General features: G+C 44.5%; 1 protein-coding gene across 1 annotated transcript; it reads right to left on the bottom strand.

Annotated features, from left to right (window-relative positions):
• Positions 1 to 6,381: 6,381 nt before the first annotated feature.
• On the bottom strand, positions 6,382 to 48,031 carry LOC140114116 (proteinase-activated receptor 1-like). Its single transcript, XM_072132683.1, has 4 exons — positions 47,996 to 48,031; positions 45,879 to 45,960; positions 41,930 to 41,971; positions 6,382 to 7,391 (listed from the first exon to the last, which is right to left on the bottom strand). Exons 1-4 carry the CDS (start codon positions 48,029 to 48,031, stop codon positions 6,421 to 6,423), a joined length of 1,131 nt encoding a protein of 376 aa, XP_071988784.1. The 3' UTR covers positions 6,382 to 6,420.
• Between the last annotated feature and the right edge of the window lie 17,537 nt (positions 48,032 to 65,568).

Here is a 65,568-nt window from a genome sequence, read left to right as displayed (position 1 = left end):
TATATAGTTATAGGAAGACTGTATATAGTTATTACAGGAGGCTGTATATAGTTATTATAGGGGGCTGTATATAGTTATAGGAGGCTGTAAATAGTTATAGTGAGGCTGTATATAGTTATAGGGGGAGTGTGTATAGTTATTATATTGGGTTGTATATAGTTATTATAAAGGTCCGTATATAGTTTTAAGGAGACTGCATATAGTTATTATAGGGGGCTGTATATAGTTATAGGGGGAGTGTATATAGTTATTATAGGGGGACTATATATAGTTATTAAAGTTATATAGTTGTATATAGTGATTGCTGGGGAGCTGTATATAGTAATTGCTGGGGAGCTGTAAATAGTGATTACTGGGGGCTGTATACAGTGATTACTGGGGTGCAATATATATGTATTGCTGGGGGATGTTCAAAGTTATTACTGGGAGCTGTATATAGTGATTGCTGGGGGGGGCTGTATATAGTGATTGCTGGGGGACTGTATATAGTAAATCCTGGGATTTGTATACAGTTATTGTTAGGGCGTTGTATATAATGATTACTGATGGAAGTATATAGTTATTGCTTGGGAGCATTATATAGTGATTGCTGTTCCCTGTCTGGACTACATCCAATGGGGCCCCCAGCAACGTTAATCCGGCCCTGTCCCTAACCACAGCCCAGCCACCAGCCGAAAGCTTGCGAAATCAGGGGTTATTCTTATAAAATCCCTAGCAATAATGCCCTGCCTACAAACCAAGGGCTGTGCACTAGAAGAGAGGGAAGGGGTAGGTAATACCTTATTTTATTATTTAACTGCCTCCCCATCCAGTGCCTAAAATGACCTAATCCCAGACTCCTACTATGTAGTTCATATTTAAGGTTGGTCCCCAAAAACCTTTTCACTTGTGGGCCCTAGGTACCCCAATACAACAATGAATGCACCATGAAAAGGTTTCCTGTATCGGGTATAGTGGATGTTTGACTGATGTTAGGGATTTATCTTTTTAAATTACATTTCTAACATGTAAGTGATCCTGTGGTAATGGCTGATGGACTTTAAAGTGTGTCCACTAAGTTATTAATGTTAAATTTTTTTGTAATTGGATCAAATCCATCATTTACAGAATATCATACCTTAATAGCAGAATATCATTGCATTGACAAAAGACCGGATATAATCAGAAAAGATGAGCGTGAAGAAGATATATATTCACTACATAACAGTGACTATATCAACCTCTGAAGAAACTAGTCCAATATGACCTTAGGAGTATACAACCACGTGCAGCCCACAAAGCCTTTCTGTACAGACTAATAGTGACCCAGAATGACCTTACTTATTTCTATCTGGGTAATCACTGTGGTATTGGGGGAGTAGGCCTGATCAACCTGCTTCTGTCTTTGTTACTCGGAAACCACTGTATTTATATTTGAACCGTCGTCTGAGCTGAGCAAGGTGGAACAACATGGCCACTGCGTGCCTATATTTGTATTTGTTTTAAGTGTTTTTATGAATTGACATATTTTCATATGTATGTTAATTTTTCATTGTTTAACATTACCTGGTAGTAAGCAGGCTGTTTCTCTGGCTGGAAGCACAGAACCTTCTAGAGGGAGAATGCCAAAATTTTATGAAAGAGGTTCTGCCCTGGTTCTGGGTGTGTTAGGAGAGATCTAGTGGAGAGGAGACAGAGTTGAACTGTAGAAGAGCTGAAACTGCTACAGTGTAGAGAGAGTTCCATACTGTAGACTTTCAATGCAGAGCTGAAACACAGCTCCAGAGCCAGTTCTATATCAGCCTAACCTGCTACCAGTGACAGATACTACACTACGGTTTACTGCTGAATACATTTCGGTTTGGAAAATGAATTAACTGTAAGTTGGATCTGCAACACCCCTGCCAATACATAGGCAGGTTGGTAGTTGCGAACAATGCCCTCTCCAGGTTAGGAGCTGACAATGGGAGTCGCAAATCATCTATGAAGGTTCTAGAACCTGGATATTATATAATAGCAACTGTAGATCCTGTGGCAATGTTAGATCCAAGTGGATGCAAGTTATTTACCAATTGTTGGCTGTATTGTAAACTGGAGTGTGATTGGAGAGGTGCTACCACCTGACCAGGAGCATAAAAACCCTGGACAGGGAGGAGCCAAAGGTCTTACCACAAGGTCTTGTCTTTGAGCACATTCTCTTAGAATACCAACATTCAAAGTGAAGAGAGAGAGAGACCGTGTTTAGTACACCTTCAGTACTAACACTTATCCAAATTCCAGGACCAGAGTCAGGAGACTCTAATCCAGAGCTGCAGCTTCCACAGTTTGGACACAGCTCCATCCAAATTCTCGCAGCCTGCATCTACTACCAGGCTGGTGAGCTATTCCTGAGGACCCTCTCCATGACCACTATAGTAATCCGAATCTGCTGTGAGACCATCTAGACCCGTTGCCTGCTGTTGTTCAATAAAGAACCATGAGTTATTTTGCACAACGTTGCCTCCGTCTGATCCCTGGAAACGGCTGTTACAACCACGGCTCCCCATCTTACAGACACCTAGGGGATGTCCCAGGGAGAACCAGTACATCAGCCTCTCCCTACATATTTCTTGCACACACCACCTGCTGGAGACCTGCTGTAGGACATAGCTTCGGTATACAAAGCACCGTGACATCAGCATGCCTAGGCAGCAACCACCAGCCACTCCGGTATTCTGAGAAAAGGCTAGGCCCCGGTGGGGGATGTTGCAGATCATACTTCTTGGGCCGAACTTTTAACACCATCTTGGCCATATTGCCAGCTTGGGGTGCCTTTTACAGAATTCCCATCCCCTTTATAGTCAATGGGGCACATTTACTTACCCATCCACTGGAGTTCACCGAAAGTGCATTGTCCAACAATAATGCACTGTGCTGCGATACACTAAGATCGTGCTCCCGATATCCTGCATGTGTCCCTTCATGTGTCGCTTCCCCGCTCAGGTCCGACAGAGTTCACCTTCTTTTTCGTGGTGCATGTAAGTGCATTAGCTTGTGACACCATTTGAAAGTTAAATTTCATGCTCAGTCCGAATCAGCTGGATCTCTGTCGCCACGCCCCCTTGAATCCCAGCGCAGACACCTGTTAAATACCTGTCCTAGCCATGCAATCTGTTCATGTCAGAGAGAAGAGGATTGACACACAATTATACTGTTGCAATAAAAAGCTTCCCATTGGTCCTGCACCAGAAAAATGGGGTCCCAGAACCTCAGTTTGACAGAACGAGTGGCTCACCATTGCATGTGGGTTACAAGCCCTTGGATCCCCTTTATAGACACGTAACCACTAAGAAATGGTCACCTGTAGAAAGGTATTCCATAATCACCACAATAGTTTCTTTCTGTTAGACCAGGGGTCCCCAATCTTTTTACATAGGGGGCTGTTCATTGTCCCTCTCAGACCGTTGGAGGGCCGGATAAATAGCAGTACATGTGACCGCATCTGTAATACACTGCCCCCCCCCCTCAATTAATTATTTAATATACTGCACCCCCTTGTGAACTATTTTATATACTGGCCCAATGAATTAATTAATTGGGTCAATTAATTATTAATATACTGGGACCCCTCTCCATTGATTATTGAATATGCTGCCCCCCTATTAATTACTAGACTGTCCCTCATAATTAATTATTACCTATGCCCTCCCCCCACCATTAATTATTTACTATGCTGCCCCTCCACCATTAGTTATTTTATATGTCCCCCCCCACCATTAGTTATTTTATATGCCCCCCACCACCGCACCATTAGTTATTTTATATACCCCCCCACAATTAGTTATTTTATATGTCCCCCCTGCACCATTAGTTATTTTATATGCCCCCCACCATTAGTTATTATTTTTCTTATTTGCCCCCACCATTAGTTATTTAATATGTCCCCCCACCATTAGTTATTTAATATGTCCCCCACCATTAGTTATTATTTTTTTTATTTGCCCCCACCATTAGTTATTTTATAAGTCCCCCCACCATTAGTTATTTTATATTATGCTCCCACAATGAATTATTTCATATATTAGGGCCCCCCGCGGGCACAATGTTTTTACTGCTGCTTAAAAAAAAATTAAAAAATCCTATACTCACCTCTGGCTCCCGTGTCTTCTTTCTTCTTGCGGCTGCCGGACAGGAAAAGGTGCGCGGCCGCGTGATGACGTCATCACGCGGCCGCACATGCAGGTTCAAAGAGCGATGTGCGCCAGGGTGGTTTTCCGGCTAGTTGTTGGATGTTTTGCAATTGAATAAGAAATCTTTTCTCTCTCCAAGGAGCACTAGAATGTGATATCTTTGTAAATTGTTGTAATGCAACCCATATTATTTCTTTGACATGCCTGCACCAATCTATTACCATTTTCAGGTGAGAAGCTCTATAGTACGTTCTAAGGTCTGGAAAGGCCAACCCACCTCTATCTCTTGCTCTACATAATCGGTCACATTTACTTACCCAGTCCTGCGCAATCCCAATCCAGAGTGTCTGACGAGAATGAACTCTGCCGCGATTCACGTAGATCGTGGGTCAGATTTTCTGCATGTGAGGCTTCCCCAATCAGGTCCGCCGGATTTCACCTTCTTCTTCCCGATGTATGTAAGTGCTTGATCTTGCAACACAAATTTAAAGTTAAATCCTGCGGTTTGTCTGAATCGTTCGGATCATCTGACGGCTTGCCCCCCGATTTGTGTCATGTGAAAGATGGCGCGTTTGAATGAAATCCGATTGTGTGTGACACAATCCCTGGAAAGTTGGAAAACCTGACGGGACCCTTAGTAAATAAGCCCCAATGTATCCATTTTCAACATGCTTGTCTTGCAAGCCTAAATAAATTTCTGTTGAATCGATGAAATTAACTAAAGGAACTCTCCAAGAAGTAAGTTAGAAAGTGCTTGATACAAATATAGAATCCAGGGTCGTATATTCATTTTATTAATAGCACAATTGCCCATGCAATAAAACATTCACTTATTCCAATTTTCACAGTCTGATTTAAAAGAGCGGAGGATAATTCACTTTATATAAGTCGTTAGAATTAGTAGTAAGCTTTATTTCTAAATAAGATAACCCTTTATTTGGTCACCGAATTGGGAATAAACCAGCCAACCCATTGGATTCTTCAAAGGGACATATTAACACCCAAAGCTTCAGATTTTGAAAATTTATTTTTAAAATTTGATAAATAAAACTATTAAAAATTATAAATAAAATTATTCGTTTAATTGTTGCACAAGTTTAGGAATGGAAATCTTAGGTTTAGAGACAAAGACAGGTGTGATCTGGTGAGTAGGTACTGAAGCTATTGGGCAGTATAGGTGGAACCTTCAACTATTGACAATATAAGACAGATCCAGGAGATATTCCAGATATGTAAACATTGGGAGAATCCCTATTTTCAATAAACACACCATAAACTGTGATGTCCAATGTCTTCCTATTAATGGTCACTGTAAAGCATATTCAATTGTGTTTTTTCATGATTTTTAAAATTGTCTATTTCTGCAAATTTATCCATAATTTAGCATCTCATAATGTACATCATACCTAGACTTCAACATGCATAGTCATACACAGGATATCCGTGCTACACAATACTACAGAATACTTTAGAGCTCATAAGAATATAATTGAGTATTTGATTGAAACTTTACAGGGCCTCAGGCAGAGCTTTTCTATGTTATATTCATAGCAGGTTGAAAACCCCCTAACATTAAGCTAAATTATCTATACAGGGCTGAAATATAAGAATCACGCCCTTGGATATACATTTGCACACATCCTCCCCAGTGGTAATACGCTTTTGGAAGATCATACACAGAATGTTGGGCTTAAGATATAACTATATATAAGATAAATAAATAGTTATATACTTATAGTAAGAAAGTTCAAGTGCAAACAAACAAGCAGGTGGGTGCAAGCTACCTAAAAACAGGCCTCAAGTCCTTCATAAGTATATACCCAAAAAATTAGCAGCACTCCAGTTAAGTTGTGGTAAAAACTTCCCTTATTCCATGAGTGAAAGGACAGATGTTTCTACTCAATCTGAGCCTTTTTCAGGCCTGAAAAAGGCTTAGACTCATCTGAAACTTTGCTGCTGTCACTCATAAAATAAAGAGAACCACATTTTTTACCACAACTTGACTGGAGTAATGCAAATTTTTCCTAGTATTTAGATATTTGCATAGCTACATCACTCCATATACCAATATTAAATGGCTGTGAGGAAGAAGATTGCTATTGAGGCTTTCGATGAAAAAAGGTTCTGAAATCAGACTCTGTGCAAGACACACTATAAAAATGAGCATTAAAAGTATTGTCCTCAGCTGTAACAGATATATGCTTTTGCTAAAAAAAATGGCACTAATGGCAACTAAAAAGCATTGTATTCTGTTGAATTCACTGGGGAGGCATTATTTAGTTAGGGCAAGGAGGGTACTTCCTTCTGAGCCACTATTCATTTTGCAGCACAGAAGATTATGTAGGTGCTCCTGGCACTTCAAGGATCCATAGTAATAGATAAGGGGATCAATACAGCAGCTGATGCTACTAATACAGGCACAGATGACATAAGCAAAATACAAAAATCCATTGTCTATGTCATTGTAACCGAAGGTGTGGATCAACAAGATGATATGGGTTGGTCCAAAGCAAATGACAAACACGCACAGCACAGTCACAGTAAGAACCACGGCTCGAGATTTCTTCAGTTTGCTTCCGCTTCCTAAACTGCTTATTTTCCTGATAACACCAATATAGCAGAAGGTTGTGACTATAAACGGTAAGAAGAAAAAGATTGAGATAAAAGTGGTATCATAGTAAAGATGAAAGTTGCGCAATTCCATTGACTGAACATCATGACAGGTTGTAGTGTTTAGATTACCAATAAAATAGGTTTGCCTTGTTAGGAAAAGCGGCACATTGCTGGATATGGATAGAATCCAAACAAAAATACAGACCACCCAGGCCCGCGTGGTCGTCCTCCAGTGCAGAGAACGTATTGGATAGACCACAGCCAGGAAGCGGTCCACACTGATGCTGGTCATCAGCAGGATGGAGCAGTACATGTTACAGTAAAAGGCAGCAGTCACAATACGACACATTCCTTCTCCAAGGAGCCAGTCGTTCCCAGAAAATCGATACGTTATGATGAAAGGGAGCGATATAACAAAGAGCACATCAGCAATGGCCAGGTTCAGCATGTACACCACCGCTGGCTTCATAACTTTAACCCTGAAGATGAATATGATGATTGCTGTTACATTTAAAGGGAGAGCCACACAGATTACCAGGGTGTACACAGAAGGAACGAGCTTAGTCAGTAAATGGCCAGTGAGATAGTCTTTTGTTATCTGAGGTATGATTGCAGACTTTGAATTTGTACCTGTTGTAAATGGAAAAAAGAAAAAAATATTAATAGCTACATTAACTAAAAAGGAAATTAGAGAAAAATTCAAAAACTTGTGTCTCATTCCCAAATTATCATCTATCTATAGATATATCTGCTGACTGGGTACCACTGCTGGGACCACCTCTAATCATAACAGGGGGGAGTGGGGGTATACTAGCTAGGCCAACATAGACCAAACAGACTTCTCCTGCTTACCACATGTCTGCATTAACCCTTGGGTTACTGCAGACAAATCCAGGGCTTTTACCACGTACTTTTTATCTGTCTGTAGGGCAGATAGCGGGTCTCCTAAATGACACCTCTCACTTTCTCACAGGGGCTTTGCTAATATGTAATGCATAATATATGGATTAAAGTATGGAAGCCTAAAAAGTCTGCCTCTGTATGTTTTTTACGCTATATGTGCAACAAAAACTTTTCTTTCGAAAATTTCTTAGTCAGTTCAGGGTTTTTAGATGACAGCTAACTAGCTGTTTTTGAACAAATGGATCTTCAAGATCAGACACAATAGACCTTACTTTAAAGTGCAGTGTAGTGGTCCCGCTTAAATCTGCCTCCCCCACCAGTAAAATAATTACCCAAACTTTTTCTGCAATTGTCTATGTTGGCTCCGCCCATCACTGCTTGGCTTGCATATCGCAGAGTATATGAAATGGTGAAACGAGCTGCATTTTTCCACACATTGATGATATTACTTAATAATTACTTGAAGGAAATCCACCCTCAAAATTAAGCATGGTAAACCGGGGACACTTACTCATGGATCCAGGAACCAAGACTGTTGTATTCTCATATTTCCTTCTGAAATCAACTTTTAGAATTATTCTAAAGGGCTCTGGGGTATTACCAGAGGCCCTTCGTGCTGTAACTTCCCAGGCAATTACACTGTCTACCCTCCGTCTCCCTCATCAATTCCCCCACCCTCTGCCTGCTGTATTCTTACTGCAGCAAAGGAGGTTTCAGCACACATTGGAAGGGGGAAAGTTTTCCTTGTACACAGTAACAGCCTGTGATGCTACAACATGGAGGGGCTCTGGTAATCCCACCCCCGAAGAGCACTCAGACATTGTAAATGTCTATTTTAAAGTGAAGCCATAAATGACAAATATAAGAAGATTACCATAGTCACCTTGCCAGGATCTATAAATCAGTACCCTTGGTTTATCATTGTGAGAGTAATGATTAGAATGTAACTCTATAAGAACCTTTGAACAAAGATATGGCATAGACTCCATTGTGTCTGTTTTGTACTTTATCTGAACTTATCATCTTCTCCACTAAATAAAGAAATTACTCTGGTTTGTCAGATATATTCTACAAGCCGCACATAATTGTTTGTAGCAAATAGAGATCATGTTAGCTAGAGAGTAGGAGTATATCACACAATCTGAAGTACAATAGTTGACATGGATGGATGTGGCCTAAAAATTCTAGGAAATGGTTATTCTATTATTGTAAATAAGGATCCAGATGATCTGCATTCTTGTCCATTTTTAGGTCCCATAACAGAGATATGAACTTTTTCCAAGTTCCTATTGTAAGATTTTACCATATAAGATGGTAACATTTTAAACAAAGCTACAAAGATGTTTTCAATATGTTGTTTTGTGTAATTATGAAATCTGTCACTTCTAATTTTTTGTAATTTTAGCAATTGTATGTCCCAGTAACACTCATGTACTAAATCTTAAACACTCCCATTATCAAAAGGATAAAATAAAGATATTCAGGGGTCTTTTGATAGCTCCTTGGATACAGACAGCATTGTAAGGCGATTCATTTATTTGATTATTCTTTGCCTAACAATTGAACTACTCTAACATTCTGGAGGCCCCAGCAAGATCCTGATCCTTGTCCAAAACTGAACCTCAGAGAAGCAGACCCTCAGTGGAGGAACTCTGGTCTTAATTAACATTTTCTCACTTCTTTCCTGAGCTGAGGTGTGCATCTGGAGCAGTCCAGATTACTGGTATCTATGTAATATCTTAGTTAGATTGTGGTTAATTGATCTGAGCTTTTTGAGTTTTTTTTCTTTTTTGAGGGGATTATTTAATGAATTGATTGAATCGTTTATTTTTCTGTTTTGTTTCTTGATCAGACTTGGTTCTGTTTTTCTTTTTTCTCTTCTTCTTCTTCTTGCTGTAGTGTTTTTAATGTCATATTCTAATATTCATGTTTTTATATATTGATTCTAACTTGCATAAACTGTAGAAGGGAGTGTTTGCATTGCTTATGTTGATTGCCGGAAGTGTGTTTGTTCTGCACGTACATAATAAATAAAACCCTGAGTGTGTGTAGGTGCATAGATACATAATTCTGAAGTCATAACCTATTGTACAAAAACACCAAGGAACTTTTTGCTCTTTGTCTAACTCATGTGCAGGTTGCACCAGATGATTCAATTGTGGTGCAAGGTGTTGAATTATCTAGCGCCATCGGCATTGCTATGAAAAGTGTGGACACAGTTGCACCTTGTTACTTTTTGGTGCACTTTCATAATACAAAATATGACAAAATTGTGTCAAGTTGCAGTAATAAATGTATTGCAAACTCTGACTAAGCACTACCACACCCCTTTAGGTGCACAAATTTCAAAAGTGTCGGGTAAAGTGCAACCACAACACTAAAGTGACACAGCAGCTGACTTAGGTTCAGTAACGGAGCTTGTCGAGTCTCAATGGACTGTACTCTTGCAGCTCTCCGCCCTCCAAAAATCTGAGTGATTTTAGCTGCCACCACTTGTCATATATAGGCTGACGAGACACCTAGAATATATTATGCACCAATACATTAATATTACAGTCACATTAAGAAATTAATGTAGGTAACGTCTCCTCAGAGTTATGGAATCGTTAGAACACAAGAAGGCTCTTATTAAATGAGGTTTAATATCAAAAGGACAGTCCCTACAAATAACTTTTAATATAATGACTTTCAGGGTTATTTTACCGAAAGGGTGACACAGTAAACAGACATAAACATACAATGCAAAAAATAACAGTTTGGTAAAATAAAAAGGGATTAAGAAAACGGAACTTAATACATTATGTGACATGATAAGTCTGGCACCTGGGGAACTGGTGAACGAATGTAAAGGGGCTCTTCTTATCCCTCCATTAATTTTATGAGGGGGGCCTGGTGGAGCACTGCTGGGGTATTGATTGTCCTGGCCTATGGGCTGTGTTTAGAGTAGCAGAAAATTTTTTAGAGAGTCTCTCTCTCCTAATTTAGATCTTATCACCACAAACTTCATAAAAACAGTTTGGTTTGTCTTAAATATGTTTGCAATTTCTCTGCAGGAGTGGTAGTTTCAGCACACAGTGAGAGAACAGACTGCAAAGCTTCAGCATGAAGAGGCTCTAGTAGCGCCCCCTTCATGCTCATTAGCATAATTTTAAAAGTTTCCCTGATTGAGTATGCTTGATTTTGAGGGTAGATTTTACTAAGCATTACATCTAGTGAGATTGTTCCAAGTAAATCCACTGAACACATAGTAGACATAAATGATGTATATAGTGACTAGCCTGGCAGCTTTCACCACATGTAGCATGGAGAATGTAATAAATTGTAGAAACCAGCATTGAAATAGTTACATGAAGTTTATAGTAAATGCTGTGTGAGCACTTAGGGTTAATGACTTCTCTGTTGTGCAGAAAGTGTCAGGAGAGCAGAACATGGGGCTGCAGTGCAGTCTATGACACAGCATAAGGTGCAGAGAGAGACAGAGAAAGTTCAGTAAAATGGCAAACTGGCTCAGTATGCTGAGCAGGAGACTTCTGCACCCACCGATCCGAATATGCTCAGCTCTAAGCTACACACACACTGCACTGTAAACTTTCCTATCATGCTGCACCTGCCTAACTCTCTTCTCTCATCTCAGTCTATCGCCCTTCCCGTGCTCTTCGATCTGCCAGTGATATTAGATTAACCTCTACCTTAATTCGAACCTCTCATGTACGGCTCCAGGACTTCTCCCGAGTTGCTCCAATTCTCTGGAATGCCCTCCCCCGGACTCTCAGACTAGTACCCACCCTCCAAAGCTTCAAACATGCTCTTAAAACCCATCTCTTTAGGCAGCCTATCATACTCACTAACTGCATGAAATGTCAGCTCTCCCTTTACTAATCCATCCTGTGTCCTCCTCCCGTCTGTTATTTGGCAAACAGCAGATATTTACCAAGCTCCAGGCTTCTCTGTAGTCTTTTTCACCTAGGACCCTGTAAATAAGATGGTGGCTGATGGCTGGTTCAAGCAGCAAAATTTTTATTTATGAAATTATTTATTAAATTATTCTATATTGTTCCCTTATAAAGAATGGCTGGACCATTATACAACCTCTTATGTCACCCTCTCATCCTCATAGTCTGTAAGCTCTTTTAAGCAGGGCCCTCACTCCTGTTGTTCCATATGACTGTTTGTTCTTTGTAATGTAATATAGTTGTATGTGTCCCCTATGATTTGTAAAGCGCTACGGAATTTTGATGGCGCTATATAAATAAAGATTATTATTATTATTATTAATATATATCGGTCCATTATTCTAATTGAAGGGATCACTGCAAGAATTTCCATTGAAAACTTTGGCTGTATATAAAACCATGAGGGATTTTTATCTATATCCTTCTGTAAAACAGTCATGCTTAGTATTCAACTGAAATTTTGTTTTCCATTTACCACCAGTTGTTAATCACCTTCTTTCTCCGTGTCACTGGTTTCTAAATTAGGAATATAGCCTGAACCAGAGGCCTGACCTGAAAAAAAAGTTACACTTATTATACAGTACAGAGTACACATTTTGCAATGGAAATGATGTACATAAGAATTAGGGCAGGGATAATCCACACAATGATGTCACTAAACAAGAATAATAAACACAGTGATGTCACTAAATAAGGATAAAATAGGAAGACCTTCTGTCATACAAGCAGGTGGTATTCACCAAAAAATCTTCAATTGCATCTGCTAAACAGGATAACTTCATTAATCTTATATATTTTCTATCTCACACCCCAGATAATAATTTGTTACCTTTAATTCCCTTCTATGTCATCTAGCACCCCTACCAATGGCTCAGAAGTTTAACCCCTTATCACCGACACCTGTTTTCAGCTTAGTGACCAGACTCTATTTTTAGAATCTGACATGTGTGCCAATAATTGGTTATAACTTCGGAATGCTTTAACATACCCAGGTGACTTTGAGAATGTTTTCTTGTGACACACTGGGGGTCATTTACTAAGGGCGTTTTCCCAACGTGTTACCCGAATATTTCCGCTTTGCGCCGATTTTCCCTGTATTGCCCCGGGTATTTGGCGCACGAGATCGAATTTTGGCGCATCGGCGCCAGTATGCACGCGATGGAAATCGGGGGGCGTGGCCGAACAAAAACCCGACAGATTCGGAAAAATCGCCGCATTTTGAAAAAAAAAATGTCGCTCGGCACGCGCTTACCTTCACTCAGCCCGGCTCGGTGTAATCCAGTGCGTTCCGATGCTCTTCAGCGCAGCAGCGACACCTGGTGGACTGCGGAAGAACTGTCTTAGTGAATCGCCGGAAGACCCGAATCCACCGCAGAGAACGCGCCGCTGGATCGCGAATGGACCGGGTAAGTAAATCTGCCCCATTGTACTTCATGTAAGTTGAAAAATCTTTTTTTTGCGTAACATTATGAAAAATACGGAAATTATGCAAAAATTCTGAAAAAGTGTCCATTTCCAAAGTTTGAAATGTTCTACTTTCCTGGCAGATTGTCAGACCACCAAAATAGTTTGATATCTAACATTTCCTAAATGTCTGTATTATGTTTGCATGTTTTTTTATGCATCCTCTCGTTTTTGTAGGTTGTCATGAGGCTTAGAACTTTAGCTTCGATTTTTCACATTTGTATGAAAATTGCCACCACAGACATTTTAAAGGTGGACAACTCAGCTTTCAAGTGACTTTGAAAGGTTTAAATAATAGAAAAAACCCATAGATTACCCCACTATAGAAACTACACCCCAACAACATATATAAAACAACAATTATGACATTTGTTTACCCTTTCAGTGTTTCATGGGATTAAAAGAAAATGGAAGATCAATTTAGGAACTGTAATTTGTTTTGGAAAAAAGATTCATTTAGGCTGAAAATTACAGATTCACAATGGATTAAATGATGAAATGCCCTGCTCTCCCCTGTATGGCAACACCACATATGTGGTGGTAAACTGCTGTACGGGGCACACAGCTGGGCATTGAATGGAAGCAGCGCCATTCAAAACAGATTTGTATTGTCACATTGTACAGGCTATAAAATTTTAATTTTTTTTTTGGTAATGGGAACAAGAGGGTTTATTTTTTTGGGAATAAATAAGTGTAAACTGTCTGTGCATGCAGATTCATGTACAGACAGTTTAGGGTCTGACCGGAGGAGACTTCGGGCAGCCCCGGGGCACATGGCAGACCTCGCGGCTGCCCACCATATGATCAGATCCCCCCACAATTACAAGGTTCCGATCTGCAGAGAATAGGTAGGTATCCCCTTACACGCTGTGGTCATGCTTGACTGCGGCGTATAAGGGGTTAACATCCGAGATCGGAGTTATCTCTGATCGTGGGTATTACAGCTTCTGGCGCTTTTACACCGGCGCCAGAAGCAGGAAGCCAGTGCTGAAACTGCACTGGCAGCACAGACATCCCTGGGGTCCTTCATTGGACCCCCATCTGCAATTGGAAGCCATCGGAACCCCACAATCATTTCTGCAGGGTGCCGATGAGTGACAGAGGGAGTGCATCCCTCTGTATCTGCTTAGACAGTGCAGTCCATGTTTGACTGCAGAGTCTAAGGGGTTAAACACCCCGGATCAGAGTTTTTCCAATCCCGGGTGCTAGTGCCAGGTTTGGACAGTGATAACACAGCCCAGTGCTGGCACTAGCAGGACCCGATGTCCTGAAATCTTCCTGTGACACACCACCGTAGAAAGGCATTGCGTCAAAAGAAGTACCCTTAATGACCTCCATAAAAACCTGCTAGGGCGGTCATTAAGGGGTTATAAAACAAAATACACAACATCAATCTAGTTTCCATCTTTAAAGTACAATTGTAAAGTATAAAAACTTTTGCCTAGCTCCGCACTAAGCTAAAATATGCTATTCTCTAATTTTCACTGATTACCTATCTGCAGCCTTTTGTCAGCTAGCAATTATCTGTCCTTCTGGCTGTCCTTGTTTGGCTGGTTGCCATGTGAATCAGTAGCTAGACGGAGGAAAGGAGGGTGGGTTGACGGATGTTGTTTGGAGGGCTTACTAGCACATGCACACTCATGGTCAGTTAAAGCTCGTGGCAGCACATACGTTGTGTAAATGCAACATTAACAGCTATGTAATCAGGTAAATCTCCTCTTCTCAAATCTCCTCTTTAGGAGTCCGTGTGAATGCACCCTTAATAAATATTTTTCTTTGTAATGTAGCAGATTACTGTATGATGCAGAGCTCCAGAGCTCCAGTGTCTTCTCTAACTTGCTCTAGAACTCTGTACAAGCAATAACTCTGATTCTGTATCTGGATAGGCTGTTTGTGCACATTCACGTGAATGCCCTGAGTGCTATTGGCATCCATGCTGATGTCACAACCAGGAAGTCCCGGCCACTTCAGGAAAAGCTAAGAGGGTTTTATAGATAGCCGCATATATCTATTAGCTCTATATCTCAGGATATGAAGAGGCTAGAAGCATGGTACAGGATTTTTTGGAATTGTTGTCAAAATCGTAAACTTTATTGGTGCCGTGAGGATTTTTGTCCCCTTTTTTCACCTTCACAAACTTGGGAGGTATGCATATAGTGATGTCACAGTATAGGGATGATACACACATTAATGTCACAGTACAAAAATAATACACAAAATGATGTCACAATACAGGGATTATACACACAGAAACATATACTGTATATTGATCCAGAACAGTGCTTTCATGGCAGTTGTTTAGATCATTGTTGGTGAGATTCAGTAACAGTAAGCTAATATGTACCCATGAAAATTAACTCACCATCTTTCTCCATACTGCTTTGCAAATAATCCAGAGAAATTGAACCTACAGGGAAAAAAATTCACACAGTAATGTCACTAAATAAATGAAATACAGCGTTGTCCAAGTCCAGGATAATACACAGTGATATCACGGTATTATATCTGCCAACTTTAATTTCCTATGTAAGTATGTTTAGGAACAAGAATTGTGCAATTAATTATTTCCTATGCCAGCGGGGGACTGGCGTGGATTTGGGCCTACATTTGCGACTTTGTGAAAAATTCTACTTCTTAAATCTCTCTTGCACTTAAAGATTCACTCTAGAAATCTGACTTTAGAAGGCTTAAGTGAAAAGTGAAGTGGGATATCAAAGGTCACCAAAATGGTGCAAATCAGAAACAATTGTGCATTAGTGACCATCAATAAGGGTTTCTACATCAGTCACTTAGGGGCCTTGGGCTAGACCACCAGGTTTTTCTGTTAGCCTAACCCAAGTTCTGCTCGGTTCCCCTGTGCAGGGAAGAACAGTGACCTGGGTGTCATATAACAGCCGGGCCCCTGTTCTAACAGTCTGGATCTATGTACCTGGTGAGGAAGGGGGCTCCCTCCATCGTCCTCCCCATATCATGACGTCTTCTGTGCTGGACAGCTGGGGACCTAATGAAGGTAAAAAAAACACACAACAAATAATAAATAAAAATTTCAAATAAAATTAATTAAAAATTCCCCAAATCCCTGCAAAAAGTTAAAAAAAAGTAAAACTTATAAGGCAGGGGTAGGTAATAGAGATGAGCGAGCACTAAAATGCTTGAGTGCTCGTTATTCGAGACAAACTTTTCCTGATGCTCGAGTGCTCGTCTCGAATAACGAGCCCCATTGAAGTCAATGGGAGACTCGAGAATTTTTCAAAGGGACCATGGTTCGGGAATAAAATGTTTTATTTAATTGAAAAAGAATGTCTTCTGATAAGTTAGCAGATGTATGCAAACATCTGCAATCTATTCTTCACTGTTCTGCGCGTATATTATCTCCCGACAAGTTAGCAGATGTGAAGAACAGAATAAAAACAGTGACCACAGGATCATTTAAGTGAAAAACGCAGTGAAGAACACAGTGAAGAATAGATTGCAGATGTTCGGCACATCTGCTTACTTGTCGGGAGATACGCTGTCCCGGGATCTGTGCTGCTGCTCCACATTGTGTCTCCGTGCTGCTGCTCCCTGGTGTCTCCGTGCTGCTGCTCCCCGGTGTCTCCGTGTTGCTGCTCCCCGGTGTCTCCGTGCTGGTGCTCCCCGGTGTCTCCGTGCTGCTGCTCCCCGGTGTCTCCGTTCTGCCCCTGCCCCGATGTCTCCGTGCTGCCCCAGTGTCTCCCTGCTGCCCCAGTGTCTCCGTGCTGCCCCAGTGTCTCCGTGCTGCCCCGGTGTCTCCGTTCTGCCCCTGCCCCGATGTCTCCGTGCTGCCCGATGTCTCCGTGCTGCCCCGGTGTCTCCATACTGCCCAATGTCTCCGTGCTGGCCCGATATCTCCATGCTGCCCCAGTTTCTCCGTGCTGCCCCAGTGTCTCCGTGCTGCCCCTGCCCCGATGTCTCCGTGCTGCCCCGGTGTCTCCGTGCTGCCCCGGTGTCTCTGTGCTGCCCCGGTGTCTCCGTTGTTCATTGTTCTTCACTGTGTTTTTTTAATTAAATGCTCGATCTCGAGCAGGGGAAATACTCGTCCGAGCAATGAGCCGTTTCGAGTACCTTAATACTCGAACGAGCATCAAGCTCGGACGAGTATACTCGCTCATCTCTAGTAGGGAACCTATGGCTCGGGAGCCAGATGTGGCTGTTTTGTTGGCTGCATCTGGCTCTCAGACAGATCTTTAATAAATAGTGATGGCCGCTGTGTGTCTCTTAGACTGATCACTGGACACAGGCAGCGATGTTACCGCTGCCTACGTACTTTGTGCGACCCAGGTGCCATCGCCACCATTGTCTAAGAGAAGAGCGTGCTGTGACTTTCTATCTTCTGGGAAGCATGTGCTGTGGCTAACTATATAATGGGGGGGGGCATGTGCTGTGGCTACCTATGTACTGGGGGGGCATGTGCTGTGGCTACCTATCTACTTTGGTGCATGTGCTGTGGCTACCGATCTACTGGGGGTATGTGCTGGGGCTATCTATCTACTGGGAGGCATGTGCATATTGTAAGGCTCTTACGGAATAACATTTTAAATTATGTGGCGTTTATGGCTCCCTCAGTCAAAAAGGTTCCCGACCCCTGATATAAGGTATCACCACACCCCAAAATTCCCAATCTATAAAAATATAAAAACAGTTATTTGTGTTATTCATATTCCATAATGGAAAAATGCACCCAAATGTCCGAATCGCCACTTTTTAGCTGTTTTGCAACACATAAAAAATTTAAAGTGGTTTTCCCATTTGGGCATTCACATTTAATTCATTTCATTGCCATATGTAAATATTTCTTCAATTGATTATTAATAAAATAAATGTTTCAGTTCAAAGATAACTTCTCATAAATGTAGCCATGTTTACCCTTAGAAATGAGATGGCTTCCTCGGATACGACCACCTCACATTTTGGTAGCAGTGGCCAGACATGCGCTATTATTATTATTATTATTATTATTATTATTGAGTCCTGCCCAACCGCTTGGTTTCAGCGAACATTACCACAGGACGGCTGTAGGACCTGCAGTAACCCCCAGACATTTCTTATACAAAAACCTTTTGTTTCTTTGTGAAATCACTCCAGCAGAGGTGGATGTATCCAAGTACACAGTCTTGTTTCTAAGGGGCCATATCACTACATTTATGGGAAATTATCTTCACACAGGAACATTTGTTTTAATAACATATAATTGAAGAAATGTTGTTTTATGGTAGTTTAATGAAACTGAATGTGAATGCCCAGACGAGAATACCCCTTTAATCAACAGTGATCAAAAGGTTGCACAGTCCCCAAAATAGCAGCAATTAAATGTAAGCTGGTCCTGGAAAACATTACACCTTAGCCAACTTTGTACTCCTAAGAATGAAAAAGTTATTGAAGTCAGAATATGGCAAAATGAAGAATTTTTTTTGTTTGTTTTCAAAATCTATTAACAGCTTAAAACGCCTATATAAATTTGGTATCCCTGTGATTGTACCAAACCAAAAAAATATTACAGATACCATTTGGAGAGCAAATTGAAATACGTATTGAAAAACTGAGTCCACAAAATGTCACAAATGCGGTTTCTTTTCAATTTTACTGCATTTTGAATTTTATTTCCACTTCCCAGTACAAGGCATGGAATATAAAATACTTATAGATTTTTGAAAGTGGGGAGCCATAAAATGGAAAAAGCTCATCACTGTTCTAACAGTTTGGAATCATGTACCTAGTGAGGGTGAGGGCTCCCTCCATCGTCTTTCCCAAACAATGACGTCTTCTCTGCTGAACAGCGGGGGACCTAATGAAGGTAAAAAAAATCACACAAGAAATAAAAGTTAAATAAAAATTAAAAATAAAATTAATTAAAAAGTCCCAAAAGCCCTAACACATATAAAACAATATATAATTTTTAAAAAAGAACACAACATATTAGGTATCAACTAGAGATGAGCGAACATACTCGTCCGAGCTTGATGCTCGATCGAGCATTAGTGTACTCGTAACTGCTCGTTGCTCGGACGAGTATTTCGCCCGCTCGAGAAAATGGCAGCTCCCGCCGTTTTGCTTTTTGGCGGCCAGAAACAGAGCCAATCACAAGCCAGGAGACTCTGCACTCCACCCAGCATGACGTGGTACCCTTACACGTAGATAGCAGTGGTTGGCTGGCCAGATCAGGTGACCCTGGGATAGACTAGCCGCTGCCCGCACTGCTCGGATCATTCTCTGTCTGGATGCCGCTAGGGAGAGAGCTGCTGCTGGTCAGGGAAAGCGTTAGGGTGTTCTACTAGCTTACTGTTAGGCAGGAGTGATTCTAAAAGAACCCAACAGCCCTTCTTAGGGCTACAATAACGTTATAATTTTTTTTTTTTTTTATTTGCAGCTAGTACCATATTGTGAGGAATTAGCAGGGGGACTTGCTACCGTTGTGTTTAGCTCTTAGTGACACACATATCCACCTCAAACACCAAAGTGGGAAAATTTATTAGGGGTTTGAGTAGAATTAGGCACAGTCTGCCAGTTTCTTTTTATTTTACGTTTATTGTTTTAATAACTCAGTGTCATCTCATCTTGCATAGTAGTGTGCTGTAATACTTGGCTAGAAAATAGCCATAGGAGAATACAAACGGCTTAATTACGCCTACAGTAGCGTTATATATATTTGTTTTCTGGTTGATCTGCTGGTGGCTGTAGTTGTTGCAGTGCATCTACTAGTAAATTGTGAGCAATTTGGAGTCAGACTTGCGACCACTGTGTTTTAGTGACGCACATATCCATCGCAAAGACCGAAGTGGGAAAATTTATTAGGGCCCGGGGTTGTATTTCAATTAGGCACAGTCTGCCATTTCCTTTTTTATTTTACGTTTATTTTTTTCATAACTCAGCGTCATCTCATCTGGCATAGTAGTGTGCTGTAATACTTGGCTAGAAAATAGCCATAGGAGAATACAAACGGCTTAATTACGCCTACAGTAGCGTTATATATATTTGATTTCTGGTTGATCTGCTGGTGGCTGTAGTTGTTGCAGTGCATCTACTAGTAAATTGTGAGCAATTTGGAGTCAGACTTGCGACCACTGTGTTTTAGTGACGCACATATCCATCGCAAAGACCGAAGTGGGAAAATTTATTAGGGCCCGGGGTTGGATTTCAATTAGGCACAGTCTGCCATTTCCTTTTTTATTTTACGTTTATTTTTTTCATAACTCAGCGTCATCTCATCTGGCATAGTAGTGTGCTGTAATACTTGGCTAGAAAATAGCCATAGGAGAATACAAACGGCTTAATTACGCCTACAGTAGCGTTATATATATTTGATTTCTGGTTGATCTGCTGGTGGCTGTAGTTGTTGCAGTGCATCTACTAGTAAATTGTGAGCAATTTGGAGTCAGACTTGCGACCACTGTGTTTTAGTGACGCACATATCCATCGCAAAGACCGAAGTGGGAAAATTTATTAGGGCCCGGGGTTGTATTTCAATTAGGCACAGTCTGCCATTTCCTTTTTTATTTTACGTTTATTTTTTTCATAACTCAGCGTCATCTCATCTGGCATAGTAGTGTGCTGTAATACTTGGCTAGAAAATAGCCATAGGAGAATACAAACGGCTTAATTACGCCTACAGTAGCATTATATATATTTGATTTCTGGTTGATCTGCTGGTGGCTGTAGTTGTTGCAGTGCATCTACTAGCAAATTGTGAGCAATTTGGAGTCAGACTTGCGACCACGGTGTTTTGCGCTTAGTGACGCACATATCCATCGCAAAGACCGAAGTGGGAAAATTTATTAGGGGCCGGGGTTGTATTTCAATTAGGCACAGTCTGCCATTTCCTTTTTTATTTTACGTTTATTTTTTTCATAACTCAGCGTCATCTCATCTGGCATAGCAGTGTGCTTTCATACTTGGCTATAAAATAGCCATAGCAATAGGATAGCATCGTTTGGTTTTAAAAACTAAAAAACACAAAAAAAAAAAAAAAAGTTAAAAAAAAAATTCAAGTTATAACTCTCATTTTCAAAATGTTTAACCCGAGGGCTAGGGGTAGAGGACGAGGGCGGGGACGTGGGCGTCCAACTACTGCAGGGGTCAGAGGCCGTGGTCCTGGGCGGGGTGAGACACCACCTGCTTATGAGGGAGCAGGGGAACGCCGCAGAGCTACACTCCCTAGGTTCATGTCTGAAGTTACTGGGAATCGTGGTAGAGCACTGTTGAGGCCAGAACAGTGCGAACAGGTGATGTCGTGGATTGCCGACAATGCTTCGAGCAATTTGTTCACCAGTCAGTCTTCCACGCAGTCCACCCATGTCACCGAAATCGGCACTCCTCCAGCTCCTGCACCTCAGCCTCCTCCCCCCCAGTCTGCCCCCTCCCAGCAAAATTTGCCATTTGAACCGGCATACTCTGAGGAACTGTTTTCTGGACCATTCCCACAGTCACAAACCACTTGTCCGGTTGCTGATGAGCAATTTTCCGATGCCCAGGTTTTCCACCAGTCGCAGTCTGTGGGTGATGATGACCTTGTTGACGTACTGGAAGAAGTGTGTAAAGAGGTGTCCGACGATGAGGAGACACGGTTGTCAGACAGTGGGGAAGTTGTTGTCAGGGCAGGAAGTCCGAGGGGGGAGCAGACTGAGGGATCGGAGGATGATGAGGTGACAGACCCAAGCTGGGTTGAGAGGCCGGGTGAACACAGTGCTTCTGAGACGGAGGAGAGTCCTCGACCAGAACAGGTTGGAAGAGGCAGTGGTGGGGCCAGACGGAGAGGCAGGGCCAGAGCTGGTGCATCAGCGCCAAATGTGTCAACTAGTGAAGCTCCCGTGGCAAGGGCTCCTGCGGCGAGGGCTAGATTTTCAGAAGTCTGGAGGTTCTTTAAGGAAACACCGGATGACCGACGGACTGTGGTGTGCCACATTTGCCAAACCAGGATCAGCAGGGGTTCCACCACTACTAGCTTAACTACCACCAGTATGCGCAGGCATATGAATGCTAAACACCCCACTCAGTGGCAACAAGCGCGTTCACCTCCGGCCGTGTACACCACTGCTCCTTCCCCTGTGTCAGCTGATAGTCAGCCCCCTGCCCAGGACCCTGCCACAAAAACCCCATCGTCGCCTCCACGATCCTCCACAGCATCCACCAGCGTTCAGCTCTCCATACTCCAGACGCTGGAGCGGAAACGCAAATATAGTGCAACCCACCCGCACGCCCAAGCCTTTAATGTGCACATCTCCAGATTGCTAAGCCTGGAGATGCTGCCCTATAGGCTAGTAGAGACCGAGGCCTTTCGCAGCCTCATGGCGGCGGCCGCCCCTTGGTATTCGGTCCCCAGCCGCCACTACTTTTCCCGATGTGCCGTCCCAGCCCTGCACCAGCACGTGTCAGACAACATAATCCGTGCCCTGACCAACGCCGTTTCTGACAAGGTCCACCTGACCACGGACACGTGGACGAGTGCTGCCGGGCAGGGCCACTATATATCTCTGACGGCACATTGGGTTAACTTGGTGGAGGCTGGGACCGAGTGTGACCCTGCGGCTGGTCATATACTGCCGACGCCGAGGATTGCGGGGCCTACCTCGGTCCAGGTGTTTGAGGCCTACTATGCCTCCTCCTCCTCCCACCCCTCCTCCACCTCCTCCTCCGAACGACCATCCGTGGGCATGGCGCCATCAGTCGGTAGCTCTAGGCACAGCAGCAGTGCCGTCGCTAAGCGACAGCAGGCGGTGCTCAAACTGCTGAGCCTAGGCGATAAAAGGCACACCGCCCAAGAACTATTACAGGGCATCACGGTGCAGACTGATCTGTGGCTGGCACCGCTGAACCTGAAGCCAGGCATGGTTGTGTGTGACAACGGCCGTAACCTGGTGGCGGCTCTGCAACTCGGCAGACTGACACATGTGCCATGCCTGGCCCATGTGTTAAATCTGATAGTTCAGCGTTTCCTCAAGACATACCCCAATCTGTCTGATTTGCTCACGAAGGTGCGCCGCATCTGTGCGCATTTCAGGAAGTCCAGCACAGATGCTGCCACTCTCAGGGCAGCGCAGCGCCGCCTCCAACTGCCCGCTCACCGACTGTTGTGCGACGTGCCCACGAGGTGGAATTCAACACTGACCATGTTATCCAGAGTTTACCAGCAGCGCAGAGCAATTGTAGACTGCCAGATGTCAACTTCCACCAGAACTGGTAGTCAGGTCAGTCAGCTTCCTCAAGTCTACAATGAGGAGTGGACGTGGATGTCTGATATCTGTCAGGTGCTGAGTAACTTTGAGGAGTCAACACAGATGGTCAGTGGCGATGCCGCCATCATCAGCCTCACCATCCCGCTGCTTGGCCTGTTGAAAAACTCTCTGGTCAGCATGAAGTCGGAAGCTTTGCGCTCCTCACAAGAGACGGGGGAAGAAGATTCCCTTGTTGATAGCCAAAGCACCCTTAGGTCTGTTTCTCAGCGCATATCGGAGGAGGTGGAGGTGGAGGAGGATGAGGAGGAAGAGGAGGAGAATGTTGGCGAGACACAAGAGGGGACCATTGTTGAGTCCTTCACTGTTGAGCGTGTATGGGCAGAAGAAGAGGAATTGGAGGAGTTGGAGGAGGAGGAAATGGACAGTCAGGCCAGTGAGGGGAGCGAATTCTTACGCGTTGGTACTCTGGCGCATATGGCAGATTTCATGCTAGGCTGCCTATCCCGTGACCCTCGCGTTCAAAGAATTTATTCCAGCACCGATTACTGGGTGTTCACTCTCCTGGACCCACGGTACAAGCAAAATCTTTCCACTCTCATCCCTGGAGAGGAAAGGAGTGTGAGAATGCATGAATACCAGCAGGCCCTGGTGCACAAGCTGAAACAGTATTTCCCTTCTGACAGCGCTAGCGGCAGAGTGCGTAGTTCTGCGGGACAAGTAGCGTGGGAGAGTAGGCGAGCAGGCAGCTTGTCCAGCACTGGCAAGGGTACGCTTTACAAGGCTTTTGCCAGCTTTATGTCACCCCAGCAAGACACTGTCACCTGTCCCCAGTCTCGGCAGAGTAGGGCTGATCTTTACAGAAAGATGGTGAGGGAGTACGTAGCTGACCATACCATCGTCCTAAATGATCACACAGCTCCCTACAACTACTGGGTTTCAAAGCTGGACATGTGGCACGAACTGGCGCTGTACGCCTTGGAGGTTCTTGCCTGCCCTGCCGCTAGCGTCTTGTCCGAGCGGGTTTTCAGTGCAGCTGGTGGCATCATCACCGATAAGCGTACACGCCTGTCGACTGACAGCGCTGACAGGCTGACGCTTATCAAGATGAATAAAGCATGGATTTCTCCTAATTTCCAATCTCCAGCAGGTGAAGGAAGCTCAACCTGAATAATTTATCCACTCCTCCTCCTCCTCCTCCTCCTCATTTTCCTCCTTCTCCTGCTCTTTGTACAGTAAAGCAGAGGAAACTGGCTATTTTTTGACAGGGCCCACTGGCTCTACCTATAGTACTTTATGCATTTAATTTTTCTGGAGGGCCACCGACCCGGTCCTCTGTTTTAAACAATTTTTGGGAGTGCCACATACAGGCACTCAATCTATTCAATTTTTCTGGAGCTCCACCTACCTGCTCCTCTGGTTTGAAAACTTTTTTGGACTGCCACATACAGGCACTCAATCTATTCAATTTTTCTGGAGGGCCACCTACCTGCTCCTCTGGTTTAAAAACTTTTTTGGACTGCCACATACAGGCACTCAATCTATTCCATTTTTCTGGAGGGCCACCTACCTGCTCCTCTGGTTTAAAAACTTTTTTGGACTGCCACATACAGGCACTCAATCTATTCAATTTTTCTGGAGGGCCACCTACCTGCTCCTCTGGTTTAAAAACTTTTTTGGACTGCCACATACAGGCACTCAATCTATTCCATTTTTCTGGAGGGCCACCTACCTGCTCCTCTGGTTTAAAAACTTTTTTGGACTGCCACATACAGGCACTCAATCTATTCCATTTTTCTGGAGGGCCACCTACCTGCTCCTCTGGTTTAAAAACTTTTTTGGACTGCCACATACAGGCACTCAATCTATTCCATTTTTCTGGAGGGCCACCTACCTGCTCCTCTGGTTTGAAAAATTTTTTGGACTGCCACATACAGGCACTATCCAAATTGAATTGTCTCCATAGCAGCCTCCACACGTTGTCTCCATTGCTACCTCCAAAAGTCGTCCATATAGCTGCCTCCATACATCGTCCCTTTATCAAACGAGGTTTGTCAGGCCGAAATTTGGGTTGTTTTCATGGATTCCACATCAAAGTTGTTAACTTTGTCGCCACCCTGCTGTGTTATCCACAAAATACACTGGCAAACTTTTACCATTTACGGATATTATTTCAGCGCTTCTTGCGCATCTGTTTACATTCCCCTCACCCGCCATATCCCAAACTTATAAGAACGCTACTACACTTGATCTTATACAAAAGGTTCTTAGAAGTGCTGTTTGGGGAGTAGCCTAGAGACAGGGGCTTGGATTGGCGAAAGCTCGCCTGGCAGCGGAGCGGCAGCTCCATGCCAAGAACCAACTAACATAGTTTTAACTGCAGCACCTTTAATCTACTACTAGTTCACTGCCTCCATACATGCCCGCCTTATCAAACGTGCTGTGTCAGGCAGAATTTTGGGTTGTTTTCATGGCTTCCACAACAAACTTGTTAACTTTGTCGCCACCCTGCTGTGTAATCCACAAAATATACTGGCAAACTTTTACCATTTACGGATATTATTTCAGCGCTTCTTGCGCATCTGTTTACATTCCCCTCACCCGCCATATCCTAAACTTATAAGAACGCTACTACACTTGATCTTATACAAAAGGTTCTTAGAAGTGCTGTTTGGGGAGTAGCCTAGAGACAGGGGCTTGGATTGGCGAAAGCTCGCCTGGCAGCGGAGCGGCCGCTCCATGCCAAGAACCAACTAACATAGTTTTAACTGCAGCACCTTTAATCTACTACTAGTTCACTGCCTCCATACATGCCCGCCTTATCAAACGTGCTGTGTCAGGCAGAATTTTGGGTTGTTTTCATGGCTTCCACAACAAACTTGTTAACTTTGTCGCCACCCTGCTGTGTAATCCACAAAATATACTGGCAAACTTTTACCATTTACGGATATTATTTCAGCGCTTCTTGCGCATCTGTTTACATCCCCCTCACCCGCCATATCCCAAACTTATAAGAACGCTACTACACTTAACTTGGTGCAGGCTGGGACCGAGTCTGACCCTGGGGCTGGTCATATACTGCCGACGCAGAGGATTGCGGGGCCTACCTCGGTCCAGGTCTCAAAGGCCTACTATACCTCCAAATCCTCCCACCCCTCCTCCACCTCCTCCTCCTCCGAATTACCATCCGTGGGCATGGCGCCATCAGTCGGTAGCTCTAGGCACAGCAGCAGTGCCGTCGCTAAGCGACAGCAGGCGGTGCTCAAACTGCTGAGCCTAGGTGATAAAAGGCACACCGCCCAAGAGCTATTGCAGGGCATTCCACATCAAACTTGTTAACTTTGTCGCCACCCTGCTGTGTAAGCCACAAAATATACTGGAAAACTTTTTTCATTTACGGATATTATTTCAGCGCTTCTTGCGCAGATGTTTACATTCCCCTCACCAGCCATATCCCAAACTTATAAGAACGCTACTACACTTGATCTTATCCGAAAGGTTCTTAGAAGTGCTGTTTGGGGAGTAGCCTAGAGACAGGGGCTTGGATTGGCGAAAGCTCGCCTGGCAGCGGAGCGCCAGCTCCATGCCAAGAAACAACTAACATAGTTTTAACTGCAGCACCTTTAATCTACTACTAGTTCACTGCCTCCATACATCGTCCCCTTATCAAACGAGCTGTGTCAGGCAGAATTTTGGATTGTTTTCATGGCTTCCATGTTAACTTTGTCGCCACCCTGCTGTGTAATCCACAAAATATACTGGCAAACTTTTATCATGTACCGATATTATTTGAGCGCTTCTTGCTCACCTCCTTTGGTTCCTCTCTGCTACCCATTGGTTTGAAGCCTGAGTCCATTTAGGGTATGTCGCCATGCCACTCTCTAGCCTTCCGCTGCTGCCGCTGCCTCTGCATGCCGTCCCCTATAGTGTCAGGGTCAATTATTGGATGTTTTAGATGCTATCTAGCTTCATTCTGTCACTCTGTCATGGCCATGCTGTTGCCCATAATTTTGGCATAATGGTGCATTTAAGCAGCCTCAGAGGCATCCATGCATGCTGCCCCTGCTGTTTCCTGTCCATTTCCGTGGTGTTTCCATCCTTTTCTGAGGTTCCCAGGTGTTTGGCCAAGCTTCCCTGTGCAGAGCCTTGGTCCCCTTGAAAAATGCTCGAGTCTCCCATTGACTTCAATGGGGCTCGTTACTCGAAACGAGCACTCGAGCATCGGGAAAAGTTCGTCTCGAATAACGAGTACCCGAGCATTTTAGTGCTCGCTCATCTCTAGTATCAACGCATCCCAAAATTCCCAGTCTATAAAAACAGTTATTCATGGCGGTGAACCCCATAATGAAAATTTCACCCAAATGTCTGAAACTCCGTTTTGCAACACATACAAATTTTATAGACAGTGATCAAAAGTCCCCCAAATAGTAACACTGAAAACGTAAGCTTGTCCTGGAAAAAATGACACCTTAGCCAGTTTCATACTCCTAAGAATGAAAAAGTAATTGGAGTAAGAATATGGCAAAATGGAGAATTTTTTTTTCGTACAAAAGGGTTTTAATTTTTAAAATCTATTAACACCTAATAAGCCATTTGGAATGCACAGCGAAAGACGTAGAAACAGAGCTCACTAAATGTCGCAAATGCGTTTTTTTGTCAATTTTACTGCATTTTGAATTTTATTTCCACTTCCCAGGACAAGGCATGAAAAATAAAATACATTACCTCACACAGCTCTGTACACGGAAAAAAAGTTATTGATTTTTGAAAGTGGGGAGCCATAAAAGGGGAAAAGCCCTTCAGTGGCAAGGGGTTAAAATGCCCCCTTAGCCACATGATAAAATGTTTACACATTTACACATTTAAATGTTTACCACGTTCACATTTGGTTTTTTGGTTGCGTTTTGAAAGGCAATCCAAAGGCTCCACTCTTGATCACGTGCTAATAATCAACACTATGGGGCAGATTTACTTAACCGGTCCATTCGCGATCCAGCGGCGCGTTCTGTGTGGAGGATTCGGGTCTTCTGGCGATTCACTAAGACAGTTCCTCCGACATCCACCAGGTGTCGCTGCTGCGCTGAAGTTCATCGGAATGCACTGAACTTCACCAAGCCAGGCCGGGTGCAGGTAAGCGCGTGTCCAGCGACACTTTTTTTTTTTTTAATGCGGCGGTTTCTCCGAATCTGTCGGGTTTTTGTTTGGCCACACCCCCCGATTTCCGTTGCGTGAATGCCGGCGCCGATGCGCCACAATCCGATCGCGTGTGCCGAAAACCCGGGGCAATTCAGGGAAAATCGGAGCAAAACGGAAAAAATGGGGTAACCCACCGTAAAAACGCGATTCGGGCCCTTAGTAAATGACCCCCATTAACTAAACGTGAAGTAAATGCAATCTTACCGCAACATGTGATTGCAGGTGGAGCCTTTGGATTGCATTTCAAAACGCAACCAAAATGCCACGCGTGAGTGCAGCCACAGGGGCTCTACATACACATCATGGCCCCTGAAAACTATTTTATCAAAATCTGCTTTACAAAAGCTCAATGGCTCCTTACTTTCCGCACCCAGCCATGTACCCAGACAGCGGGTTACATCCACATATGGGATGCCCTCCTACTCGGAAGAAACTGCACAATATATTCGAAGATACATTTCCTACTTTTATTTAGTTTAAGTGGCCACATTTTAGGGCTAAATGAACATATTAATGATAAATATTAGTGGATTCCAAATCAAACCTTCATTTTGTTTCAAGTTCTGTAAAATACTTAAAGGGTTAACAAGCTTCCTACCTGCTGTTTTGAATAGTTTGAAGGGTGACGTTAATAGAATGGGGTGATTTGTAGGGGTTTCTAGTGACATAACTTCTAAAACCGCTATAAAAATAAGATGGTCCCTAAAATAAATTTTCTTGAAAATGTGAGAGAATGCTGTCAAATTTGTGATCTTTCTAGTGTCGTAATAAAACAAAAGGACACTTCTAAAATGACGCCAACACAAAGCTGACATATGGTAAATAATGGTTAGTGACTAATTTGGGTAGTAAGACTATCAGTTTGAACATTTGAATTTTGTAAATAGCATTTTTTTTCAAAATTTTTACCAAATTCACCCTTTTTCATAAATAAATGCTAAATATATCAACCAAAATTTCCTACTAACTTGAAATACACAATGTCATGAAAACACAAACTCATAAACACTTGGGTAAGTTAAAGCCTTCTAAAGTTATTACTGGATAAGGTGACACATACTGGTTATCAAAAATAGGCCTTGGTCATCAAGGCACAAATGCGCTTGGTCACTGAGGGGTTAACTACAATAATATTTCCCACAATATCTGAGTAACCTTCATCTATGGGCCTCATCTCATTTATCTAAAGAGCTAAAACAACTGTTCTAGTTGCTCTGGGAAATCAGAGTTCAGCTTTCATTTAATACTCAGCTCTGATTGGTTGCTATGAGCAACTAGAGTAGTTTTGCTCTCAGACAGCTCACAGCTTTTGAAAAATTGCCCTCCTTGACGCTGGGGTCACAATAAGGATTAACATTCCAATACTCTTACTTTATATCTAACTAAAAGGCATTTCTATCTACCGTATATACTCAAGTATAAGCCGACCCAAGTATAAGCTGAGACCCCTAATTTTATCACAAAAAACTGGGTAAAATACTTACTCCAATATAAGCCAAGGGTGGGAAATACATTGGTCACAGACCCCCAGTATATAGCCAGCAGCCCCTGTAGTATTTAGCTAGCCAGCCCCCAGTAGAATATAGCCAGCAAGCCCCTGTAGTATATAGCTAGCCAGCCCCTGTAGTATATAGCCAGCAAGCCCCTGTAGTATATAGCTCCAAGTCCCCTGCAGCATATAGCCTGTCAGCTCCCTGTAGTATATAGCCAGCCAGCCCCTGCCCCCAGTATATAGCCTGCCAGCCTCTGCCCCAGTACATAGCCAGACAGACCCCTGTAGTATATAGCCTGCCCCAGTACATAGCCAGCCCCTGTCCTCTGTATAGCCTTCCAGCCTCTGCCCCAGAATACAGCCTGCCAGACCCTGCCCCAGAATACAGCCTACCAGACCCTGCGCCATTATATAGCCTGCCATCCAGCCCCATGTAGTAAATAGCCAGCCCCTGCCCCAGTACATAGCCAGCCCCTATCCCAGTGTGTAGCCTGCCAGCCTCTGCACCAGTATATAGCCTGCCAGCCCCTCTGCCCCAATATATAGCCTGCCAGCCCCTGCCCTAGTATATAGCCTGACAGCCCCTGCCCCAGTATATAGCCTGCCAGCCCTGTGCCCCAGTATAAAGCCTGCCAGCCCTGACCCCAGTATATAGCCTGCCAGCCCCAGTATATAGCCAACCCCCTACTTCGTTATGCAAGCAGCCCCTGCTCCATTATACAGCCGCCCCCCCCCATCCCTTTATGGAGCCCGACCCCGCCCCATTATGAAGACAGTTGATTTAAAATAAAAACTAACTTTTCCGGTGCCCCCACAGGTCTTCTGTGTGATCCCTCGGTCAGCAGCAGGTCCGTGCGGTGCACAACTTGGGTTTGGGTTTTTCAGCTCATTTTTGGTGCTGAAAAACTCGGCTAATACCCGAGTATATACATATATCTTTATGTAGAACTCCATACCTAGTATTAAATTGAAGTTATATTTTTCACTTTATCACTGCTTTGTCACTCACTTTTTTTCTGCATTACTTCTTTAACATAAATTTAAATCATACATTTTTAACATAAATCATCACTTTCCCTACCCTCTGCCTGCTGTAATCTTACTGCAATAGAGGAGGTTTCAGCACACATTGGAAGGGGAAAAGTATTCTTTGTACACTGTAACAGCCTGTGATGCTACAACATGGAGGTGCTCTGGTAATGCCCCCCCCCCCATGAGTCCTCAGACTCATTAGCATCATTTTAAAAGTTGAGTTTAGAAGGAAGCCGTTAATGACAAACATAAGAAGATTATCACAGTGCCTGAATCTATGAATCAGTGGCCTCTCATTGTGAGAGTAATACTTAGATGGTAACTGTATAAGAACCTTTGAATATGATATAGTATAGACTCCATTGTGTCTGTTTTTTACCTTATATGAACTTATCATCTTCTCCACTAAATAGAGAAATTGCTCCAGATACTCTGGTCTGCCAGTTACATTCTACAAGCCGCACATAAATGTTTGTAACAAAATAGAGACCATGGAAGCTAGAGGGTAGGAGTATATCACACAATCTGAAGCGGAATAGATGGATGTGACCTAAAAATGCTAGGAATGGTTATTCTATTCTTGTAAATAAGGATCCACATGGTCTGCATTCAGTTTTAGGTCCCATAACAGATACATAAACTTTTACCAAGAACCTATGATAAGATTTTACCATATAAGATGGTAACATTTTAAACAAAGATACAAAGATGTTTTCAATATGTTGTTTTGTGTAATTATGAAATCTGTCACTTCTAATTTTATGTAATTTTATCAATTGTATGTCCCAGTAACCCTCATGTTCTAAATCTCAAAATCTCCCATTAATAAGATAAAATAAAGATATTCATGGGTCTTTTGATACCTCCTTGAATACAGTGAGCATTGTCAGCCGATTCATTTATTAAATTACTCTTTGCTTGACAATTGAACTACTCTCACATTCTGGAGGCCCCAGTGAGATCCTGATCCTGGTCTAGGACTGAACCTCAGAGAAACAGGAACCGAGGAACTCTGATCTTAACTAAGTGAGACTTTTTCTAACTGCTATCCTGAGCTGAGGTGTGCCTCTGTGATATTGATTCTAACTTACATAAACTCTAAAAGGGAGTGTTTGCATTGCTTATGTTGATTGCCTGAAGTGTGTTTGTTCTGCATGTACAGACTATTTGCATGAGGGTGTGACTGTAAAAGGGTTAAATTAATAAAACCCTGAGTGTTTGTAGGTGCATAGATACATAAGACTGAAGTCATCACCTATTGTTGGTTTGGTTGGTTGTCATGTGAATCTATAGCTAGACTGAGGAAAGGAGGGTGGGTTGATGGATGTTGTTGGGAGGGCTTATGAGCACATGCACGCTTAAGATGAGTAATAGCTCCTGGCAGCACATACGTTTTGTAAATCCAATGTTAATAGCTATGTAGTCAGGCAAGTCTCCTCTTCTAAAATCTCCTCTTTAGGAGTGCGTGTGCATGCAATGTTAATATATCTTTTTTTGTGATGTAGTAGATTACTGTATAATGCAGAGCTCCAGTGCTCTGTGTCTTTTCTGACTTGCTCTGCACTAGATCTCTGTACAAGCAGTAACACTGATTCTGTATCCTGTTTGGCTGAGCAGTTTGTGCACATTCACGTGAATGTCCTGAGTGCTATTGGCATCCATGCTGATGTCACAACCAGAAAGTGCCACCAACTTCAGGAAAAGCTAAGAGGGTTTTATAGCCACATATATCTATTAGCCCTATATCTCAGGATAGGAAGAAACTAGAAGCGTGATACAGGTTTTGTTCGAATTTTTGTCAAAAACAAACTTTTTTGGTGCCCTGAGGATTTTTTTCCCTTTTTCACCTCCACAAAAGTTGGGAGGTATGCATATAGTGATGTCACAGTACAGGGATAAACACACAGTGATGTCACAGTACAGAGTTGATATTCACAGCGATGTCACAGTACATGGATAATATACACAGTGATATCACAGTATAGAAATAATACACAAAGTGATGTGAAAGTGCTGTGATAGCACACAGAATGATTTCACAATACATGGATTGTGACAATATAATACAGAGAATATACACACAGAAACATATACTGTATATTGATCCAGAACAGTGGTTTCATGGCAGTTGTTTAGATCATTGTTGATGAGCTTCAGTAACAGTAAGCTAATATGTACCCAAAAAAGTGACTCACCATCTTTATCCATACTGTTTGGCGAATAATCTGGAGAATTTGAACCTACAGTAATTAACACAGTAATGTTACAATACAGAAATAAGTTATATAGCAATGCCCAAGTACAGGATAATACACACAGTGATATCACAGTACTATATCTGTCAACTTTAATTCCCTATATAAGTCAATTGGGGAACAAGAATTGTGCAATTAATTTCTAAGTATTTCCTATGCCAGCGGGGGACTGGCGTGGATTTGTGCTTACATTTGCGACTTTGTGAAAAGTTCTTAAATCTTTCTTGCACTTAGGGATTCACTTTATAAATCTGACTTTAAAAGGCTGAAGTGAAAAGTGAAGTGAGGTAGCAAAGGTCACCAAAATGGTGCAAATCAGAAACAATTGTGCGTCATCTGTACTATATAGGTCTGTTTAGGAACAAGAATTGTGCAATTAATTCTTAAAGGGGTATTCCGGGAACATGAACGTCTGATACAAAAACCCATGATGATATAAATAAATGAATATAACAAAATTCAATGTCATTAGTTACAAAATGGAGCTTAAATAGTTTGATTTTACAAAATGTTATGGCCTCTCTGAAATAGGTGAAGTTATAACCAAGATGGCCGCCACTGGAAACTACAAGTCCCTTGATCCTTTAGTTCTCAGTAACTCCTCCTTCCGTCTTATTTTCTGCCCCCAGTGATGATCTAACAGACTGTCCTGCTCTGTTACCATAGTAATGATGTGTAACTGTCATCACTGCACATCACCAAAACACTAGTCACACTGGATGCACTGCAACCAACTGACTACAGCCAAACGTAGTAAAGATCACATGGCCTGCCCAGGCCGGTGCAAAGCCATGTGATGTGGACATGTGACCAGCGGCCATCTTCTGTCCTGTGTCAGGAAGAACAGTGACCCTGCTCTAACAGTCTGGACCCATGTACCTGGTATGGGAGAGGGCTCCCACCTTCGTCCTGCCCGAACCATTTTGTCTTTTTTACCGGACAGCCGGGGACCTAATGATGGTATAAAATCACACAAGAAATAAAAAATGTAAAAAATAATTAATTAAAAGGATATATAGATATATTAAAAAACCCACATAAGCATAACATATTAGGTATCACGGCATCCTACAATTCTTAATCTATAAAAACAGTTATCTATGGTGGTGAACACCATAATGGAAAAATGCATATGTCCAAATTGCCACTTTTTTTTGCCATTTTGCAACACATAAAAATTTATTAATAAGTAATAAATAGGTTGCGCAATCTCCAAAATATTAGCATTGAAAACATCAGCTCCTGGAAAAAAATCACACCTTGGCCAACTTTGTACTCCTAAGAATGAAAAAGTTATTGAAGTCAGAATATCGCAAAATTAAAAAAAAATTTGTACAAAAAGTTTTAATTTTTAAAATCTATTAACACCTTATAAAACCTATATAAATGTGGTATCCCTGTGATCGTAACGAATCAAAGAATGCATTATAGGTTCCATTTGGAATGCACAGTGAAAGACGTAAAAACAGAGCCCACAAAATGTCACAAATGCGGTTTCTTGTTTACTGCATTTTGAATTTTATTTCCACTGCCCAGTACACGGCATGAAAAATAAAATACTGTCACTAAGAAGGACAATTTGTCACACAAAAAAAAAAGCTCTCACACAGCTCTGTACATGGAAAAATAAAATAGTTATTAAGTGGGGAGCCATAAAATGGAAAAAGGCCATCAGTGGCAGGAGGTTAAAATGCCCCTTATACCACATGATAAAAAGTTTACAAATTCTCTGGGATAAGGGTTTTGTGGTACCTGAGGCCACGTTCACAAGTGGCAATTTGGTTGCGTTTTGAAACACAATCCAAAGGCTCCATTTGTGATCTGCTAATATTGTGTTTCCAAAACGTTAACTAAACGTAAAGTAAATGCAATCTTAACTCAACAAGCGATCGCAGGTGGAGCCTTTGGATTGTGTTTCATAACTCAACCAAAATGCCATATGCCAAGACAGCGAGTTACATCCACATGTGGGGTGTCCTTGTACTGCAATATACACTCACCGGCGACTTTATTAGGTACACCTGTCCAACTGCTTGTTAACACTTAATTTCTAATCAGCCAATGTGATGAACAGAAAATATTTACCTTCACATCTCCTAAATGTAATAGATGGACATGTGTAGAGTTCACAAATGCCCCATATTTATATGTACACATGAATAAATCAACATAATATCACTTAAACTGAAATAACTAAATATCTGTCACAACATGCAAAAATAATCAATATCAAATATCAATAAAACAGATTAAAAAGTAAAGGCACCTAAATAAAACCTATATAATTTTGAAAGCAGACAACCAGGCGATGCATTTGGCAATTAACATTCATAATTTCCTCTAAAATATGTACAAATCCAGATACTTATAAAGAAAATATACGTTCCTAAAACAGCAAGATGTGAGGAGATCATACAGACCCCATATGTGTATATTCACCAAAATATGCAGCAAAGGAAACATTAAATCCACAGGGGACACCAAACAATTTTTGCAAAAATTTGCACTGAGCTTCACACAGATCTATCATTGTATGATCCTTACAGAATGGTAACCAAATAAATAACTATATATCCATAAACCAAGTTAATGAGATAATGGGGGTCATTTACTAAGGGCCCGATTCGTGTTTTCCCGACGTGTTACCCGAATATTTCCGATTTGCGCCGATTTTCCCTGTATTGTCTCGGGATTTTGGCGCACGCGATCGGATTGTGGCGCATCGGCGCCGGCATGCACGCGACGGAAATCGGGGGGCGCGGCCGAGCGAAAACCCGACGGATTCTGAAAAAACGCCGCATTTAAAAAAAGAAATGTGTCGCTTGGGACGCGCTTACCTTCACTTGGTCCGGACCGTTGAACTCCAGCGCGTTCAGATGCTTTTCAACGCAGCAGCGCCACCTGGTGGACGGCGGAGGAACTACCTTGATGAATCCCGACCGGACCCGAATCCAGCGCAGAGAACGCGCCGCTGGATCGCGAACGGACCGGGTAAGTAAATCTGCCCCAATAAGTCACTTTTAGATGTGCGCCATTGTATTAGCCGCACATTAAAAAAAACCTTCATGCTTCATAAGGTGTAAATAATGGAGGATGGTGGGAAATAAAAACTTTATTCCAGGACATGTGAGTATTTTTGGTGTTACATATAACTTTATGGACATGTTCTGGGTCATGGTGTTAGTATGTAGCGATATTAGGGAAAGACAATCAAATGTTCATTGTATCAGTCAATTTTCACACACAAAAAAAAAAATAACACATAATAAAAGACAATAAGAGAAAGTGTGTTCTTAGATAGTTCTGCATAGAGAAGGGTTAAAAACATGAATATTAGTTGATATTTCCCCTTCTCAAAATGTAGTAGCTTATAAACTGAATATTTCCATTATCTGTGAGGTGCAGCAGCTCCTGTGCGAAGAATCTGGAGGGGGGACATTTCAGGGGGCTATATCTCTGGCTCTGTGACACATAGAACCCCACTTCTTTTTTCCTATGAAAGAAGAGATTCTCCTCTTTTATATTAATCTAAATTGTGTTTTTAAGTCTCAGGAAAACTGAGATATTAACTGTTAAAATGCTGTCTGGAGTGATTTTTATATATAAAAATCGCACCTGATATTCTCACTTTAAACCTTTGCCCACTTTGCCTACCCATAGCGCCGGCCCTGCTCGGACGGGTAAGTAAATGTGCCCCATTGTGTTGCTGCCATGGCTTCATCTTCTTATTCCTAAGTATATGACTAATACTGTTGTCGATGACTAATACTGTTGCACTTTAAATGGATTATAGGTACTCTGGCCTATTTGCATATTTTCTATAACCCAGTATACACTGTATAATATTACTATATATACTGTTTTCTTGTCACTTTATACATGAATTGTCCTCTATATGTATTGTCACATAACTGTACTGTATTTAAAATGATCCACCTATTTTTAACGGATGAATTTAGTGAAGTATTTATTCCCGGTACAGGGACAATACTTTTTGGCACTATTTTTCTATCTGTGAACTTACTATTCCTAAATAACTTCACCTCTCATTGAGGGTGCGACCACAGGTTCAGTTTTTCAGATGCAGTTTTTGATGCCCAAACCTGGAATGGAGTAAAACTAGGAGGAGCAGCACCTTTCCATTATTAGTCTCAACCCATTATCATCCACAACTGCTTTTGGCTTCAAAAACTGCATCTGAAAAACTAAACGTGTGGATTCACCCTCAAGCATAAAAGAAATTGCACTAAATGTGCTCTGCCCGTCTATAATGCTGGGTGGACCAGATTAATTAACAACGTGCGCCAGAAATCATGAATCTGTCACTTCCCTGTACTGGCACGACAGTGTGCACCAACTTTTTTTGTGGTGCACGACAGATTCTGCATGAAAATCTGCTGCATGGTCCAACTGAACACTGGTCGCCCCTAATTTGTGGCACATGAAGACTAGTGCAGTGTGCTCCACATGTTATCTATTGATTGTTACACATGATGTCACATCCTGCGGGGGATTTAAAGAGAACCTGTCATGCAAAATAACCCCCCTAAACTAAATATATTTTGCCATTAGAGAGCATTGCCTCTATCCCTTCATTGTCCCTCTACATGCCTGTAAACCTAAGCAATGAGGTTCTAAAGCTATATGCAAATGACCTGTGAAATGTCCAATGAAGCATTAGCATATTCAAGCTGTCCACTCTATTCATGAGTGGGAGGCACAGCCACACCCCCAGTGCATGACTGACAGCCTGTATAATGATGTGAGGCTGTATAATGATGTGCTTCCTGGTGCTAGTGGCCACACCCCCTGCAGCCTGTGTGTGCATGTGTGTGTGTTTAGGAGAGATACAGCAGCTCCAGGCAGCCATGTTACAGCAGAACATGTCAGATTCATGTGTAGCTAATGTCTGTGTCTCTCACCTGTATATTAGGAGGATGCAGCATGTCAGTATATGCAGCACACACACTAGCCATGCTTTACTATACATTACACACAGACATGAGCAGGGGGAGGAGAGGGGAGGGGTAACAGGGGTGACATCACTGCCTCTGACCATGTGACCAGCCTCATTTACATGATAAAAAATAGATGATTTTATAATGAATAATGTATGAAATAACTACATAAAGGCTGGGATGGGATCCCTGTGAGCTGCTCCACAGGTAGAGGTGACAGGACTAGAGGCAGAGACCTGATGACAGGTGTCCTTTAAACCCGCCCTGTACCACTGACCACATTGCTTGAAAATGGCTACATAGAGTTAGCCGAAACGTAGCTTTCTCCACTTGTGAAATAAAACTATTTATTCCACTGAGTGCTGCTCGCCTGTCTTCTCTCTTTGGAGTTCCTGGGATTTTGAGTCAGACCCCTCATTCTACCATCGACATACACAGGGGTCATCCTCTGCGCCTAGAGGAGTGGCGGTTCTACCATCACCATAGACATGAAATATCCTCTACACCTAGAGAAGAGGTGGTTCTTCTATCACCATAGACAGTGGGCATCCTCTACGCCTAGAGGAGAGGCAGTTCTACCATCACCATAGACAAAGGTTCTTTACTGTAAGAGCAGTGAGACTATGGAACTCTCTGCCGCAGGAGGTTGTTATGGCGGACTTTATGTACATGTTCAAGAGAGGCCTGGATGCCTTTCTGGAGAGCAAAAATATCACGGGTTATGGGTAAACTGTAACTAGGGGTTGTCTGTAAACCAATCATCCTTAAGACGGGCACCACCTAAATACAGTATTACCATAATGAATGAATACATGCAGTCCCCCCTTTTAATTAAAGGGGTTGTGTCACCATAGCAAATGGCTGTAATTGGGTCCAATGCATTGTGACAAGTACTTTCACCATTTACACTTATTACAAAATATGCAGGCTTACCGAGATGACTCCTTTTGTCCTGGTTGCTGGCGCCCTCTAGTGGTAGCTGTGTCCCGTCCTGAGCAACAGCTGATCTGGCCGAGTCTGCGCGCAAACATTCTCTCAGCTGCTCTGCACTCCAGATCACTCCACGGGCTCACAGATCCTCTCAACGCTGAGAGATCAGCTGACACACTGCAGCCAATAGGGAGTGAGACAGGGGGCAGAGAGTTCAGCCGTCTACACCAGTGAATGAGGTGATTTCCACTTCTCCACAGTTGCTTCCAGCAGCTGATACAAGGTAACTGCAGACATACATAACTATCTGCTGCACAGAGGAGTCCTCCCCATAACATGGATTATAGCATAGTAGCAGCCCTCTCCTCCCTCCACCATTAGTCAGGTCACACAGGAGGCTGCAGAGATAACACAAGTAACAGGCTGAGCTCTGACCTCTCCTGATGCATCTCCTGTACTCTCCTCCATTCACTGTCCCTCCATGTTACACTGCTGTCCTGCAGTCCTCCTCCTGTACTCTCCACCATTCACTGTCCCTCCATGTTACACTGCTGTCCTGCAGTCCTCCTCCTGTACTCTCCACCATTCACTGGCCCTCCATGTTACACTGCTGTCCTGCAGTCCTCCTCCTGTACTCTCCACCATTCACTGTCCCTCCATGTTACACTGCTGTCCTGCAGTCCTCCTCCTGTACTCTCCACCATTCACTGGCCCTCCATGTTACACTGCTGTCCTGCAGTCCTCCTCCTGTACTCTCCACCATTCACTGTCCCTCCATGTTACACTGCTCTCCTGCAGTCCTCCTGTACTCTCCTCCATTCACTGTCCCTCCATGTTACCCTGCTCTCCTGCAGTCCTCCTCCTGTACTCTCCACCATGCACTGTCCCTTCATGTTACACTGCTCTCCTGCAGTCCTCCTGTACTCTCCACCATTCACTGTCCCTCCATGTTACACTGCTCTCCTGCAGTCCTCCTGTACTCTCCACCATTCACTGTCCCTCCATGTTACACTGCTCTCCTGCAGTCCTCCTGTACTCTCCACCATTCACTGGCCCTCCATGTTACACTGCTGTCCTGCAGTCCTCCTCCTGTACTCTCCACCATTCACTGTCCCTCCATGTTACACTGCTCTCCTGCAGTCCTCCTGTACTCTCCTCCATTCACTGTCCCTCCATGTTACCCTGCTCTCCTGCAGTCCTCCTCCTGTACTCTCCACCATGCACTGTCCCTCCATGTTACACTGCTCTCCTGCAGTCCTCCTGTACTCTCCACCATTCACTGTCCCTCCATGTTATACTGCTCTCCTGTAGTCCTCCTCCTGTACTCTCCACCATTCACTCTCCCTCCATGTTACCCTGCTCTCCTGCAGTCCTCCTCCTGTACCCTCCACCATGCACTGTCCCTCCATGTTACACTGCTCTCCTGCAGTCCTCCTGTACTCTCCACCATTCACTGTCCCTCCATGTTACACTGCTCTCCTGCAGTCCTCCTGTACTCTCCACCATTCACTGTCCCTCCATGTTACACTGCTGTCCTGTGCCTGACTAGCAGGGAATAGCTAAAGATCAGTAACATGTGAGAAGCTGTCACCTATTTATCTATGCATCCATGCATGTCAGCCTGACCGACCATGATGCTGTGTACACCATGTGTACTATGTGCAGTGTCCTGTGTAGTGTGCAGGGGGCGCCAGATTCAGGATTTCTGGCGCACGTTCTTCATGAATCTGGTGCCCCCTGCACTGCTTTGACAGACTGCACCAACTTTTTTTGGTGCACTTTTAACATGGGGCGTATGACACATTTCAATTGGACTTCTATTGGATCAGTAATGCAGGGACTATTTGAGCACAGCAGGTGGAAGGAGACTCTGAAGGCTGAGCGCTCTGTAGCACTGAGTTGTGCAATAACCGCCGCTGTCAATGCATGGGGCACCACTGGAGCAGTACTGGCAAGCTGCGGAGGCTGGGGCGCTACTGGAGCAGCTCTGGGATGAATGAATACATGCAGTCCCCCCTATTAATTCATACTGTGCCTCCTGTAATAAATCTAGATGTGGGGGAAACCAAAGGGAGAAAACTAAAGAACTCAAACACTGAATATTCACAACAGCAGCTTAAAAACATGATAAAAATCCTCCCTTAGCATAAGGGTATCATGGACACTACATTCCTCACTTTTCCCCAGTAAAAGGGTATACTGCAGACTGCAACCGCCCCAAGTATATAGGTATACAGCACACTGCATCTCCCCCAGAATATAGGTAGCCAGCACATTGCAGCTCCCCGCTCGACCACACCAGTATACAGGTAGCAGCATAGCATAGCCCCCCCCCCCCGCCCAACCATTATATAGGTGAGCCAGCACACTGAAGCCACCCCCTAACCCCCATCATATAGGTAGCCGGCATACTGCAGCCCCTGTCCCCACTGCTAAAGAAGAGGGGAGAAGAAGAGCTGTGGGGTAACGGAAGGTGACTATTAAGTTTTTGTTTTTTGCCTGGGAGCGGTGGGAGCGGTCGGGCAAAACTATTCGGAGCCAGCGTAGTTTTGTGTAAAATTATGCAAACAAATATTTACAGGTATCTAGAGAGTGCGCAGACACTGGACAGGAAAGCTGCACACTCACTCCATCCTTCTTTCTGGTGGCAGGGAAAAAATGGGCCCATAACTGTCATACAGTCCATAGCAGCCGCATCCCACCCCTTCTGTATATTTAGTTATGAGAGATTTCTATCTAAAGCTTCTGTAAAACAGTCATACTTATTATTTAATTTAGTTAGTATTTTAATTGCTACTCACCTCCTTTGCTTTTTTCACGGAAATAAGTTGAGGTTTTCTTATCTGAAAATATATTCAAAGAGAATCAAAGGTCACATATTGGAAATAGTTCAGTACAAAGATAATTCACACAGTGATGTTACAGTAACAAATTAATGTACAGTCATGTCTCAGTACTAGGGTTGCACGATTCATCGAAATATTGGTACTTGTGCATGGTATCACAAGCCCCACCGATACTAATGCTAAATAAATACACAACAACGACTTTTTGGTACAATTTTGGCCGTGGCGTTTATTATGGGTTACATAAATAATCAATTAAATAAATATTCTTTAAAAACCACCATAACAATTCCAACTCATGTAATAACTCTCAAGTTAAAATGAATAAACCAGTCCACCCCACCCAGCAATGACTGGGTGACTAAATCCCACTAGTAAACGCCAGTGACAAATTACATAATACATAAAATAAAGGGAGGGGGGGGCAGGACGATAACTGTTTCTTCTTTTCTAGCAGAACTTCTCTCTCCAGCTTCACCTGATGAACTGCTTGACCAGGCAGAATTCCTTTCATTTATCACCTTCTGTGTTTCCCGCCTAAACACAGCTGCCAATCAGCTGTCCAGATCCAGATGTTTTGCCTAGCAACTGGAAGCTTCCAGAGAAGACTATACCAACTACTGTAATAGGGAAATAAAACTTCACATTTACCACAGCAACAGCACATACCATTCTTATACTATCTCTATTAACCCTATACATACCAAACTCCTACAAATCACTAAAGCTATAAGTCACATATACTAACTAATGACAGAAGGGGGGGGGGGCTGTGATACCATGAGTCCCCCAGCTTACAACTGGAGGGCCCCTATCAATACTTTAAAGGGAGCTGGTCACCAGGGACCTCATTTTCACTAGGGAACTGGTCACCAGGGACCTCATTTTCACTAAAGACAGGTTGCAGAAAACCATTACAGCTGCATTGCACATACGCCTTTCTGCCTTTACTAAGCATTTGCATTACAATATAATTGTGTGTTATAACTTTCCTTGCATTCTGACAGAATCCTCTGTGTAGTCCTAGGGGTTGGGCTATGGTTTGGATGCATTTCAAAACGTGTGGCAACATGTGACTTGTCTGTGCTCAGTTCTTGGCCCCCACCTTTGTGCTCCTGTACAGCTCCTCCCTCCTGCTCCTTCACTGAGCTCACAGCCTGGTGAGCTGACATCAGTCGGGGAGGGAGGAGCTGTAAAGAAGCACAAAGGTGGGGGCTGAGAGCTAGGGATTGAGCAGCACAGACAAGTCATGCATTGTGTTTTGAAATGCATCCCAACCAAAGCCCAACCCCTGGGACTACACAGAGGATTCTGTGAGGTTGCAAGGTAAGTTATAACACGCATTTATATTGTAATGCAAATGCTTAGAAAAGGCAGAAAGTCATATTTGGAATGCAGGTGTGATGGGCTTCTGCAACCTGTCTTTAGTGAAAATGAGGTCCCAGATGACAGGTTCCCTTTAAAAGTCAGAACGGTTCAATACCGGGTTTCTGTTACTTGTGGTACTGAATGACTTCTACTGTTCTACAGACTCCAAGGGGCAAATTCATCAAAAGCAGCGTGAAGCCTCTTGATGTATCCAGTGGGGTCCTTTGCAGTGTGTATTTCTTAGAAATAAATGCAGCCGGTTACTTATCACGTGTAAAAAGGCGCCGGCTGCAGCAGGGCCCCGGACTGACCCACTCATGACTCCCCCTTCACGCCTCTTCATGCCCCACTGAAGGAAGGTGGCGGATTGGGCTAAATAATCGTGCTACCAATAAGGCCTATGGGCTCACTGGTTGTCTATGGGAGGATTTTATGAGCTTCAGTGTTACACTGTGACAGTCTTAATGCACTGGTATCTAGAGATACATCTTCTCAGAGATCTCTATCTCTTTATATCACATCGCATTATTATTTTTTTTAATCGTATAATGAAATGAAATTAATAAAAATGTATAATACAAAAAACAAGAGCTAATCCAGATGGGTGTGTCTGTTGCGCATGTGCAAAAAATGCAGACGTGATGCGTTTGTGTCCTTTTTGTCAGGTCCGTATGCCATCCGTTTTTTTTCCCCATATGCAAAAAGACTGATGGGTTTATAATCTACTTCTTGCCCTGCCCAGTTAGTTGCCTAGCAACATTTGAGAACTGTCTCATGTGCATACGGATGTCAAACACGTGCCGTCCATTTTTTTTGCGATCCATTGACTTCTATGTATATACGTGGCCCTGCAATTTTTTTTCTTATTGTCTGCACATCCGTGAAAAAAATGGACATGTTACACAACGGGTAACAACGGGTCAGTTTGCCATCCACAAAAAAAGGATAGCGTAAAGACACCAAAAAACGCCCGCCCTAATGAGCCCTAAATTATACTATTTAGTATATTATTTAATATTAACATTACCAGGATAACCTTTATAACACATATAAAGCACTAAAGCTTCTCCTCACAAATCACTGGTGACCATTACCGATCGCATGTGTTTCAATGGAAATGCATATGTGATTAGGCTGAGCCCCGCCTAAGAGCAAACAATAGATGAATGCCACCTTAGGGCGTTCGGTGGGGAACTGGGAGGACATCAGTTCAAGGTGCTGCAAACACTGGGAAACGAATCTCCTGCAAAATTTGGGATTGCCATCAAATTTGTCAGGCAAAAAATTTTCGGGTCCAGTCTCTGCTGCCGGAAAACATAGCGGGGTGACTGAAGCAATGGGAGGAGTTGCAGGAGCCTGCTGCTGAGAGGCAATCATCCGAAGAGTGGCAGCGAGTTTGTCTAAGAGTTCCTTTTGGGCAGCAATCTCTTGGGACTGCTGGGCGATAGTGCTAGGGAGGTCACCAAGTAGCAGGTACTGATCCTTGGGACTGTCCATGGCTTTTGTAGGATACAAGACCTTGGCGGAGTCCATGGCCGAATCTTACTGTCACAGTCTATGGGAATAGTCCCTTGGGACTAAAGTCAGTGGACTCCCTGGACCACCACAGGAGATAGCGATGCCAGTCGCAACCCAGGAGCGGAGTCTAAGTCTTCGCCAGAGCCCGGGTGCGACTAGGCCCGCAGTGGCAGCCAAGATAGGGACACAGGGCAGGCAGGACCACGGGAAGGCAGGACCTCGGGATGGCAGGACCTCGGGATGGCAGGACCTCGGATGGACGGCTGGCAGGACCTTGGAAGACCAATAGGATACTGGACCGCCACAGGATAACCGGACCGCCACAGGATTACAGGACCACCACAGGATTATAGGACCACCACAGGATTATAGGACCGAAACAGGATTACAGGACCACCACAGGATTACAGGACCACCACAGGAATACAGGCCCGCCACAGGATAACAGGCCCGCCACAGGATTACAGGATTGGAAAACGGGAACACCACAGGAACACGGAGGCTTCAGGAAACGCGGAGGCATCTGGAAACGCTCAGGAATCACGGAGGCGTCTGGAAACGCTTAGGGAGGCTTTCTCTTCAGTAGAATGACCTGAAGATCCGGGAGGGGATGCTGGGAGTCGCCAGGCTATATAGCAGAGCCGGGATGCCAGCGCCAATATGGAGGACGCTGGCCCTTTAAATTCTTGGAGAGTCGAGCGCGCACACGCGCCCTAGTGAGCAGGGACACGCGCGAGCACGTCCAACAGCAGGAGCGCCGACAGAGAAGCCGGAGCCAGGGACCAGAGCCAGGAACCAGGAGATGCAATTATAGAACTTGGGGAGTGGGGAGAGCAGCAGCAGAATACGGTGGACCAGGGGCACCCGTGCCATAATACCAGACCGGGAACCGGGCAGCGCATGGGTGCACCGGTAATTGGAGACGTGGATCGCGGGGTCACCCGTGACAATATGAATCCTTCTGCAACACCCCTGCCTACGTATAGGCAAGGGATTGCCTTGAGTCTGATCAACTCACCCAAGGGATAATGCTCCTCATCTCCTTGCTCCTTCTCAAGAGTCTGCTCTTTAGAATCTACCAGCAGTCCTGACCACTTAGTCTGAGTGAAGAGAGAGTTAGAAAAAGACACAGCGCATTACAAGTACAAAAAATGGCAACAGATAGACCTTCTTCAGGTCCAAACAAATGGGGATAGTGTTCTAACAAAGAGTAAATAAATAAATTAATACAGGAAAGGGTATCTTTGTGGGACAGATGATAAAATTGCATACATTCATAAATAGGCTAATATCCAAATGGATTCACAAAAATATTAGCATCCAGTTGTATCGGTAATTTAAAAATATAGGTAATTATACAAGAATCAGAGTGTATATTTACTGCATATTTAAGGAATTTATCTAAACCTTAGTGATAGTAGCAGTAGTAGTGCATTATAGAGTACACATTGGGGCTCATTTACTAAGGGTCGCCGAATTGCCCCGGGATTTTGGCACACACGATCGGATTGTGGCACATCAGCGCCGGCTTTCGCGCGACAGAAATCGGGGGCGTGGGCGTCGGAAAACCAGACGGATTTGGAAAAAACGTGGAATTTAAAAACCAATTTTTGTTGCAAGAATAGCACTCTCATACACCGTGAAGAAGAAGGTGAACTCCGGCGGACCTTGGCGCAGCAGCGACACCTAGTGGATATCGGGTGCACAACCTTAGTGAATCCTGGCAAGCTCCGGATCAACGTCGGACAACGCGCTGCTGGATCACGAATGGAGCAGGTTCGTAAATGAGCCCCATTATAACAAATACATGCCATTTCATGTGACAGAATAAATTACATAAAAAAATACATTGGATTGTAGGTGCAGGTTCTTTCGGGGCCTGGGGGAGCTCTAAAAAAGAGTGCATCAGGCTATTGGAAGGGGAAATATTAGTTTGTTCAATCGGTGATTATGGCCCAGGGTCATCCTGAGTGGTTTGAGTAGGATCCAGAGGGGTGGTAGAGAACTCTAGGTCATGAACTGTTAAAGGAAACCTACCACTTGTAGTGGCAGGTTTCCGATGGCAAAACCGGGCGCCAGCTCAGGGTGAGCTGGTGCCGGAGCTTATTTTAGTTAGTGTTTTAAACCGCGGTATCGCGGTTTAAAACACTTTTTAAACGTTATAGCCGGCGCAGGCAGGTACGCGCTCGGCGCTTACCGTGCACGCGGCTACATAGGAAGTGAATGAGAGCCGCGTGCACGGTAAGCGCCGAGCGCGTACCTGCCTGCGCCGGCTATAACGTTTAAAAAGTGTTTTAAACCGCGATACCGCGGTTTAAAACACTAACTAAAATAAGCTCCGGCACCAGCTCACCCTGAGCTGGTGCCCGGTATTTCCATCGGAAACCTGCCACAAGTGGTAGGTTTCCTTTAAGGATTGTAGTTCTTCTGGTAAAGTCATTATTTCAGTGTTAGATGGAATACATTGGGTGGATGTCATAGGGGCTGTTGGTTGAGGATCTTTTACATAGGGATCAGTGGTAGGGGGTTCTGGTTGTTTGAAAGGTGGGGTTTTGGTAGGTTTCAGGCCTATGGACAGCTGTTCTGTGGTGCAAATCGGCACAAATCGGAAATCGCCAGGAAACCCGACGAAAGTGTGCGATTCAGACCCTTAGTAAATGAGCCCCGATTTGCGCAGATTTTTCCTAAATTGCCCCAGGTTTTTGGCGCAAGTGATCGGATTGTGGCGCAACGGCGCCGGCATGCACTCGACGGAAATCAGGGGGCGTGGCCAAACGGAAAAACCGCTGCATTTTAAAGAAAAGAGTGTAGCTGGACACGTGCTTACCTTCACCAAGTATAGGATCGTGAACTTTTTCCGAATCCGTCGGCCACGCCCCCTGATTTCCATCGCATGCATGCCGGCGCCGAAGCGCCACAATCCGATTGCGTGCGCCAAAAACCCAGGGCAATTCGGCGCAAATCAGAAAAATTCAGGAAATCTGACTAAAAAAGCGATTCGGGCACTTTCTAAATGACCCCCGTTGTGTATAATGCACTACTTCTGCTACTATCACTAAGGTCTAGACGAATTCCTTAAATATGCAATAAATATACACTCTGATTCCCGTATAATTACCTATATTTTTTAATTACCGATACAACTAGATGCCAATATTTTTGTGAATCCATTTGGATATTAGCCTATTTATGAACTTATGCAATTTTATCATCTGTCCCACAAAGATACCCTTTCCTGTATTTATTTATTTATTTACTCTTTGTTAGAACACTGTCCCCATTTGTTTGGACTTGAAGAAGGGAGCGGTATGCCCCGAAACGCGTTGTCCACCCTGTATTGTCCTCTGAAATAAAATTACTGTTTAAATGAGAAGCGCGGTCAGGATCCTGTCTCTTTTCTTCACAATACTGATCTACCTCTGAGTGAAGAGATAGACAGTGTTGATCCCAGGAACAAAGTCAAGAGACTCCAATCCAGAGCTGCAGCTTTCACAGTTTGGACACAGCTCCATCCAAATTCTTCCCGCCGGAAGAGAGCATTGCTGATCCTCGCTGAGCACCTTCTGCCTGCCGGACACCAGGAAAGGAGATCATCGTGCACCGGAGCTGACCTGTCATTGATCCTGAGTGAGTACCGCTGGGAAAGTTAAAGGGGGGTAGACATTGTTTCCGGAACTAGATGTAATTGGCTCACCTTCCAGGGGATAGAGACTGTGCCTTAAAGGGACCACATCCCCATTACCAGCCATCGCCCATAGCAACGGACATTGTTTAACCCCTCAGAATCAGAAAGACCAGTCCAATCATGTCAGCCCAAGAAGAGGACACTGAGCTGGAGCAACTCCTGTCACTCGAACACTCCTCAGGGTTCTGGAGCATGCCAAACACCCCAGAGAGCCCATCTGGTTCTACCACAGCCAGTGCCACCACAGTTATGCCCCTGACGATGCCCTACTATCTTGGGGGCCCCTGGTTACCCCACTATGAAGGAAAGTTGCACACTCTGTCCGAATTTAGAGCCAAGATGCTAGCTACCTTCACTCTGTATCTGTTCACAGAAGAACAGAAAGTGGGCATCCTAACCGTACAGTTAAAGGGACCCACTCTCGGTGAAGTCAAGTCTTGGCCCCGAGCGGAACGCCAGAATGTGGTCCAAATCCTTAATAGGCTGCACACCACCTTTGAAAAATGTACTGCCTCTGAGCTGAAGCAGAAGTTCTTTGGGAAAAGACAGAAGCCCCAAGAATCTCTTGTAGACTTTGCCCTTTCCCTACAGGAGACATGGAAGGCTATCATCCACCTTGACCCTAAAGGGGCTGAAAATTCAAACCAAACCCTGCAGGAACAATTTATTAATGGGCTTCTGGATAAGCATTATTAATGCCAGTTAAAAATGCTGCCTTATCAACATGCCCAGGCTTCTTTTCTTGAGTTCAAAGAGATTGCCATCAACATCCTGGGAGAACATTTGCTTGCTGAACCACAGGAGGAGTCTGAGCCTGTGGATCTGGAAGATGCTGCTCTAGCCTTTCCTCCAGTGTAACCGGTAACACCACCTCCAGTGTCCACAGAAGATGCTGGCCTAGCAGTGCAAGTCACTACCCTGGCTGACACAATGAGCAAAATGCTCGAGCGACTGGCACAGTTGGCAGTACCTGACCCATTCAAGAGGAAAAAGCAGCCCGATGTTTCCTTACAGCCAGCCGCTCCCCATGACTCCCGGGCCAAACATAGTCCGACTACAGCAAATTCTCTGAACACCTGGAGTCGAGAGAACCAAGGCTGTGATCCAGTTACTGCCGAACATACAGACATGAAGAAAATGAATGTCGTCTCTAAACGACAAACCCTTGAAGCTACGGGACGCCCTCCAAGGGAAAAATTTCCCCCAAGGGAAAAAAGTCCCCAAGATTCCACCTGGAAGCCAAGGTTCATGTGACCATAAATGGAGTAACCCTACTGGCCTTAATCGATACCTGCTCCCAGGTGACCACCATCTGCAGTGCTGCCTTTGAGAAATGCTGAAGAGGAGCATCCCTGTCTCGGCCTCCAAAGGCCTATTTGAACATTATTGCTACTAATGGGAAAACTGTATCCATCTGCAGCTACGGGGAACCCACACTAACCATCGGGGATACCAAGTTAACCAGACAAGGCGTAGTGGTAACGCAAGTGCCTGAAGACAGTAACTTCTCTCTGGTGCTGGGTACCAATGTCCTCCGCCACTGCTATCCTGAAGTGCTGAAGGCTCTCCTGAACTTCCTACCAATGATGCCCAGTGATTCTCGGAAGGGAATTCAAGAGACCATGCAAGTCCTGGCGGCGCAACAGAAGTTTGCTGGCCCCAGCTGAGAAATTTGCAGAGTCCAGATCAAAGATCCTCAACCTGTCCGCCTTCAACCTGGGACTGAGACGTTAGTATGGTGCCGAGCCTTCATGGGTGTTCAAGGTCAAAACTACCAGGCTATGGTAGAACCACAATGAAGGAAAAGCAAATGTACAATGTATTAGGGGTCAATTCAGACCTATATCTATAGAAAAGAGCATCTGCCAGGGAATAAACAATCCACCTCATAAATATGAATATACAACCCCAACAGAACATATGAGGAAACAGGAATAGAGTAAAAGAGTTATCTTTATTATTTAATTTGAATACAACATGATAAAATCATTTAAATATCAAGGGTATCAGGAGAAGTAAAAGTTTGTACACACCAGGACATGCAATATACAGTGATTAAATACTTAAATATCTAGGGCAGGACAATACCATGTGTAATAAACCTGTGTTATATGCGCCCATCCAGTACACAGACACACTAACCAAGAAAAGCATACATAGTATATATAGTGGTATACATAAGGTGCTAGATAGTGCACAGCTGTGCACTGGATGCCTGTATGCACGGTTACCTGGTGGACAGGAACACCCCAACGCGCGTTTCAACCCGCCGGTCTTTCTCAAGGGGTAACACATGAGGAGCTCGCTAGGCTTTTATATCGTGCCCCATCCAATGGGCATAGCGTGACAGCTTTTTGGGCGGGGGCAACGTGCAAAGTAGATGACTCCTTTCGTGTTGCATGATATTGGTCATCGAATCTTGACCAATATCATGCAACACGAAAGGAGTCATCTACTTTTCACGTTGCCCCTGCCCAAAAATCTATATTGGGATGACAACCAGAGAGCTACGGGTAAGGGTAAGGGAACATGTTAATGATATCTCCAATGCAGCATCGATGGATGTCTCCCAACTTGACAAATTGAAACCAATAGCTCGTCATTTCAAGAAACAGCATGCCTGTGACCCTTCCCTGTTAAAGGTTCGGGGAATTGATCATGTAAATGTGGATATGAGAGGGGGTGCACTAAAACAGAAATTATTACAGATCGAATCCAAATGGATTTGGACACTAAAAACCGTTTATCCATCAGGACTTAACGAAAACTTTGGTTTTTCTGCGTTTTTGTAACAAGGTTCACTAGCTCTGCCCGATGTCCACCTAGCTCGAATTGAAAGTCTTTTGTTTTTATTCTGATGTTTTTAACATTGTTATGTTGTTATGTAGTATCTCGTTAGTTTGTCCTTACAACTTTTGTGCCCTGAGATTGGCATATACAGTTTCCGGCTATGGAGTAGCAATCATGCATCTGGCACGATGTAAAATATACAATGCAATGGTTTCAGTTTTATATGCGCCCTTCTGTACTACAACTGCTTTTTGAACTTTTAACCTTATAATCTCAATCTCAATCTACAGTGCTATTTATGTACCCTACGATGATATCATCTTCATCTTTTTGTCTCATTAGTATATAAGAAAAAAAATGGATGGTCCTATGGTATTGGCAATTATAAATGTACTATTAGCTGTTAATCAATATTACATTCTATGAGCTTTTACAGGACCCATGTATAATCATCTTCTGGTAATGTATATCACCACCATCACGTCTGCACCTTTCACTGCACGGGTTTTTGCACATATATGTGTCGCACACGTTCTGCACATTTGTTTTGTTTGCGTCTCACTCCATACGCCCTCCAGCATCACGCATCCAGTGGTTTACATCTTTACGGACGTACTCTTTGTTACTCCACGTTTGGATAGTCACACTTGTTCCCACACATTCCTCTATCTACACATTAGCCATCCCCCAAGGCTACTAATCACTACACTCTATATTGCATTAATAACAAGTTTCATACAGTCATCACGGCTTCAACATTCACCTTCACCAACTTTCTCCCAGGTCACATATAGCTGGCATCCTTAGATATAATTATTTATAATCCTCACATTACACGTTTCTACACCTTTGCATTTCCATTATCAATACTGACATTATCCAACATAAGAATTTAGACACCTCATTATATATTGGGTCAATTGAGTAGTGCAGGTTATTATGGCTTTATCTCTATATAGATAGAGTATGTGGCTTATTGGTTTTTAGTTTTAACTGAATCTAGCCTCCCACACATATATATATAACAGACTGTACTGTGCAGTGCATTGCAATGTTTCCTACCTGGCGGTGACGTCACCGCTCGGCCCCGCCGGGATCGCGCTCTCATGCGAACGGTCATGCGCCGCAAACACAGGTGCCCTGATTAAGCTGTCAAGCACGCTATGCCCATTGGATGGGGCACGATATAAAAGCCTAGCGAGCTCCTCATGTGTTACCCCTTGAGAAAGACCGGCGGGTTGAAACTCACGTTGGGGTGTTCCTGTCCACTAGGTAACCGTGCATACAGGCATCCAGTGCACAGCTGTGCACTATCTAGCACCTTATGTATACCACTATATATACTACGTATGCTTTTCTTGGTTAGTATGTCTGTGTACTGGATGGGCGCATATAACACAGGTTTATTACACATGGTATTGTCCTGCCCTAGATATTTAAGTATTTAATCCCTGTATATTGCATGTCCTGGTGTGTACAAACTTTTACTTCTCCTGATACCCTTGATTTTTAAATGATTTTATCATGTTGTATTCAAATTAAATAATAAAGATATCTCTTTTACTCTATTCCTGTTTTCTCATATGTTCTGTTGGGGTTGTATATGGTAGAACCACTACCAGCTGATGAAGACCTACCCATTTTGGCAGCCAGGAGCCTAGTCGCAGTATCTCGAGGACAAGTACACATCAGACTGCTAAATGTGGGAGGCTCCCCAGTGGATCTGAGAAGATACCAAGCTGTAGCCACTCTCTTCAGTGTCCACCCTGAAGATCTAGTGGAAACCTCCCTGTCAGCCTCCCAACAGTTGGAGGTTAATCAAAGTACTGAAGGTGAGCCTGCCAAGCAATCCTGGTGGCTTGAGCTCAATATTGGAGACGACGATATCACTCCTGTAGACCAAGTACAAGGTGTCTTGGAAGTCATCATGAAGCACCACCAAGCCTTCAGCAAACACCCACTGGATACTGAATACCATCCCTACTGGCTCTCATCCTCCTATCAAAGAGAGGTATCAGCCGATTCCTCCAGCCCGTTACCAAGAGATGAAGAAGCTGGTGCAAGAGATGAAGACAGCCAATGTTATCCGGGAGAGTCACAGCCCATGGGCTGCCCTGCAAGTACTTGTGAAGAAGAAGAACAGAACCCTTCGCTTCTGTGTTGACTATAGGAAGATCAACAATATCACTCACAAGGACGCCTATCTGCTGCCTCGAATTCAACATGCCCTTCGGCCTATCCAATGCCCCGGGCACATTCCAGGGACTAATGGAGATTTGTTTGGGACATCGAAACTTACTACCTACTATACTTGATATCATCATCTACTTCAAGAACTTTGAGGATTACCTCCAACATATGGGTGAAGTCTTCCAAATCCTGACCCAGCATGGGTTGAAGGTCAAGCCATCCAAGTGCCATCTGTTACAGCCTAGCTATAGTACCTATGACATGTGGTGAGCGCTCATGTAATTGAGCCAGACCCAGAGAAGGTCGCAGCTGTCCACAACTGGCCTACCCCATCTACCATCTGGGACATCAAAAGCTTCCTGGTATTTGCCAGCTACTACAGGCGGTTTATCCCGAAGTTTGCCAAGCTGGCAACACCCCTGCAAGAACTCTTAAGGGGACTTCCTAAAGAGTGCCCATCGACTGGACAGCAGAACGAGAAGCTGCGTTCCCGATGCTGAAGCAAAGGCCGACTGAGCTCTGGTGCAAGGATATCTAGATTATGATCTTTCCTTTACACTCTACAGCAAACAGACACTAGGGGCTGTACTATCCCAGCTCCAAAATGGAACTGAAAGGGTTGTGGCCTACGCCAGCCACTCCATCCAAGAACCAGAACAGAACGATCAGAATTACAGCTCAATCAAGTTGGAGTTCCTGATGTTAGTCTGGGCTGTGACCAAAAAATTCAAAGACTATCTGGCTCCTTCCTTCTTCACCATCTTCACAGACAACAACCCCTTGGCGCATCTGAACACTGCCCAGTTTGGAGCACTGGAGAAGCGGTGGGCCTCCAGACTAGCCAACTTAAACTTCACCATCAAGTATCAGGCCGGCAAGACCAATGACAACACCAATGTTCTGTCCTGTCTCCCTGTCCAGTGGGAGGAACCCAAACACGGATGCTCAGTGGGAAGATGTTGAGATGCCGGGGTTCTATGCCCGTTTTGTACGTCAAGATGTCCAGAGAGTTTACTCCTTGCCATCTGAATCAGTTTCTGCTGCGCAACAAGAAGAGTCTGCACCACCCACAGAAAAGGACCTCTGGATGAGTCTTCAAGCTGCGCCATAGGAGAATTTATGGACTATCTCTCTAGTGTGCGAATGGCTGAAAGAATCTGTCAGCAAAGGGCTGATGGAGAATTGTCCTAGCTGTTGTGCCATCAGGGCCTTCTAAAAAGTAGAACTCTGGATCCCATCACTTATGACCCAACTGTACCAGATCATGATTCCAAAGAGGGATGCCAAAATAGTGCTGGATATGTATCTCGACCAGTCCGGACACTTTGGCGCTCAAAAGAACGAAGCTACCCTCCAGAAGCGCTTCTACTGGGTGAACATGAAACCCAACATCGAGGCCTGGTGTCGAGAGTGCCCCGCCTGTGCCATTACTCGGGGAGAGCGACATAATCAACGGACCCCATTGTGAGCCAACGCCCTCTGGAAATCGTGGCCCTAGACATTGTGAAGTTGTGAAGAGATGCCTATGATCCTTCACCCCTGTGTCAAGTCCTCTGACCCCAACTCCCAGTCCAAGAGACCCTCTGTGTTCGTCAACCCCCAGTTTTTTTGAACTCGTGACTGTACCTCAGTTTTGTGTGATTGTTTCAACCCCAGTGAGAGCTATTCTGGAGAAGTCACCATCCCCACAGCAGCCCCCGATACTGCTGCCCTTGGAGGATGACCCGGTTCCAGAGCCTGTTGCCCCCATCGCATCTGAGGCTCCTGCGGCTCCAGCTCCAGTGCCTGATTCAGATCAGATGATTACGACAAGACTGTTTTTTTATCAACAGGTTCTCCAGAGGTCTCAAAGGGAGACAAGAGGGAAGGCTCCTGCATACCTGCATGAGTACCAGCTGTCCCGGCACAAGGGTCATAACCCTTAAAAGGTACGATTCTCAGACCCTGAGGTCCTCACCCCTGTTGCTGACTCAGATAGTGAGTAACCCCTGATGGGCTGAAGCCCACTCACTGCTACATTTTGTAAGTATGCTTTTTCTGCTATCTACTCCAAGTTGGGCTATGCCTAGTAACCTTTAATGACCCAGAAACTTTAATGGGACTCTCCCTTATTTAATAAAGTCAGAAACTGTCCTGAACTTTTCCCCAGTTGTGCTATGAAAGCACCCATCTCTGCTGATGCAGAGCTACCTCACCAAAGGACTCTGTCCCTCATCCGAAGAGGAGAATCTTTGTTTGCTATACTTTTTCCTGCATCAAGGACTGTGGCCAGAGAATGGACTATACCCACAAGAGCTCTCTGAAAGAGTTTTAGTGGGCTGCTTCAAGGAAAAAGTTACTATTATTTATTGCACTTAATGCCTTTCTTTTTAAGAAATGGACATTATGGGGCACATTTCCCAAGGGTCCACGGACCGCGATTCCAACAGGTTTTCCCGAATATTTCTGTTTCGCACTGTTTTGCGCCGAATTACCCCGGGGTTTTGGCGCACACAATTGGATTGTGGCGCATCGGCGGCAGCTTGCACGCAACAGAAATGTGGGGCGTGGATTCGGACGGATTTTAACGCAGAATTTAAAAAATGAAATGTGTTGCAAGATCACGCACTCACATGCACCAGGAAGAAGAAGGTGAACTCCGGCAGACCTCGGCGCAGCAGCGACACCTGCAAAAAATTGGACGCACGACCTTAGTGAATCGCGCCGTACTCAAATCCTCGTCGGACAACGCACCACGGGATTGCAACAGAACCGGGTAAGTAAATGTGCCCCAAAGGGGCACATTTACTTACCCGGTCCAGTCGCGATCCAGCGGCGGGTTCTCCAACGCTGATTCGGGTGCTGCACATAGCCAGCACTTCACAAGAAGTGCACTTTACCACCCACACCCCTACATGCTGTAGTGTGCATGAACCATCTGGAGGCCATGTGCTGCTGGCCAGCTTTGGTTTTCCTTCCCATCCGGTCCATAGCCGAGCCATGGGCAGCGCTTTCAATTACCTAGGGCAGTGATGGCTAACCTATGGCACTGGTGCCAGAGGTGGCACTCAGAGCCCTTTCTGTGGGCACTCAGGCCACCACCAGAGATGACTCCGGGTATCTTCCTGCAGTCTCAGACAGCCCAGGACTTGCTGTGCACAGAGCTATTTTAAAGTGACAGCTGTACCTGGGACTATTTCCTGCTTTATTTGTGTCCTCAGGGGCTGGTATCAATGAAAGCTGTGACAGAGAAGCGAGTATAAATCATAAATTAAATTTCTGTGTTGGCACTTTGCGATAAATAAGCGGGTCTTTGTTGTAGTTTGGGCAATCGGTCACTAAAAGGTTTGCCATCACTGACCTAGTGGGTATGCAACACCCCAGTCAACCTATAGGAAAGGGAATAATTGCGAATAAGGCCCTCAACCTGTCAGGATCCATCTGGTGACCCTGCGCAACTCACCCAAGGGATAATGCAGGGAGATCTCAGATAATAGCAGCTGTAGATTCTGCCTGAACAGGAAATGGTTAAGTGGGTATAGAATTTTATCCAATGATGTGGCTGTATTGTAAACTGGAGTGTGATTAGAGAAGTGCTACCACCTGACCAGGGGGAGGATAAAACCCCTGGGCAGTGGGAGAACAGGCCTCTTTCCCACTAGCTCTATTGGAGAGCACATGCTCTGCAACTTCATGCTCCTTCTCAGGAGCCTGCTCTTTAGAATCTACCTATAGTCCAGACCACATGGTCTGAGTGAAGAAGTGAAGAGAGAGACAGTGTTCAGTACACCTTCAATACTGACACTTAACCTAATCCCAGAACCAGAGTCAGGAGACTCCAATCCAGAACTTGCCTCCATCTGATCCCTGGATACGGCTGTCTACCACCACGGGCTCCCCATCCCATGAGCCCTCTCCATGCACCCGCGGCCGACCCATGACGTGCCATTACGTCACGGGTCGTGAAAGGGTTAAAATGACTGGTGCTTTCTGAAAGTTGTTTGCTAATTTAGAATTTTGCTGCCATAGAATTATATGGGGACTCAATGAAAGTCTATAGGAAAAGACTTTATCATTGTTTTTGTGCTATAATGGAACCACCGCTCCCCTGGTAGAAGGTATATAACAGTGGTGGCAAACCTAAGGCGGCTCTCTGAGCCCTTTCTGTGTGCACCCGGCCATCGCCCCAGCACACCAGGCAGGACTTAAAGAATCTTCCTGCAGTTCCAGGAACTTAAAAGATGCTGCTTTCAGTCATATTTCGATACTTACTTTGCTACTTGGGACTGCAGGAAGAGGGAGAATGAATAGACATTCAATTATCTTTGGAGGACCTTCTGCTGGCCCCAGAGGGACACTGGAAAGAAGCTACAATGATTAGAGATGGGCGAATTTGTTAAAATTCGTTTTGTCCCGATTCGCCGAATTCGCCGAATCGAATCAAAACGAATCACGTTAAAAAACAGGCATTTCCTGGCTGCAGAGAGCCTGTAGGGTGTTGTAGAACGTTTTGCCATGCTTAAATATGCATAGGGAGCGTGGTTTGGTCTTCAAACAATGCCGTGTTTTAGTATGACACACACATTACAGCCGCGGCTCTTAGAATCGCTTCACTCTTCACTTCCATGTGCACTTACATAGGCCAACTTCTCCAAATAAGCAAAGCGGGAACGCAGCCTGACAAGGTAACGTCTGTGCCAGCTTGGAAGGACTGAGCTGAGGGCCAAGATCCCACTATAACATCAAAGAGTGCACTCTTTTTACACTGACATCAGATGATTCCATAGATTACGACAGAACCTGTTTTGTTAAACGCGGATACATGTGGAAAGCCCCCCAAAAGAGTGCAGAGGATGTTGGCAGTAATTTTGCATTAATGTCACTGAGCATTTTGCCCTTCTTTTCACGCATCAGTGTCCTCTTCCAATCGGTCAATAATCCATCAGTATTGCTAAAGCCAAAAACAAACAGGAGTTGATCCAGAATAGAGATGAGCAGCAAATGGGATACTTGCATGCCCTCCGTGTTCTGTATCCACTCCTGCTTTTGGCTATCAATCATGAAGCTTTTGATCCTTCTGATAGAGGGTGAAAACAGCATTATGGAAATCACAGGGTGTTCCAGGGAGACAGCGGTCAGTTGGCAGCAGCATGAGTAGGCTGCAGAGTGGCACAATGACAAATTATGGAGGTGGCGAAAACATGGTAGGCCACAAAGTGGCACAATGATAAGAGTGTGGAGGTTGCGGCAGCAGAAGCAGCAGCAGGAGCCCACAGGTGGCAGCAACATGGTGGCAGCAAAAGGGATAGCCACAGAGTGGCACAATGATTTAGTGTGGAGGTGGCATCAGCAGCAGGATCCCACAGGTGGCAGCAACATGGTGGCAGTAACAGGGAAAGCCACAGAGTGGCACAATTATATAGTGTAAAGGTGGCATCAGGAGCAGCAGCAGCAACAGGAGGACACAAAGTGGCACAATGATAAGAGTGTGGAGGTGGCGACAGAAGAAGCAGCAGCAGGAGTCCACAGGTGTCAGCAACATGGTGGCAGCAACAGGGAAAGCCACAGAGTAGCACAATGATATAGTGTGAAGGTGGCATCAGAAGCAGCAGGAGCCCACAGAGTGGCACAATGATATAGTGCATTGGTGGCATCAGTAGCAGCAGCAGCAGGAGCCCGCAGAGTGGCACAATGATATAGTGTGAAGGTGGCATCAGTAGCAGCAGCAGCAGGAGGAGCCCACAGAGTGGCACAATGATATAGTGTGTTGGTGGCATCAGAAGCAGCAGTAGCCAACAGAGTGGCACAATGATAAAGTGTGAAGGTGGCATCAGAAGCAGCAGGAGCCCGCAGAGTGGCACAATGATATAGTGTGAAGGCAGCATCAGAAGCAGCAGCAGGAGCCCGCAGAGTGGCACAATGATATAGTGTGAAGGCGGCATCAGAAGCAGCAGCAGCAGGAGCCCGCTGAGTGGCACAATGATATAGTGTGAAGGCGGCATCAGAAGCAGCAGCAGCAGGAGCCCGCAGAGTGGCACAATGATATAGTGTGAAGGCGGCATCAGAAGCAGCAGGAGCCCGCAGAGTGGCACAATGATATAGTGTGAAGGCGGCATCAGAAGCATCAGCAGCAGGAGCCCGCAGAGTGGCACAATGATATAGTGTGAAGGTGGCATCAGAAGCAGCAGGAGCCTGCAGAGTGGCACCATGATATAGTGTGGAGGTGGCGGACAATTCCAGTCCCTGGTAAAGATGGTAGGAGGCAGATGGTGCAACTAGCAGCAGATGTGTGGCATCAGGCAGGTGGCAGCATCAGAATAGTAGCTGAGGCAGGTAGTTAGAACCCTGACGTTTGGAGGAGGCGTCATGGCTGATCTAATCTGATGCATTAGGCATTGGGGAGTTGAAATCCTGGCCCATCCAAGCCTGATTCATCTTGACAAAGGTCAGTCTCTCCACCTTACGGGTGGACAAGCGGGTTCTCCTGGGGGTAACGATGGCCCCCTCTGCACTGAACACCCTCTCTGATGCCACACTACTGGCCGGGCAGGACAGCTTCTCTACTGCAAACTCCGCAAGTTGCGGCCACGCATCAAGTTTGGCTGCCCAGTAGTCCATGGGATCCTCTACCTCAGGTGCTAAAGTGCTGTCCAACTAGGCCACCACCTGCTGGTGCAGTGTCTGCTTCATGTCCTGCTGCTGCTGGTGGCGGCTACCCTCCTCACTAGGCGGGTGAAGGAAATTGCTCATTAAGGAATCCAGATTTAAGCGACTGTTGATGAAACTGCTACTGCTCCTACCTCCCCAGCTCCCCACAGCAGCCGTGGTAGTAGTACGTGAGCAATGACTGCCAGGAATCCCTGACAGAGGATGGACAATGGCGCACATAGGCAGCGGCCAACTGTGTGCTCAGTATTTCTCTATAGTATGCCAGTTGTTCCTTCCTCTCAGCAGCAGGAAAAAAGTCACCCATTTTGGACCGATAGCGAGGGTCCAAGAGGGTGGAGAGCCAAAAGTCATCCCTATGCCGAATGTTGACTATTCGGCTGTCACTAGTTAGGCAAAACAGCATGCTGCGGGCCATCTGCGCAAGTTACTCTGAGGGACTCCCGGCCTCCATATCCACAGTATACTGCCACGGTGCTTCTGGGTCATCTGCCTCGTCTTCTACCTAATCCGGATGCTCCTGCTCCTCCTCACCTGAGTAGAAAAACCACAAATTGCACCGGACTCTGCTTGTGCTCCAATGTCCTGCTCCTCCTCCTCCAGTTCAGCCCCCACCGGACTCATGTGGCCATGAGATGTAGTCTCCACTTCTCCAGTGCCCTGACCAGACAGATTTTGCAGAATGAGTTCCAGGACATGAAGCTGACATCAAAGTTACACAGGGGAGTACTACGGTCCGCTTGCATCATCAAAAAATCATTACTGGCTTTTCTCTGTTCATACAGGCGGTCTAACATATGGAGGATGGAATTCCAACGGGTGGAAACATCGCATATCAGACTATGTTGCGGTAGGCCGTTCTGGCGCTGCAACTCGAAGAGAATGTGCTTGGCTTTGTAAGAATGGCTGAAGTGCGTGCACAGTGTCCTGGCCATTTTTAGAATGTCTTGCAGATGGGTGTAAGACTTCAGGAACTTGTTGACTACCAGATTGAACACGTGTGCCATGCAGGGCGCATGGACTATCCCTCCTCGGTGCAGCGCGGACACCGTGTTCCTCCCATTGTCTGTCACCATGGTTCCGATTTTTAGTTGTCGCGGAGAAAGCCACACATTGATTTCTTCTTGCATGACGCGGAGTAGTTCCTCCCCTGTGTGACTTCATTCGCCCAGGCAAACCAGGTGTAGAACTGCATGACACCGTTGTGCCCTGCACATGTGGTATGATGGAGCAGCACTTGTGGAGGTTGAGGTGGTGGTGGAGAAGGAGGAGGAGGCGGACACTGGCGCAGGAGCAGCAGTTTGACAACGTGGAGGAGAAAGCGCCGTCTCTTGTGGAAGTTGTTGGTGTGGCTGGGCGGGAAGCACATTCAACCAGTGGGCCGTAAAGGACATATACTGGCCCTGACCATAATTACAGCTCCACACGTCCGCGCTGCCGTGCACCTTGGAAGAAACTGATAAGCTCAAGGACTGGCCCACCTTCTGTTGTACATATTGGTGAAGGGCTGGCACAGCCTTCTTGGAAAAAAAATTGCGGAACTGTCCACCTCGGTTTGGCACAAGCCATTAGTTCTCTGAAGGGTGCAGAGTCCACGACTTGGAAAGGGAGAGACTGTAGTACCGACAACTTCGACAAGAGCACGGTCAGCTTCTGCATCTTAGGATGGCTGGACGCATAGAGTTGTCTTTTTGTAATCGCCTCGCTCAACGACTGCTGGCGCCATGAGTACCGAGGAGCAGGAGCATCTGGACCGGGAGATGATGTCAAAGACAAACAGCTCCCTTCGGCAGAGGTGCTGGAGCCTTGACTTGCTGAAACATCATGTGTGCCACTAGGTGCTGCTGCTGTTGCTGCGCCTGCAGGATGGACCGCATCTGACACCCGATTCTCCCAGGCCATTGGATGGTGACAATGCATGTGTTGGTGCAGGGCCGTGGTGCCAAGGTTATCTCCCTGGCCACGCTTCACTTTCTGCCTGCAGATATGACATATACCCACGCTCGGCTCCTCTGGTGTCTTTACAAAAAACTGCCACACCGCTGAGGTGGTAATTTTACCACCAACACTCTGCACTGAGCGACTACTACTGCCGCTGCCTTGCTGAGCCCCTGTGCCACTGCTTATTTGGGCCTGCGAATTGGGATTTGTACCCCGCGGATGTTTGGCTCCCGTCCTCGCACTGCTGCCACCCTGCTGACTCACAGCCACAGTAGCGACTTGCTGCCTGCTCGGCAAGCTGACACTCTCTTCGCCCGACGATGATGAATCCCCTGCTACACCCGGCTCCGAAGTGCGATCGGCTACATCATCGTCAATTTGCGTTTCCCGGTCACTGCTACTCTCCTCACCAGTGTCAGTATGCACAGCCTGCCTACTGCAGGAAGCAGCGGAAGTCTGCCCCACCTCTTCACTGCAAAGCAGCTGCTGGCTGTCCTCAAACACTTCGTCCTCACTGAATAGTGGCGCTGAGCCCAGACCACCTAGTAGCTCTCTGGCTGCGGGAAAGGAACAGGACAGAGCCTGGTTGAGGACAGGTGAGGGACGCTGACCTGCTCCTGGGCCATGCCAACTAATTGTTGTATCAGAGGAACCCACGGACGCTTGGCTGGGGTTGTCAGATTTAATATTTGAGGAATTAGATGACCTAGTCAACCATTCAACAACCTTTGGGTTGTTGATCAACACACTGCCACTAGATGATGGCAGTTCTGTCCTCACAGAGTCACCCCTGCTGCGACATCCCCTTACTGTGCTGCCACCTCTGCCTGCTCCACCTGCCACCTTTCTGTCTGACATAGTGGTTTATAAACTACGTGGATTTGACACGTAAATCTGGCTGTAAACTAGAGCCCCCAAAAGGTATTGCAATGTGCGTTATACAGATACCCCACAACTGACAGTGTAATTTCAGCGAAAATCACTGTATAAACTACATGGATTTCACACGTAAATCTGGCTGTAAACTAGAGCCCCCAAAAGGTATTGCAATGTGCGTTATACAGATACCCCACAACTGACAGTGTAATTTCAGCGAAAATCACTGTATAAACTACGTGGATTTGACACGTGAATCTGGCTGTAAACTAGAGCCCCCAAAAGGTATTGCAATGTGCGTTATACAGATACCCCACAACTGACAGTGTAATTTCAGCGAAAATCACTGTATAAACTATGTGGATTTCACACGTAGATATGGCTGTAAACTAGAGCCACAATAAGTTATTGGAATGAGCGTTATACAGATACCCCACAACTGACAGTGTAATTTCAGCAATACCACTGTATAAACTATGTGGATTTGACACGTAAATCTGGCTGTAAACTAGAGCCCCCAAAAGGTATTACAATGTGCGTTATACAGATACCCCACAACTGACAGTGTAATTTCAGCGAAAATCACTGTATAAACAACGTGGATTTGACACGTAAATCTGGCTGTAAACTAGAGCCCCCAAAAGGTATTACAATGTGCGTTATACAGATACCCCACAACTGACAGTGTAATTTCAGCGAAAATCACTGTATAAACTACGTGGATTTGACACGTAAATCTGGCTGTAAACTAGAGCCCCCAAAAGGTATTGCAATGTGCGTTATACAGATACCCCACAACTGACAGTGTAATTTCAGCGAAAATCACTGTATAAACTACGTGGATTTGACACGTAAATCTGGCTGTAAACTAGAGCCCCCAAAAGGTATTGCAATGTGCGTTATACAGATACCCCACAACTGACAGTGTAATTTCAGCGAAAATCACTGTATAAACTACATGGATTTGACACGTGAATCTGGCTGTAAACTAGAGCCCCCAAAAGGTATTGCAATGTGCCTTATACAGATATTCCCCAACTGACAGTGTAATTTCAGCGAAAATTACTGTATAAACTACGTGGATTTGACACGTGAATCTGGCTGTAAACTAGAGCCCCCAAAAGGTATTGCAATGTGCGTTATACAGATACCCCACAACTGACAGTGTAATTTCAGCAAAAATCACTGTATAAACTACGTGGATTTCACACGTAAATCTGGCTGTAAACTAGAGCCCCCAAAAGGTATTGCAATGTGCGTTATACAGATACCCCACAACTGACAGTGTAATTTCAGCGAAAATCACTGTATAAACTACGTGGATTTGACACGTGAATCTGGCTGTAAACTAGAGCCCCCAAAAGGTATTGCAATGTGCGTTATACAGATACCCCACAACTGACAGTGTAATTTCAGCAAAAATCACTGTATAAACTACGTGGATTTCACACGTAAATCTGGCTGTAAACTAGAGCCCCCAAAAGGTATTGCAATGTGCGTTATACAGATACCACACAACTGACAGTGTAATTTCAGCGAAAATCACTGTATAAACTACGTGGATTTGACACGTGAATCTGGCTGTAAACTAGAGCCCCCAAAAGGTATTGCAATGTGCGTTATACAGATACCCCACAACTGACAGTGTAATTTCAGCGAAAATCACTGTATAAACTACGTGGATTTGACATGTAAATCTGGCTGTAAACTAGAGCCCCCAAAAGGTATTGCAATGTGCGTTATACAGATACCCCACAACTGACAGTGTAATTTCAGCGAAAATCACTGTATAAACTACGTGGATTTGACACGTGAATCTGGCTGTAAACTAGAGCCCCCAACAGGTATTGCAATGTGCCTTATACAGATATTCCAAAACTGACAGTGTCATTTCAGCGAACATCACTGTATAAACTACGTGGATTTGACACGTGAATCTGGCTGTAAACTAGAGCCCCCAAAAGGTATTGCAATGTGCGTTATACAGATACCCCACAACTGACAGTGTAATTTCAGCGAAAATCACTGTATAAACTACATGGATTTGACACGTGAATCTGGCTGTAAACTAGAGCCCCCAAAAGGTATTGCAATGTGCCTTATACAGATATTCCCCAACTGACAGTGTAATTTCAGCGAAAATTACTGTATAAACTACGTGGATTTGACACGTGAATCTGGCTGTAAACTAGAGCCCCCAAAAGGTATTGCAATGTGCGTTATACAGATACCCCACAACTGACAGTGTAATTTCAGCGAAAATCACTGTATAAACTACGTGGATTTGACACGTAAATCTGGCTGTAAACTAGAGCCCCCAAAAGGTATTGCAATGTGCGTTATACAGATACCCCACAACTGACAGTGTAATTTCAGCAAAAATCACTGTATAAACTACGTGGATTTCACACGTAAATCTGGCTGTAAACTAGAGCCCCCAAAAGGTATTGCAATGTGCGTTATACAGATACCCCACAACTGACAGTGTAATTTCAGCGAAAATCACTGTATAAACTACGTGGATTTGACACGTGAATCTGGCTGTAAACTAGAGCCCCCAAAAGGTATTGCAATGTGCGTT

The sequence above is a fragment of the Engystomops pustulosus genome, chromosome 1 (assembly GCF_040894005.1).
Source record: "Engystomops pustulosus chromosome 1, aEngPut4.maternal, whole genome shotgun sequence".
Lineage (NCBI taxonomy): Eukaryota > Metazoa > Chordata > Amphibia > Anura > Leptodactylidae > Engystomops > Engystomops pustulosus.
The sequence above is the reverse complement of the archived record's forward strand: the minus strand, read 5'-3'. Positions and strand labels throughout refer to the sequence as shown.

What these genes read in the sequence shown, in the direction of transcription:
- LOC140114116 (XM_072132683.1), bottom strand. Translation starts at nt 48,031, where the DNA reads ATGGATTCACAAAAATATTGGCATCTAGTTGTATCG. An exon ending in ATTGGCATCTAGTTGTATCG is followed by an intron (nt 45,961 to 47,995) that starts GTAATTAAAAAA and finishes CTCTTCACTCAG; the next exon opens with ACTAAGTGGTCAGGACTGCT. An exon ending in TGAGGAGCATTATCCCTTGG is followed by an intron (nt 41,972 to 45,878) that starts GTGAGTTGATCA and finishes ATATATTTTCAG; the next exon opens with ATAAGAAAACCTCAACTTAT.